Source organism: Rhinolophus hipposideros, assembly GCF_964194185.1.
Source record: "Rhinolophus hipposideros genome assembly, chromosome: X".
NCBI lineage: Eukaryota > Metazoa > Chordata > Mammalia > Chiroptera > Rhinolophidae > Rhinolophus > Rhinolophus hipposideros.
This window is the reverse complement of record NC_138046.1, coordinates 88,550,399-88,612,479: the sequence shown is the minus strand read 5'-3', so window position 1 is coordinate 88,612,479 and position 62,081 is coordinate 88,550,399. Positions and strand designations below refer to the sequence as shown.

At 42.1% G+C, this 62,081-nt stretch overlaps 2 protein-coding genes across 4 annotated transcripts; one reads left to right on the top strand and one right to left on the bottom strand.

Moving 5' to 3' along the window:
- Positions 1 to 1,461: 1,461 nt before the first annotated feature.
- Positions 1,462 to 19,907, bottom strand: ZNF182 (zinc finger protein 182). Of its 3 annotated transcripts, none has more exons than XM_081042443.1 (5): positions 19,327 to 19,907; positions 18,289 to 18,347; positions 11,509 to 11,635; positions 11,102 to 11,197; positions 1,462 to 4,397 (listed from the first exon to the last, which is right to left on the bottom strand). In XM_081042443.1, the coding sequence occupies exons 2-5, from the start codon at positions 18,301 to 18,303 to the stop codon at positions 2,770 to 2,772; spliced, it is 1,866 nt and encodes a 621-aa protein (XP_080898569.1). In that variant the 5' UTR covers positions 18,304 to 18,347; positions 19,327 to 19,907; the 3' UTR covers positions 1,462 to 2,769. The 3 variants fall into 3 exon arrangements, with proteins under 3 accessions (XP_080898569.1, XP_080898571.1, XP_080898570.1); XM_081042445.1 differs by having other exon boundaries at positions 1,462 to 4,394; positions 19,327 to 19,889; XM_081042444.1 differs by having other exon boundaries at positions 11,102 to 11,194; positions 19,327 to 19,889.
- Positions 19,908 to 29,159: 9,252 nt separating this feature from the next.
- LOC308495082 (sperm acrosome-associated protein 5-like) lies at positions 29,160 to 31,645 on the top strand (the record flags this gene model as incomplete). Its single annotated transcript, XM_081043037.1, has 4 exons — positions 29,160 to 29,358; positions 29,789 to 29,947; positions 31,364 to 31,442; positions 31,546 to 31,645. 4 exons carry the CDS (start codon positions 29,160 to 29,162, stop codon positions 31,643 to 31,645), a joined length of 537 nt encoding a protein of 178 aa, XP_080899163.1.
- Between the last annotated feature and the right edge of the window lie 30,436 nt (positions 31,646 to 62,081).

The following is a 62,081-nucleotide window of genomic DNA, read 5'->3' as shown; positions in this document are numbered from 1 at the left end:
ACATTGACAGCCCATACTCTTCCTCTTTGCACTCATTCATGCTCTGCCACATTTTGCCACTTGCCTGACTGCTCTTTACGCAGCCTCATTCACCACTAACATTCCCACTGTGCCTCATATTCCCAGTTTACTCCACTCTGTCCACATTTCCAACATTCACTCTCTGCCTATCACTCAGTTAAATGACTTACTTTCACTCTCCCAGCATTACTTATATTTACTTACATCTTCTCTAGTAATTATTCCACTGGATATTTCCCCCATTTCTCCTTACTCTTCCCTATTCACCTCCACTCTGCCCCTCATTAACCCCCCCCCTTGGCCCTTCATTACCCTCGTCCCTCTCTTCCCCTAATCCCAGTCCATTTATAAACATCTTGCTAATCACCCATCCCTTTTTCCATCGGTCCCTTCACCTACTCACCCACACATGGCCCATCAGGTTGCTATCTGTGTCCCAGGAAGCAGGAGTCCAAGATTAACCTGAAATGGCAAGATCGCAACCCCCACCCCACTTCAGGGTGACCTTTCATGGCCCTGAAACCCCGGGAATATTCTTTATCAGCAGGAAAATGAAGATGCTTCATTTCTAGTGCTGTTGTACATTCTCTCAGCAGACTGCACCAGGAGCAAGGAAGTCAGCCTCACATTTTCTCCCCATGCTTTATTCTCCTTGGAAAGGCACTCAATATGATGCGTTTAACTTAACATAGCTCATAAAAAAGTGAGCCCATGGCTCCTTTTCTTACAGAACAATTTAGGAAAGAAAGCTTGGGAGGGCACAGGCAGGGTCTCAGGTCTGACCCACACACCTGTTTTTTTCCCCCAATCCAAACACTGATGCATGCCCAGGTTTTACATTGGTTGGGTTGTCCAGTTCCACTACAGAAGCATGAGGGCCACAAAGGCAGTCATTCACTCAATGGGACTTCTTGTTTCGGAGCAAATGTGCTTTTACATAGTCTTTGGCTGTCTCCATTCAGACCATGGCTCTCAATTTGTCTCTCACCTTGGAAAATGTTGTCACCAGCAGTAGTGTGACATGGAGGGGTGAGTTACTCAACTTCTCTGTGGATTCATGCTTTATATCTTTGTTAAAAGCACACACACACTAATGAAGTAATTTAAATCATTTTGTTAATGGAAAACCACTGGCAGGCTTTAGTACTGGATATTTTCACAGATGTGACTGTATAAACTAAATAAGAAATGTGTACCAGTCTCAGTCACTTTAGGTTTCCATTATGTGGTCCCAGCTGACCTGAGAATCACTATTTGACACCCTCAGGAAAGTAATGCCTATGTGCCTTTGGAACTCGATATCTATTGTTCTGACTGATTATTCAATTTATTCACTCTAAAAAGTTAAAACTCCACATTGAACATATCTTTATTAAAAGTTATGAAATCCTGTATCTAGAACGTGACTTGATTATAACAGTAATAGAACAAATTATGCTCTTTAAAGTTTTATTTATTGAAAAGCTAGTACATCCACATAATACAATTTTCAAAATTTATGAAAGGCTATACAGTTGTCTCCCTTTCAATTCCATTCCCCCAGCCACCCACTTCCCCTTTTCTTTCCCAGAGGTAATCATGGTTCCCAGCTTGTGTTTCTTTCCAGAAATAGTTTATACATATACACTCAATTATGTACTTAACACTTGCTCTCCTTTTTATATACAAATGGTAGCACATTGTACTCATTATCCTGCATCTTGCTTTTTTTCACCTAATAATGTATGTTGGCGATCATCCCACATCACTACATAAATGGTGTCCAAGTTCTGTTTATATATTTTATGCATTTTTTCTGCCTAGGAGTTTGCTGTATCAACATACCAGGATTTCAGAAACCAGACCCCTGGTGGTGTCATTTGGACAACTTTCAACCTTTTGTTTTCACAAACAACGCATCAAGTGAATACCTCTGTGTGTTCATCATTTTGTACATGTTGTGAGTATATACATTCCTAGAAGTGGAATTGCTGGCAAAGCCACGTGCATTTTTGGTTTTGATTACTTTGGAATCATTCCTCTTTGAATAAGAGTTTTTCCTGGACTTGATGTCTGCTAGAGGTTCGTGTGGGAATAGAAACCAGGGCCACATTCTAGAAAGATCAGAAGTTTTCTTAACTGGGATCCCCCCCCATTTGGTAGTTCCTTTAGATTTGACTTTTCTGGAGTAAGTAAATAGTGGCAGCTGGAGGGTTCTTCGTAAGGAACACTCCTCTTGCCCCAGCCCCCACCAACTGCTCCTCCAATTAGTATAGACTACTGTCTGCGAAATACGGTTTGTCTGAGCAATTCCTTGTCAAGGTCCCTGCCTGTTTCTCCTCAGACCGCAAATGGGTCTAGGAAACATCCTACCTCCCACCTACCTATGCCCTCTTTTACTGCTGTTATGTTTGTGTATGTGTTGCACTTAGGGTGTACCCTCAACCTCAGCTAAGAGTTCTTACCAGTGCTGTCTCACATCGACAGCCCTGAGCGTTCTCCTCAGAGAACTCCCACAATGGCTGCTTGATTTCCTCTGCCTGTGGCAGCCCTCTCAACAGGGTTTCAGCTACCTCCTAATTTTGTCAGCTATAGAAGTTATACTTCTGCTTCTTTTTCTCCTGTACCTTTTGGGTGAAGACTGAGATGACAAGAAAAAAAAAAGGCTGACTTTATGCCTCCTATTTAAACCAGAAGTCAGAACATACTTTTAAAATGTTAATTAACAAAACTTTCCTTCAGGGAACATAAACACTATTGATTTACTCTCTAAGGTGCAATGAGCTTTGACTTCCGGGTGTGGCCTTTCCCATAGGCTTTCTTTCCTGTATGTGTTCTTTGATGTACAATAAGGTTTGATTTTTGGGTAAAGGCTTTCCCACATTCTGTACACTTATAGGGTTTTTCTCCAGTATGAGTTCTCTGGTGTACAGTGAATGTTGATTTTTCTCTAAAGGCTTTGCCACACTCAGTGCATGCATACGGTTTCTCTCCTGTGTGTGTCCGCTGGTGTATGATGAGCTGTGACTTCTGGCTAAAAGCTTTCCAACATGCAGGACATTCATACGGTTTCTCTCCTGTGTGAATTCTCTGATGTATAATGAGTTTTGACTTTTCTCTGAAGGCTTTGCCACATTCATTACATTTATAGGGTTTTTCTTCTGTATGAGTTCTCTGATGTATAATAAGATATGATTTCTGGGAAAATGCTTTTTCACATTCATTGCATTCATAGGGCTTCTCTCCTGTATGACCTCTCTGGTGTAGCATGAGATAGGACTTCTGAGAGAAGGCTTTCTCACATTCATTACATTCAAAGGGTTTCTCTCCTGAATGAGTTCTCTGATGTACACCAAGGTTTGACTTTTGGGTGAACGTTTTCCCACACACATCACATTCATAGGGTTTCTCCCCTGTATGAGTTCTCTGATGCACAATGAGGGTTGACTTCTCATTGAATGACTTCCCACATTCAGTACATTTATGAGGTTTCTCTCCCGTGTGAGTTCTTTGATGTATAATGAGAGTTGACTTATCACTGAAAGTTTTCTTACATTCATTACATTCATGGGGTTTCTTTCCTGTATGAGTACTATGATGTATAATTAGATCAAGCTTCTGTATGAAAGATTCCCCACATTTAGTGCATTCATAAGTTCTCTCTCCTGTGTGGGTTTTCTGATGGACGATTAGGTTTGACTTCTGAGTGAAAGCTTTTCCACATTCATTACATTCATACGGTTTCTCTCCTGTATGTGTCCTGTAATGTATGATGACAGTTGACTTTTCTCTGAAGGCTTTCCCACATTCTGGACACTCAAAGGGTCGCTCTCCTGTATGAGTTCTCAGGTGTATTATGAGCTGGGATTTTTGGCTAAAGGCTTTTCCACATTCAGTACATTCAAAGGGTTTCTCTCCCGTATGAGTTCTCCAGTGTACAATGAGGTGTGATTTCTTGCTGAAGGTTTTCCTACATGCAGTACATTCAAATGGTTTCTCCCCATTTTTAATTCTCTGATGCAGACTAAGACCTTTCTTTCGCCTAAGGGCCTTCCCACACTCTTTATATCCATACGTTTTCACTCCAGGAGTTGTTTTCTCATACTCAGTATGGAATGATAATTTTGTACTATCATGTTTCTTTTCCACAGAGCTTCTACTAAATAAGTCTAAATTATCTACCATATTATTACCAAATGACACGTGTTTATGGGGTTTTTGCATCAAAGCAACAAGGTTTGTACTCAGATGAAGTGTGTTTCCAAATTCATTATGGTCATGGCCATTCTTGGTGGTGACTGTTTTCTTGTCAGGGAATCCAACTTGCATCAACAAACATTTATTTCTTTCATAATGGTGCTGTCTCTCAATCTGTTCATCAACTTGGCAGGCTTCTTCTAGAAAGAAGTACAGTAAACCATTTTTATACTTTGACATTATGGAATGGATTTCATATGGAAATGCCCTGCCATATGAAAGCTGATACTATTACCTCATTTTATCATTTATCATTTTATCAGAGTTCCTGGAGAGAGAAATTTGACCATCAAATTCTGGTCTTTTATTAAACTCCCACCTGCTAGCCTTTTGTTACCAAGAATAATCTTACCCTGACACTTCAGTCTTTTTTACCTCTACTTTTACATCATCTCTGATTTCCATCAACTCTGGTGACCTTATCATTCTTAATCTTCACTTATCATATGAACTCTTAACTGTACCTGACTTATACTACCATGTTTCCCTGAAAATAAGACCTAGCCAGACAATCAGCTCTAATGCATCTTTTGGAACAAAAATTAATATAAGATCCTGTATTATATTAAAGACCCGGTATTTACATTACATTACATTACATTATATTAAAATAAGACTGAGTCTTATATTAATTTTTGCTCCAAAAGACGCATTAGAGCTGATGGTCCGGCTAGGTCTTATTTTCAGGGAAACACTGTATTTACAACAAACCTCAATCCACATTCTTAGTACATGAGAGATTTAGAATAATTAGCCTTATAAAAACAAAGAAAAACCTAAAGATCTTTGGCCAATCCTGACTCTCCTTTGTATCTATCAAAGCTTGCATTCACAATTCTTTAACTGCACCTTCTGTTCCTGTCTACACTCTTTCCTCCAATATCTATATCTATTATTAACTCCAAAATCTTCCTCATGTTCCGTCACCCACAGATCCTAGTCCTCCATATTTTGCTATATTCAGAATCTAGATAACTTTTTGAACAGACATTCAGTCTGTTCAAAACTTACTCTGTAACTTTAATTTTTATTACCTTCTAAAGTAGTTGTTCATCTGTACCACTCAGATAAAATTGCAAAGGCTTGCCTTTAATATACCATATTTCATGAATCTCAATATGCATATTATTCTGCATTAACATTTCTGAGTCCAGATACACCTTACAATCAATGACATGTCATAAATTAATTGGTGGCAATTTTTCTTTCTAAATGGTGTATCTTAAAATCAGTGGTATCTTGAAGTCAATAAAATATGGCAAATACTTTTTGCACAGATACTTAATTTTTTTCATTATTTGTAGTTTGCTTTTCTTCTCACCTTTTCCTGAAATTTTATATGAAAATTTTCAAACATACAGAAAAGTTGAAAGCAGAGTATAATACTCATATTACCACTTAGATTTAATAAAGATAACATTTATGATAATACTGAATTTTAAAATTATTTATGATAATTATTTAAGTATTTATGATAATACTGAATTTTATGATAATATTTATGTAATAATAATATTTATGTAATATAATAAATAATATTATAAATAACAATATAATAAATAATATAATGTTTATGTAATTGTAATAATTATAATAATAAAATTATTTATAATTATTTATTAAGTATTATTTATGATAATACTGAATTTTATGATAATATTTATGTAATGTAATAAATAATATAAATATAATATTTATGTAATTATAATATTTATAATAATATTTAATAATATTTATCATATTTATGATAAATAAGTATAAGTATTTATTAAGTATTATTTATGATAATACTGAATTTTAAAATTTTAAAATTTTAAAACCAACCATGCAGCTGTGGTTTCTCTTCCTGTGACTTCTTTCTTTAGCTAGAAAAGCACTAGTTCTTAAACATGGGTGAACATCAGAATCACAGAAAAAGCATTTATAAAATACATTTGATGGGATCCAGGCTCACCAAGGATCTACTGAATCTGGACCTCCTTAGGTGGTAAGAAGCACTATAACATATGTGGCTAGGGTCATGAGCTCTCTAGCCCAGGATCAAATCCTGGCTTAGCCTTTCACTTGCTCTGTGACCTCAGGCAAGTTATCTAATCTATTTGTATCTTACTTTCCCATCTGGAAAATGGGAATTATAACAGTGCCCATCCACTGTTTGTTGATATGATTAAATTACTTATAACAGAGTATTCATGGCACATAGGAAGTGCTTTCCAATGTTTACTAGAACAATGACTATACTACTACTACTACCACTACTACCACAATGATTTGTACTACTATTATGATTATTAAGAACCACTACATTACCATAAAGAAATATCACAATATAGTCAATATGTTCTTGAATATCAAGTGGAAAAAAGGTGAATAAAACTGTGCATAGTAGGCTACCATTTTTATAAAGAAGGAATACATATACACATATATATTATATATGTAACTATATATATGTAATATATATACATATATAATATATATGTATATGTGTGTGTGTGTGTGTGTGTGTGTGTGTGTGTGTGTAGGCTCATATTGTAAAAACACAATGGAAGGATAAACTTAATTTTAATAAATGGTTACCTATAGGGAGAAGGAAAGAAGAGTGTGGGATAGAGAGGGAAAGAAGCTGGACTTCTTGGAATATGCCTTGTTTTCTAAATGTGACTTTGGAACCAAGTAAATACTTGTGTAAAAAAGAAACAACAGACCCAAAATGGAGTCATTTGTGGTTTGCCTCACCAAGGCTTAATAATTGCAGTTTCAGCCTTTCCCAGGAGTGGAATTTTAAAACCACACTAGAATTTCCTGATCAGCACTAGTGAGGTAATCTGTCTTTGCCTAAGGGAAAGTGCCAAAAATAATCCGTTTTCTTAGACCTCCTTGTCCCACTCTCCTTTTGCTTATAAAAACCTTCCATTTTTGTACAACTCCTTAGAGCTCCTTTCTATTTGATAGATGGAATGCTGTCTGATTCATGAAATATTTAATGCAGCCAATTATACCTTTAAAGTTACTCAGTTGAATATTTGTTAACACTTGCAAATTTTATATAATCATAGAGCAAAACTGAATATAAAGGATTCCCTAATAATAAATATCACCTCATCTATATTTCCTAACAACCATGCTGAAAAGTCTCGATTCTCAATGACACCAACATGATTACTTCAATTGATTGAACCCAACCCACTATACACATTCAGCAGTCTCAGAATAGTACCAACCATAAATACTGTAAAAATAATATAAACAGAGCCACTTTAAAATGGAGTCAGAGCTGCCTTCCCAGAGGAACTGCTTTGCACATGTTATTCCTCAAACCTTTGGAATGTTAAAAACAGGGCACAAAGAACGTTTGGACTAGGCCTAAAGCAACACGGTCTCAAGCAACTGTTTGGAAAGATAAGAAAGCGGATATTATGACTTCCCGACGATAACTACTGAACTACTGACTGAAAATTAAAAACATTGTTTAGAATTAGCATCACTATGGTGGTTTATCTGCACCTATAGAAATGCCTTCCCTCTATTGATGTAATTGTTTCCCTTCCCCTTCCCATAAATACTCCTTGCTTTTGTCTCCCAATCAGAACACTATTTGGGTTTCTGCTGAATCAGTGATTCCCAAATAGCTATTCTTTTTTTTTTTTTTAATCTCAAATAAATGCTTGTTGCCTTTCACTTTGGTCTTTTATTTTTAGGGTAATCTTACCAACAGACATAAGATTAATAAATTTAAAACCTTTAAGTCCAGAATTTGATTTGAAAATATCAATTTGAATATATGTATTTTCTCTTAAAAGTCTTTTTTTTTAACATGTAAAGTTCCTAGCTTTGTCAATGAAAAGGCCTAGAAACTATTCCCTAACTTCCATATTATGGTCTCAAAACATTATTTACCACTAAGAAGAACCAGGCCTCCTTGGAGAAGTGGCTGATTCTAGGTCAGAAATATGTAAAGTGATCCTAGAACATCTTGTAACACTAGAAAGCAAAGAATCTACCAAAGACTCAGAAGCCAACTTGAAGGCATTTCCATTGGCCAGAGATGGAGCACTTTGATTCATAATAAGGATAAGGCAATGGATTAAAACATAAACATGTTTAAATTCCCAAGACCGTAAATGATACTCAAAAAAGACATATTAGTCACCTTTGAATGGTACTACAAAACCAACTCGTTATTTTGAAAAATAGGAAAAGCATGTAACTCATGTATACTATGTACCTATTCTGTATAATATGTAACTCATGTAATCAAATAGGTCAATCCCTCTTTATAGTAGTATCCCAGCTAATCAACAAAGAAGGAATGGTAGATTTTCAGTATCACCATTTTGCAAACATTAATGAATTAATGGATCTAAGCAATAATCACCAATGACTCATAACAGAAAAAAGACAACCATGTATTACATGCTTCCTGATGGAAGTATGTTACACCAGTTAGGAAATAATCCTGCTAAAAGAAAATAAAACGCTGAATCTAATCAAGCTTCAAGATCTAAACCGGGGACGTCATAGGCATGGCGGCAGTAAGGTGGTCTTCTTGAGTTCTCCTCCAGAACTTACCACAAACTGAATATCTATAACCCATCAAAGGACTCTCCACACAGAACAACTGAGAGACTTGTACGAGGATTACTTGAAGGGCCCAGCTCAAGAAGCACAAGATTCAACACACCAAAGGCAACTCCAGACCAAACCAGAGAATTACGGGTTTGACCTATAAGTGACACACCCAGAGGGAATTCTCCACAGGTACAAGAGCCCACAGAGGCCAAGCCTCATTTAAGCGGTCAACTCTCACACAGCAGAACATCCACTGTAGGCAGAGCCGAGTCTCACAACTAGTCAGCCTAGGAGTCAATCCCACCTACTGACAAGCCAAAAGCAATTAAAGATCAACTTTAACAGGACAATATACACAACACAAGAGTCACCTTTGGAGCACACGCAGATGAGAAGAAGAAGTAGTGCAAGTCAAAAATAAAGGACACATACTACATAAGATAACCCAGCAAGAACTAAGAACTCTAGGGGATCTACCTAATACATCAAAGCAAACACAGAGAGCCAGCCTGAAGGGACTCTTACTAGCCAAATCAGGGACAATCTGAACATCAAAATGAATAATGACAGTAGAAGATAATGGATTATAATACATTGAAAAATAGGAATCCACAAGTCCATACTGATAATCAAATTAATGGAGATGGGATAAGGGAAATTCTTTACAGAAGAGTGCCAACTTACAAATGTAGATGAATAGAAAATTCATCATCTATTCAACCATCTCAGTAATGACTGATTCAGGCAGAATCATCAGGAAATATTAAAATAACTGATGAAAAATTTTAAGGAACAGGATATTCACACAGTTTGGCAGCTCCACAAAATGTTAAACACACAGTTCTCACACTGTTTAACAATTCCACTTCTATGTATGTAAAAAAATGAAACATACATCACCACAAAAACTTCTACATGACTATTCATAGAAGCATTAAAGTGGTAACAACTTCTAAATGTCCATCAACAAATGAATAAACAATATGTGGTATATCCATACAATGGACTAGTATTCCACCATAAAAATGAAGTACTGATACATGCTACAATATGGACGACCCTTGAAAATATGCCAACAAAAAAAAAAGAAACCAGATATAAAATGCCTCATTTTGGGCCAGCCATCATGGATGGAGCATCATGCTCCTAGTGTGAGGTCGCTGGTTCGATTCCCACATGGGCCAGTGAGCTGCGCCCTCTACACCTAAGATTGTGAAGAACAGCTCTCCCTGGAGGTGGGCTGCTGTGAGCTGCTGTGTGCTGCTGTGGGCTACCGTGTGCTGCCAGGAGCGGCTGGTGGCCAGCGTGAGTGGCCAGCAGCCATCGTGGGCGGCCAGGAGCCAGCGAGAGTGCCATGAGCTTCTGTGAGCGGTGGACCGATGACTGGTGACCGACTGTCTTAGTGGGGGGAGGGGGGGAGCGCAAGGCTCATAATACCAGCATAGGCCAGGGAACTGTGTCCTACACAACTAAACTGAGAAACAATAGCTTGAACCAGAGTGCGGGGACGGGGGTGGGGGGGGGTAGGGGAAGGCGGAAGAAGGGGGGAAAAATGCCACATTTTGTATGGTTCCATTTATATGAAATGTCCAGAATAGGCAAATCCATAGACAGAAAGATTAGTGGTTGCCAGGAGCTGGGGGGAGGAGGGAATAGAGAGTGACTGATAAGAGACAGGGGTTTCTTTTTGGGGTGATGTTAAATGTTCTAAAATTAGACAGTGGTGATGGTTGCACAACTCTGAATATACTAATAATCACTGAATTTATATACTTCAAAAGAGTGAATTTTATGGTATGTGGATTATATCTCAATAAAGCTCTTTTAAAAAAGAGATAATCAAGATGTTTTAGGAGAGCAAATCTGATAAGTATATCTAAGCTGAATGGAATCAGGTAATTCAACCTGGAATAAGAGCATTAGCCTAGGACCGTGACTAATGTGGGCCCGGCTTCAGATAAGGCAGTACGAAATAAGAATGGTAGAAGTGGCAGGGCTTGGGGGTAGGGGATTGGTATATATAAAACACTTAACTATGGGTAAAAGGAGCTGTGCAAAAACTTGTGAGTGAGCGCCATCTTAAGGAGAGTGGTCTGGTGGGTATGGGACAGGGGAGGGGGGAACAGTCATGTCTGGGATGTTCACGTCCCTGTCCTTCACCAAAGGGCCACAATCTTTTCCCAGATATTCCTGAAAGCCCTTTCAGAGGTCCTCACCCCTGACTGACAAGCTGGGACCTCAAGTTCTCATAGCCTGTGTCCATTCCACTTACCTGGAAAGTTCCAAATTGGGATTTTTCCTTCTGTCAGGCACAGCTCTTCTACCTCCAATTTGAGAATGAGGTCTGGTTTGGTAGCCTGCTGCCCTGCTAATGAGAAATGACAGCAATGCCTCGTTGGTCTTCAGAGCCTCTGAAAGAGGAAGGTGGAGTTTGGGACAACACAAGGGACCTATCACTTGACACAGTGGTTGTGAAAGCATTTCACCTGGGTTTTGAGTTGATAATCACCTTGTCAGGAGAGCAGGGGGGGGGCAGGAAAGGAACTTTGATCCCTGGAATTCAGTGTCAAACTCTTCAAACAGTTCAGAGACATTGCAAGTGTCCGAAATTGGGAAAGGAAAGGCTCTCTATTGGACATAACCGTAAACAGTGAAATTACCTGAGGAAGTCATTCTTACCCACAGAGACTAGGTTGCCATAGGTCTCCAGCATCACATCTCTGTACAGGTTCCTCTGTGGAGGGTTCAGGTACTGCCACTCCTCCTGGGTGAAATCCACAGCCACATCCTCAAATGTCACAAGTCCCTGTAATTGCACATTCCTTTTATTCTAAAATGCTGACCACTGGGTAATGAGGATGGAATGTAGGGGAAACTTCTGACTGGGCTCCCCGTTCATGATGATGACATAATACAGGATGTCTGCTTTATATCACGTGAATGACCTACCTTGTGGGAAAAATCACAAATCATGGTAGAAAAAACTATTCCATTAAATAACAGAATATATAAGACAATGTTGTATTAGCACAAAGCTAGACAAATAGTCCAGTAGAACTAAAAAGAATTCAAATATGTATGGGCACCTGAGTTATGACAAAGCAGTGGGGACAGGATGATCTTTTCAAATAAATGGGGACAGTTTACTAGATAGCTATATGGGGGGAAAATAACATTTAACTCCTAACATTCACCATACACAAAAATCAGCTACAGGTAAATTGTAAATCTAATGTGAAAGGTAATACAATAAAGGCTCCAGAAAATAATACAGGAAAATGTTTTCACAGTCTTGAGGTACGGGGAGAATTCTAAAACAAGACATGAGAAGGACCACTCTTAATGGAAAAGACTTATAAACATTACAAGATTAAAAGTACAACAGTAAAAAGGCAAGCTGTAGATGGGGAAGTTACCCTCAACATTCATAAGTGATAAAGGGATCTTACCTGGAACATATAAAATAATCTCTACAGATCAATAGAAAACATACATACAACACAGAAAAATAGACGAGAGATGTGAATAGGTACTTTACTAAAAAGAAAAACCAAATGACCTATGAACATGAGAAAATGTACTCAACTTTATTAACGCTCAGGTAACCAATGAAATGTATTCAATCCCATTAGCACTCAGTTAACGAAAATGAGCCACACTGAGATACCACTCAAGGTTATAATCAAGCAAACTAAAATACCATAAGTTTGTGTTGATAAGGGAACTCACACACTGTTAGAAGGAATGTAAACTGGTATAATTGCTTGGGGAAACAGATTGGCATTATTTACTGAAGTTGATTTACATACACTATGATCCAATGATTGTACTCCAAGGTACACACCTTAGAAAAAAATCATGCACATGTACTCTAGAAAACAAGTATAGGGATGTTCACAGCAGCACTATTTCTAATACTAAATTGTGGGAAAAATCCAAATGTCCCTCAACAGCACAATGGGTAATTGTGGCCCAGTTATTCAGTGGAATGCTGTGGTAATGAAAATGAATGAATTACAACTGCATTCCAACATAGATTAATCTCACAGCTGTACAAAAGAATCAGACACAAAAGAGTACATACTGCATGATTCTGTTATATACAGTAAGAGAACAGGCAAGACCAATCCATGATGTTAGAAGCCAGGAGAGTAATTACCTATGGGGATGGGTGGTATTAACTGGGAGAGGGTTTGAGTGAGGATTCAGAGGTCCTGATTATGTTCTAATCTTCAGCTATAGGGTGGTTACACAGTGTATTCACTTTGTGACAATTTATCAAGTTGTAAACGTATAAACTGCACTTCATATGTTATAATTAAATTATTTTATATCTTTATACTTAAAAATTATTTTTTCTAATTTTTTCTATAATGATATATTATACATTTTTACATTTACATTGTGTGGTAAATAAGTTTAAAATTATTTTCAACAAAAGTGAGAAGGCCATTGGATCAAAAATGGGATTCCCATTTCAATAAATGGTGCTGGAACAACTGGATATGCATATGCAACAAAGGAACTTAAATTCATACCTCCAAATATATAAAATACATTACTTATAAATATGTTACATATAAATATGTAGCAAATATGTTATATGCTACTTTTCATTTACAAATCACATATCTGGCAAAGAAGTAGTATTGAGAATATATAAAGAACTCAAAGCTAAAAGGAAAAAAATGAGGGGGGGAGCAAAAGAGACACTTCACCAAAGAAGATATACAAACGACAAATAAGCACATACAAAGATGCTTAACATCGTTAGTCATGAGGAAACTGCAAAATTAAAACCACGAGATACCACCACACACCTATTAAAATGGAAAAAAAAAAAAAACAAACCTGAAAATACCAAGTGCTGGTGAGGATGTGGATCAACTGGAACCATCATATATCATAGGTAGGAATGCCACTTTGGAAAACAGTTTTCCAATTTCTTATGAAGTATAGACTCCCATATGACCCAGCAATCCCACTCATAGGTATATTTACCCAAATAGATGGAAACTTATGTAAACCCAAAAACTTGGACATGAATATTTATACAGCAGCTATATTTGTAATAAACCAAATAAGAAACGACCCAAATGTTTTTCATCCAGTGAATGGACACACAAACTTGAATCCATACGATATACTACTATTCAGCAATAAAAATGAAAAAAACACTAATGATACATGTAACAATATGGATGAACCTCAAATGTATTATGCTAAGTGAAAGAAGTCAGACTCAAAAGCTATATACTGTATGACTCCATTTGTATAACATTATGGGAAAGGCAAAACTATAGAGACCAAAACTATATGAGTGATTACAAGGGGCCAGTGTGCAGCAAGGGTTGACTACAAAAGGGAAATACTGGGTGACAACAGAAGTGTTCTACATCTTCATTGTGGTGGCAGTTACGTACTGTATGAGTTTGTCAAAACTTGCAGAACCGTACACTAAAGTGGGCCCATTTTACTGTATACACATTATACCTTATTTTTAAATTTTTAATTAAAAAATTAAGGAGCTTCCAAGTATTCTAGAATAATTACATCTATTAAATCCAAATCTGGAAAACTTTTCCAAAGTGGCATTCCTACCTATGATATATGATAGTTCCAGTTGATCCACAGCCTCATCAGCACTTAGTGTTTTCAGGTGTTTTTTTTTTCTATTCTAATAGTTGTGTAGTGGTATTTCATTGTGGTTTTAATTTTGCAGTTTCTTCATGACTAATGATGTTAAGCATCTTTGTATGTGCTTATTTGTCGTTTGTATATCTTCTTTGGTGAAGTAGATCTCTTTTGCTCCCCCCAATTTTTTTTTTAGCTTTGAGAGTTCTTTATATATTCTCAACACTACTTCTTTGCCAGATATGTGATTTGTAAATATTTTCTCCCATTCTATAGCTTTTAATTCTCTTAACAGTGTCTTTCAAATTTTGGTGTCACATCTAAGAAATTATTTGGCTAACCTAAGGTTAAAAAGATTTGTATATTTTCTTCCAGAAATTTTATAGGTTTAGATTTTACATTTAGATCTGTGATCCATTTTGAGTTAATTTTTATATATTTGGAGGTATGGATTTAAGTTCTTTTGTTGCATATGGATATCCAGTTGTTCCAGCACCATTTATTGAAATGGGAACTCCCATTTTCCATTGAATGGCCTTCACACTTTTGTTGAAAATAATTTTAAACTTATTTTATTTACCACACAATGTAAATATAAAAATGTATATCATTATAGAAAAATTAGAGAAAAAAATTATTACAGATCAATGCCAGAAAAATCACAAATCCCAACTTCATCGGGAGAGAAAAATGGAAACTCTCCGTTTAGTACATTCTTGGACCCCACCCTATGTACTTTTTTCCCTTAGTGGATTCCAATCTGTGTCCTCTCCCTGTAACAAGACATAACCATGAATATAACAGCTTTCAGTGAGTTCTGTGAGTCCTTCCAGGGAATTATCAAACCTAACACACACACACACACACACACACACATACACACACACACACAATGCCAAAAAAATGTATACAAGTGGACACTTTAGTCAACATTGCTCAAGCAGTAGTTTGCCATAATCAGGTATCTGGACGCTGATGGCAACCACTTTGAGCACCTCTTGTAATTGCAGAAGTCAAACGTGACTTGCATTTATCTTGTATTATTGGTATATATCGTGTATTACAATTATAATACAGTTTTCCTTTCTTAAAATTTGCATACATTTTTTGCATCATATATCTATATCGATATCTATATCTATTATCTATGTAAATAGACACACACACAAACACCAAGCTCTGTTCACTGAAAGGGCCTAAAAGTAATGAAACCCCAGTAGTGATGAGCACACCTAGCACACAGATTTTGGTTACTATATATGATTATCCACTAAGAAGAACCAGTGTTCCATGGAGAAATGACTGATTCTAGGCCTGGGTCAGGGAAAGTAAAAGATGAGGACTGGAATATCTTGTTGCATTAAACAATAAGGAAGTGCTCTGAGAATTATAGAGATGTGTCAGAGGGAAACAAAAGCCAGCTTAAAAGGGCTCCCACTGGTCAACTCGGGGACAACTGAGCATCAAAATAAATAATGATGGTAATGGATTATAATCCATTGAATAAAATAGAAAACCTATAAAAAATTGTATTACTGATATAAATAAGTAAATAAATAAAGAAGAGGAAGACCCACCTTTTAACACCATGACTTTGGACATTAGGATTCCAACATGTGAATTTTGGGGGAACACAAACATTCAAACCATAGCAAAGTTCAACAAACAAAATCAATCATATTTCTATATACTGGCAATGAATAACGGAAACCAAAAATTTTAAAACAAAACCATTTACAATAACTTAAAAAATGAAACAAATGAAAAATGTATAGGTCTAATAAAACATGCTATTATGAATTGAATTGTTTCCCCTCCCACAAAATTCATATGTTGAAACTCTAACCCCCAACATGAATTTATTTGAAGAAAGGACCTTTAAGGAGGTAATTAAGGTAAAATGAGGTCATAAGAGTGGGGCCCTAGTCTGCTAGGACTGGTGTCCTTATTATAAGAAAAGGAAAAAAATCACCAGAGCTCCTTCTCTCTTTGCACAAGGACAGAGAGGAAAGGACATGTTGAGGACATCTCAAGAAGGCCGCTGTTTACAAACCAGGAAGAGAGATCTGACCAGAAACTAATTCTGATGGCATCTTGATCTGGGATTAAGAAAACAAATTTCTGTTGTTTAAACTACAGAAAAATAAATTTCTGTTGTGTACACTACTGAGTCTGTGGTGTTTTGATATGATGAGATACCACTATATTACTTGAATGACTAAAACTAAAAATACTGACAGCAAGTACTGGCAAAAATGTGAAGCAGCTGGAATTCTTATACATTGCTGGTAGAAATGAAAAATGATTCCATCATCCTAGAAAACAATTTGGCAGATTCTTAAAAAGTTAAACACACGCTTACCATATGACCCAGCAATCCAATATTTACTCTAGAGAAATGAGAACATATGTCCACACAAAAACCTGTTATGAATGTTTAAATTAGTTCTACTCATAATTGCCCCAAACTGGAAATAACTCAAATGTCTTTCAACAGGAGAACGGATAAATAAGCTGTGGTACATCTATACCATAGAATACCACTCAGCAATAAAAAGGAAAGAACTACTGACACACACAACTTGACTGACTCTCCAGGGAACTATACTGAGTGAAAAAAATCCAATCTCAGAAGGTCACATACTATATGATTCAATTTATATTACTTTCTTGAAATGACAAAATTCTAGAAATGGAGAACAGATCAGTAATTGCTAGTAGTCAAAGAATGGGGAGGGGGGAAAAGGAGGTGGATGTGGCTATAAAAGGGCAACATAAGGGATCCTTGCAGTGGTGGAACTGTGTCTTGACCACATCAATGTCAATATCCTGGTTGTGACATTGTACTGTAGTTTTACAAGATGTTCATATTGGGGGAAACTACGTAAAGGATACACAGGATCTCTCTGTATTATTTTTACAATTGTGTATCAATTGTCTCAAAAGAAATTTTAATTTTTTAAAAAAAGGTTACATATTGTATGATTCCATTTATATGACATTCTTGACAAGATAAAACTATAGTGACACAGATCTGCAGTTCACTGAGGTTACAGGTGGGGGAATACATAACTGGAAATGGGTAGCAGTTTTTTTGCGTGATGCAACTATTCTCTATCTTATAGATTAGTTACACCAATCTATACACGTGTTAACATTTATTGAACTGGAAAACAACAAAATCAATTTTACTGTGCAGTAATTTAAAAAAATAAAAAGTTTTAAATGAAAGGAAAAAAGGGGGTGGGTTGTGGATGTCTGCAGAACTTTGTCTTTTGGCCAAATGAGAATCAAAATTCCAACTGAGAAAATTACTTTCAGGAAAATCATTTGAAAGACAAGCAGTTCCCTAAGGTATTTCATTACAAAATTACATTTAGACATTAGGTCTCCAGCTAACTGAGAAATGCTATTAAGAAATATCTGCAGGAAACCAGGGACTGCATTTATCACCAGGCTGTGGTTGAAGACAATCCTACCATCCACAGGAGGACCCAACAAAGATATTCCTTGAAAGGCAATTGCAGGAAAAAATTTCTTTCCTGAGGAATTAGTGTGCTCTCTTCTGAGGCGTAAGGTGAGCCAGGTTACTGGTTACATTTCCTTCTGGTGGACAGAGGCTCAAAGAGAAATTTGCAACTCATCATTAGTATCTGTTACATCTTATATCTTTCCATGTTTATATTCTAACGTGGCCTTGCTGCTCTCTCTCATTTTCCCTGATCCTAATACTGATTTACAAATAATTTCCTATTTTATGTCAGAGATTCCTACATAGCTCATCACATCCACGGTAAAACAGGAAGGAACAGACAACAGTCTTACCTGAAGTTTGCCCATTTCCTGCTCTTCTTGGGAAAAGGCAGAAATCTATGAAGGCTGAGCTGGAAGAGTGGAAAAGTGTAGAGCATATGAGAGACCCCATCAGGCTTCGAGTGCCCAGAATTATCTGCCTAGAAATCCCCTCACACCAGCTAGGCATGAGGCTTCTCTGTGGAAGTTTGTGCAACCCTGATGTTTTCACAACCATCTGGGTATTCTTGACTCTTTTCCTCATGTAAACATTTAATATAAAATATTTTTTCTAGATATTCTCATGCATTGACCCAAAAATTGTATTTCTAGGTATTTTTCTTGATGAAATATGTATCATAATTTCTCTGTATCTTCATTTCAGCATTGACTTTAACAATGCCAAACTTAAACAATCCTATATGACCCACAATACAGAATTAACAAGGAAATACAAGAAATGAAATGCTATGTAGCTATTAAAATAATGTTGTACAGAACTAGACATGTATCTGTGTCCTCCTCTATTTTTACTGAGGCAACATTGGTTTATTACATAAGTTTCAGGTGTGCAACATCATAATTCGATAACTGTATATACTACATTGTGCTCACCTATCTGTGTACTTTTCTGTACATGTATCTAAATTAAGTTTTTAAAATGTTATAGAATAAATTTTTAAGCTAAATCACAGTAAACTTCTAAATGAAAAAAAAGTAGGTTATAAAACTGTAGGAACCCATTTTAAAACTGTATGTTCAATGTTTAAAAATGCATACCCCTTATACACACTAAAAAATGTCAAAGAATGGACATTTAAATGTAGGGGGATAAAATTAGTTCCTTTTAATTCCTTTCCCTCTATTTTCTAATTAATCTAGAATTCAAATGTGTTACTTATCTGTTAAATGCCAAGAAAACTTAACTTTTAAAAACATTACCCCCATGATGTTAAGCCCATCCCTGCAGATCCCGCAACATCAGGCCCCACCCGCCCCTCCCAAGCCCTCGACTATGAGCGAGGCCCTTAGGCAGGTGAGTCCTCTCAGGTGCCTCTTCTATCTTCTCACCTCACTGGGGCCGTCTTGCCCAGGAGCCGGAAGGAAGCTTTCAGGTGCAGATTCACTTCAGCTGGAGCATTCACACAAGGCCCCTACCTTGGGGCTTGGGCAGGGGGAGAGAGGCAGAGGGAGAGATGGGGAGCGCCTAAGGAGGGGCCTGAGGGGTGCTATGAACCCTTAGCGAAGATCACAGTGCTGGAAAATGTGTAAAAGTCAACGTTTAACAAGCCCCATTCAACCCTGATTAGCCCCATAACTTTGCCCACCATTGAGATTACCCATTACATTTCCCAAAAACCCTCATACACCGACCTCTCACTCCTCTATCACTCTCTCCACAACCCCCCCACATCAATGACCCTCACAAACCCCCTTCACTCGTCCCTCAGAATTCCCCATCACTCAGTGCATAAGCCCTAGCATTCGCCCCCCCCAACCTCTCTCTCTCTCTCTTTCTCTCCCATTTATCTCTCTCTCTCTCTCTCTTTATCTCTCCCTCTTTCTAACAGATTCTTCTGCTTGCTGCAGAGGAGACCGTTACAAAAATTGGCCCCGAGAAGCACTTCCGCTTCGGGACCAACTCGGACTCGGCAGCCCACAGGTTTGCAGGGGCCGGGTGTGCGCACGCTCAGTCTGGGCTTGGCGCCCGGGTCCGCCAATAGCCAACTTGCCGCCCCCTCCTGTCGCCCCAAGCGAGTGAGACGGGGGTGAGGCGCAGGCGCGGAGGGAAGATGGCCGCGCCGCTGATGTCACTGCTCGGAGGGGTTGGCCGTGCCCACCGCGTCTCTTCTGCTGGAGGGCGTAAGCATTGAGCAGGTGTTTACTTTGTTCTGAGGAGGTCGTGCTACTAAGACTTCCAAGACCAATTTCCTTATGGCGGTGAAGGTAAGTATCCAATTAAGGAAAGTTCTAACAGGCAGGATATCGGTGTCTTGAACTTAAAGGGCAGTATAGGGTTTGCAGGTGTAATTGAACTGGCAGACAGGATGCAAGGCACAATTGCATGACCTGCTCAAAGTCTGGGAAGTAGGGAAAGGTCGCTGGCTCCATCCAGTGGCTAGAGCTGGGAATTGGCAGTTTGAAGGACCGTATGCAGAGAAACGGAAAGCTGAAGAAGAAATAAACGGTGACCTAGGAGACACACACTGTCATGCAAGATGTCATCCAGAGTCCCATCTCCCGCTCCCCACATAAGAACACAGGACATGGTGAGGCCAGAAAGGAACACCCACAGAGCCATAGTTAGGGGAGTCTCACCACTGTATTCTCTCTGACAGCTGGGTTGGAGACACAAGAAGCAGGAGCCACACCATTTGTAACCCACCTCTTTTCTGCCAACCAACCCCACTTGCTAGCTGCAATCTGCTGTGCTAACTGCAATCTGCTCTTGCTAGCTCATCCACCATCTTCTTGCTAGCCCCCCCCCTCCATTTCTTTGCTAGCGAAGCAATGGCAGTTATATTAGTGGCCAATGGCTCACTGGTTACAGCTGACGGCCAACTAGCCACAGCTGATGGCCATCTGATCACAGCTGATGGCCATTTACTACCTGAGCCAGCACCTTTCCACATGAGGCCAAGAGCCTGGAAACTGCTCTCTGGGACTTTGTCCCCACACTCCACCCCCCAGGGTCTTGTCTCATAATCTACATGACAAGTGTCTTCCGTGAGGGGCCCTGTGTCAGGAACCCAGCCCAGAAAAGAAAGTTCCAGTCCAGTTCAAGTAATGTCCCAGGGGTGCCCCTCGATGTCCACCTACTTTCTGGGCACAGCCAAGGTTTCTCATAAATAAGACTGCAGTCTGCATCAGTGTCAACTAAGGCCAAAACCCTCTGCACATTAGAAGGTAACCAATATGTTGACAATTCCACATGGGGCCTCCCCAGTCCCCGCTCATCCCCTCTGACCTAGTACCTTGCTCCCCTCCCCCTGCCTCCGCTCAATCAAGCTGACAGGAGTCAGCCTCAAGCAGCCGCATGAAGTCCTCAACGGACATGGGTCAAGCTTTCCTAGACTTCTCCTTTAGGCTTCGCTGGAACTGCTGTTCTGGACACAACTGTTTCCAAACTTCCAACAAGAGTGCATTTTTCTCGATCAACCCCTGCTGCCACGAGATCACGCCACATCTGCGTGCATGTTACTCTCTGAGGCCTGTGACCACGCCCCCTTACTTTTGACTTGGGCTTCCAGGCCTTGACTTCTCTGACCTCCTGTCTTAACTTCCTTCGCCTCCGGCTTTCAACATCCCCTAGGGTGGCCATGGCAATTGTAACTTCATGGATCCGCTGCCCCACATTGGGCGTAAGAATGGCAACCAAGGATCCAAAAGCACTCACAGGGGCAGTATCCAAAACCAGATCTCTCATGCTGGCTGTAAAACGCCCGTCATCCGGCCCCCGCATATTAGGGTTGAACATACCATGTCTCATACCCATTTCACAGATGATTTGAGTAACTTCAGTATAGGATTGCCATTTACTCACAGTGTCTGGCAGCTCTCCAGCCTGTCCCCACACTGTGTGTACCGCAGCAGTGAGCCACTCCATTAGAGAATGGTTGCCCTGGTCTTGGGCCAACTTATGGCAATTCTGTAACCTTTGTCACAGGGACGGATGTACCATCACGGAGGCTAGCTTTTCCATCTTGCTTGGGGAGCAGAAAATGCTGTCTGCTCCCTTATCCCATAAACGTAGTAGCCAAGCCGAGACTGGCTCTCCAGGGCGCTGTCTGTACCACCTCCCCAGCTCCTGCAAATCAGTGGGAGTGTAAGGGGTGTAGGTTGTGAATTCAGTCACAGCTGGGTTGTTGGCAGCAACTCCCCGGGGCCCAAAGGTTGTTCATGTTTTACCTTTTGCTTAATAATGGGCTGGGCATGGGGGTTGGGAGCTACATTGTCTCCACTCGCATCATCCGCCTCTGCCTCAGAGTCTCCACTGTGGGGCCCCTCTTCCTACAGGCAGACCTAGCTTCCAGCGCCTCCAACTGGGACACCTGGTCCTGCCCCTGGGCTATTCCAGCAAGCGTTTCCTCTGAGTGATGATGCACCACAGTGAGAACCTCCTCCAAGCAGCGGTCCCGAGCTTCCAGCGCCTCCTCCAAGGGCTGCTGGTCTGGCACCTGAACTATTTCATTAAGCACGTCCTCCATGATATGACGCAAGGCCGTGAGGAACATCCAGCCCACGCGGCCGGCTGTACCCTTCCCCTCCTCTGGCAACCTCTCAGCCAGGGCCTGCAGTGCCCTCTCCACACTGCCCGGAGAGCCATCCATGTCCTCCCACCCCTCCTCGGGGGTCCAACTCCTGAGAACAGTGGCCACCGGGTACCACACATTATGTGGGGGCCACCTGTCCTCCTGGAGACAGACTCCTTTCCTACCTGGCCGGAATCCTGCTCACCATGCCAGGTGTCCGAGTGGGTGGTGGCCTCAGTGCAAGATGTCCCAACCCTCGGAGCCTACAGCAGCAGATTACCAAAAGGAAGGCGACACCTTCTATGGCCAAGAGGGTGGTGTGCCATCTAGAGGCTCGAGACTCCCAGGCAGACCGTGCCTCCCATTCCTGGCTCCACTCCTCACGGGCCTCCCAAAGCTGAGCTTTCACACGTATAAACTGCTCTATTACCCCTTTGGGAATTCTGGACGACACCGTACCCTGCTTACTGTGCCATGTGTCACATGGGGTGTCATGCTGGGTCTCTGGTCCCGCTCCCCGCACAAGAACACAGGACATGGTGAGGCCAAATAGGAACACCCCCGGAGCCATAGGCAGGGGAATCATATCACTATAGTCTCACTGGAGGCTGGGTTAGAGACACAGGAAGCAGGAGCTACACGGTCTGCAACCTGCTGTCGGCTTCTCTGCCAACCAACCAATCCCCTTGCTAACAGCAATCCGCTCTTGCTAGCAAAGCCATGGCAGTTATACCAGTGGCCAATGGCTAACTGGGTACAGCTTATGGCCAATTAGCCACAGCCGACGGCCATCTACTACCCGAGCCAGCACCTTTCTACGTGAGGCTGAGAGCCTGGAAACTGCTCTCTGGGACTTTGTCCCCACAGCAGGGATGTTGCAATGGTCCTAAAGTAGGACCTAATTTGGCATGTTGGAGGAACAGGAAGTTTCACTGTGTTGGGAATGTGTAAGACATGGGCAAGGGGCAGGTGATTGGGGGGCCAGCTGCTGTAGGGCCTCCTCTGCCAGGAACAGAGCTCATGTTTCATTCTGGACATAATCGGAAGCCATAAGAAGGGTCTGATTTTTAAAAGACCAGTCTGAAGTGATCTCACATTATATACTAATGTTGAAAGTGCACATGTATTTGACTCTTGTGTGTTGCCTGTCTTGCACCACTAGAGCATAAGCTCCACAGGAATCTGCTGAAGCACCCCCTGTACAGCAGGTAGTGTTCTAGCCATCGGGAATACTGTAGGGAAGAAAACAGAACCAAAACCAAACAACAACAAACCAAACAAATGAACATGATGGAGACAGCCTGATTTCGAAACCCTCCCCCACCAGCTTTGTAACGGATGGCAGAACTCAACTTCCCTGTGCTTAGTTTCCTCATCTATAAAACGAGGGTAATGATAGCGCCTGCTTCATTAGGGTGGTGGTGACAAATGAGTTGATAATTGTAAAGGGTTTAGAACCATGCGTGGCACGTAGCAAGTGCTATATAAATGATGATGATGATGATTTAAATAAAATTAGACTGTGTATATATAAAACTTTTTTAAGAAGGGGAAAAAAATAAAAAGGTGACCTGCAGGCTTCTTTGTGGAGACCAAACTGCAGAGGGCAAGGGCAAAAAGCAGGAAAACCAAGGCTCTTGCCAACAGGCCCAGCTAGTGATAATGGGGGCTCAGACTTAGCTCAGTCTCTCCTGTGTGCCAGGCACGGTGTGAAGCAAATGACCTGCCTCAGATAGTCGCCACTATCTGTGAACAGTCCTATGGCCCCCCACTTCTCAGATGAGGGAACTGAGTCCTAGAGAGACTATGTAACTTGCCCAAGGTCACACAGGTTCCCAAGGTCAGATCCTTAACCTCCACCTAACACTACTCTTGTTTATTTAATATCCTACAGAACTTCCAGAAGGTATCTGAGGTCTGAAATATATATGTAGCAGACAAAGCAGAGAGAGAAAGCAGGAGATTAACTCAGATCTCATGAAGGATCAGCGCCTCCTGGGTACAAAACGTATCAACCCTCTGAATGCATTAGGAAGGGAAAAATAGGAGCAGCTGGACCTTTAGGACCCATCCCAGTCTGGCCACTTCCTGCCTGCAAACATCATTTCCTCACCACTTTGTACACACACACACACACACACACACACACACACACACACCTATATGGAGGGGGAAATCCTTTAGGGCTGGTGGGTGTTGGAGTGCAGTGATTGCCAGCTCCAGAAATGTTCCTGAGCCAGTGATACAGGCCCTCAGAAACCATCCCAGGGTTCACAGTGCACATTTATAGCTATGTGAGGCCAGCTTTTCTGCTACAGACCTAGGATCCTGTCATGCAGGGCGGCCTGCGGGGTCTCTGCTCCCGCTCCCCACATAAGAACGCAGGATATGGTGAGGCCAAAAGGGAACACCCACGGAGCCACAGGTGGGGGAGTCATACCACTATATTCTCCCTGGCAGCTGGGTTGGAGACACAGGAAGCAGGAGCCACACTATCTGCAACCTGCCGTCCATTTCTCGGCAATCCACAACCCACACTCCGCCGTGTTAACTGCAATCTGAGCTTGCCAGCCACCATCTTATTGCTAGCCCCCATTTTCTGCTAGCGTAGCCACTGCAGTTATATTAGTGCCCAATGGCTGACTGGTTACAGCTGATGGCCAACTAGCCACAGCTGATGGCCATCCAATCACAGTTGATGGCCATTTACTACCTGAACCAGCACCTTTCCACGTGAGGCCGAGAGCCTGGAAACTGCACTCCTGGCTCTCTCCCCACACTCCACCCCTACAGGCTCTTGCCTCATAATCTACGGGACAAGCTTCTTCCGCGAGGGGCCCTGTGCGAGGAGCCTGGAGGTGAATGCAATATCCTGGACACAGCCAGGCTCTCTGGGCACAGTCAGGGTTTCTCAGGGCACCACCAGTCCTTCTGGGCACAGCCAGACTTCGTGGGCTTCTTAGGGTACCACCAGTCTCCCCGGGCACAGCCAGGGCCTCTCAGGGCACTGCCACTCTCTCTGGGCACAGCCAGACTTCCTGGACTCTCAGGGCACTGCCACTCTCTCTGGGCTCAGTTAGACTTCCTGGGCTCAGCCAGGGCTCTCAGGGCACTGCCACTCTCTCTGGGCCTCTCAGGGCACTGTGATGGAACAACAGTGACTCACAGTCAAGGTGCTTACATATTCTCGATGGCGGCCAGTCAAGACACAAAAGCAAACATCCGCCAGTCCCACTACATGGTGGTATGTCCCAAGCAAACAGTCAAGCGTCCATTAAATTAGGGATAGAAGGCAATTTCCCATAGTCCATAGTCATTCGCCAGGGCTGTCCTGGGGGAGAGGGATGACCTTGACCTCACCCTCATCTCCCACGGAGGACTCAGCAACCGTTTCCTCCTGGGACAAGTCCTGCATCCGGGCTGCGTCAATAAGCAGTTCCCAGCCCACAGGGCGGCAAAGACCTTCACTTTCTCCAGCCTCTGCTGGTTGGGGAACGGTCCACATCTTCCCACCCCTCCATGGGGGTCCAGCTCTCAGGGAGCTGCTCCTCCTGGTCTTCCTGAGACTGAGTGTTCATACGCACAAACTGCTCCACTGCCCTTCGGAGAGCTTTGGCCAGCACCATATCCTGCTCGCTGCACCATTTGTCATGAGGGGCGGCCTGCGGGGTCTCTGCTCCCGCTCCCCACATAAGAACGCAGGACATGTTGAGGCCAAAAAGGAACACCCACAAAGCCATAGATAGGGGAGTCACACCACTATATTCTCGCTGGCGGCACTATAGTCTCTCTGGAGGCTGGATCCACACTGTCCGCAACCCGCCATCCTAACTGCAATTCGTACTTGCCAGCCACCATCTTCTTGCTAGCCCCCATTTTCTGCTAGCGTTGCCACAGCAGTTGTGTTAGTGGCCAATGGCTCACTGGTTACAGCTGACGGCCAACTAGCCACAGCTGATGGCCATCCAATCACAGTTGATGGCCATTTGCTACCCTAGTGAGCACCTTTCCACATGAGGCCCAGAGCCTGGAAACTGCACTCCTGGCTCTGTCCCCACAGATCCCCACTGTCTGTCTTAGGCATCCTCTACCATTGGTCCCTACAGGTGAGACCTCCTCATACAGTGGCTTAAGCAGCAGATAGCTAGGTAAAGTCGTGTGGAAAGCTGACAGGTAGCTGGTCCCACCACAGAGTCTGCACATGTGACACTCCCACCCAGACATCCTCAACCTCGCTGGTAAGTCATCAGAACAATTGCTCTGAAGATACATTTTTATCAAAATTATGAAAGAGTTTGTTGCCAATTATGAGCAGTCATTTTGGATCATGAGGTAGCAGGTGAGTTTGGCAGAGCAAGAGCACAGTAGGAGCCAGTTCTCTAGTGACCTTGGAGCTGCCATGCTCACCCTGAACTACCTGCCTCCAAGAGAGGAATCCCCTTCCATCCTCTTGAAGCTACTGGTATTTGTGGTAGTGTTGATATGTGCAGCCAAACCAAATCCTGAACGATACATGAGACTTTTCTGTCGTGGCTGATGTGAATGTCAGTAAACGGGAGACACATGGTACTGGGGCAAGGGGAGGTGAATAATGGTGAATGAAAGACAAGTTGGGGATGAATTTGGAGAGACAAAGGGCTATGGAATGGAAGTGAATGAGTAGTAGAGTGGAGTGAATGTAAGTAGTGTGGGGCGGAATGAGGGAGTAACTATGCCTTAGGTTTTGCCTTAATTTGAAATTATGGATGAGACTGAGTAAATGATAGGAAATGAAATACAGTCTAAGTGACAGAGTGAAAGTGGGAGCAGACTGTGAGTGAATGGAGTAATGAAAGACGGTGAATGAAATTGATAACACATTAGAGTTGATATGAGTACTAAGGATTACAGTGTGAGTGAATGATGGTTTATGAGGCACAGTATCAGTAAAGAGGTAGGTTTCGGGGAAAAGTAGGAAGGAATGGAGGTAATGTGGGGCATAGAGGGAAGAATGGGGTGCACAAGGGACAGAATAAGAGGGAAGGGAGTTGAATACATGGTAGAATGTGAATACATGAATCGGGTCTAGTTTGAGTGGGAATACTATGAGGGAGAAGGAGAGTGATGAGAGGCGAGTGAGGGCAGGCTAGGATTAGACAGTGATAATGCAAGGCCGTGTTCCAGGGATGTACAGGGGTCCCAGTGTGAATCTGCCCAGGTGAATGAGCTGAAGTGTGTGCATGATTGGAGGTAATGTTGGGCAGGGTGAGAGGGGATAGAAGTAAAGAGCAGAGGAAGGTGAGTAACTGGGTATTGTGAGGCAAAGGGAGAGGGGATGCAGGTCCAGTCACATGGCCCAAGGGGAGTAAGGTGGGGAAAATGGGGCCCAATGTGAGCAAAAAGTGTTGAATTTGAGGCAGAGTGTGACTGAATGGGGGTACTGTGGGGCAGAATGGGAGCAATTAGATGTGAATCAGGAGCAGAATGGGAGTGATAAGTGGAAATGAGGGTCACATTAGAAGTGAATTTAAATGAATGAGATAATGGGTGGCAAAGAGAGAGTAAATGGAGGTAATGAAGAGAAATTTGAGAAAGAATGGAGATGACCAAGCATGGAGTGAGTATATGTGGGTAACTTGAGCTAGTGTTTGGGATTAATGTGGGACACAGGTCCAGGAAATGGAGGTAATATGCGGGCTGCATTAGAGAATAAGGTGAAGGAGCAGAAAGAGAGAATAAGGGAGAGAATGAGGTCCAGAGTCAATGAACAAAGCTGAAGGATGAGCTATGTGAGAGTGAATGGGAATCATTTGATGCAGTGTCAGGAAGTAGAGGTGAAAGCAGCAAATGAGTCTGAGTGAGAGTGAATAGAGGTGAAGAAGGAACGTGGTGTGAGAGACTTTGGGTAATGGTAAGTAGAAGGTTAGGGAATTGCAGTAATATGAGGCCCAGTATGAATGAATATGAATGGATGAGAGGCAGTGTAAGTGAATAAAAGGTAGAATGAGATCGGAGGTGAAAAAGCAGTAGAGTGTGTATATATATGCAATATATAATATACAATATGTAACGATGGGCAGACTGTGATTGAATGAGGCAGATTCCAGTAAATCAGGGTGGAGCAGGGCACAGTAAATGAAGAGAGGTGAAGGAGGTGCTGAGAAAGAGTAAATGGAGGTAAGGGGCGGAGGGACAGAGGGTGAGGGCGTGGTGGTCATGTTTTGCAAAGCATGAGGAATCTGAGGTGGTAGCAGGCACTAGTCAGCATAGCTGACTACTCAGCAGAGGGGGGGCAATGGAGGTGATGAGGGGTAGAGTGAGTGGAAGTTGAGGTAACCAAGTGCCAGAGCATGATTAACAGGAGTAGAATGGGATAGTGTTAAAGAATGTAGGAGAATGCAGGCCAAGTGTGAGTCCTGTCTGTCCTTTGTGTGTCCACAGCCCCTCTCTCTGCATCTCTTTCTGACATCTTAGTTTCTCCCTATTTTGATCTCCTTCCATCTCTGTGTATATGTCACTATCTTTCTTTCTCCCTTATGTGTATGTAACAGAGCTGGCACTGGGGAATATGCTGAGGTACCCAGCTCTCTGGCTTCTGTGTTCCAGAATCTATCACTTAGATGTTTGCTCATAAAGCCCAGAGTTCCAGAATACCCTAGTTCAGAACAGTGCATGGTGAGGCTGGATCAAGGAGTCAGCCTAGGAGGGCTTGTGGTAGCTGTCATGATGCAAGCCTGTGGCACGGTGACGGTGATCCTGACCCTGCTGATGGTTGCCACTGTGGATACCAAGATCTATGGGCGCTGCAACCTGGCAATGAAGCTGGAGAAGGCGGGCCTCAATGGCTTCCTGGGCTACAGCATTGGAGACTGTGAGACTCCCGTTGCCCCATATCCTGCTCACACTCCGAGCTGCCCACTACACTCAGACCCAGGCCCCCCTTTGTCATTTATCACCTCCCCAGGCCAGGGCATGATCTTCTTGGTCATCTCCTGACTATGATGAGTGATTTCACTAACCTAATGTCATCACCATCATTGCCTTCCCAACCATTGCCCTCATCTCTACCATCAACACCATCGCTACCATCAATGTCATCACTGCTGTTATCACCATGAATACCATCACCACTGCCATCACTGACAGCTCACCAAAAGCACCAACATCAACACCACCATCAAACCAAGATCATCACCCCCACAACTGAGATGATAACCATCGCTATCCCCACCCTCCTCCTCCTCCCCTCCTTTATTTCTAGGACCCATGCTTACCTTCTACCTCTTCTCCCCCCACCACAGGGCTGTGCGTGGCACACTATGAGAGTGGCTTTGACACCTCCTTCGTGGACCACAATCCTGATGGCAGCAGTGAATATGGCCTTTTCCAGCTGAACTCCGCCTGGTGGTGTGACAATGGTGTTACACCCACCCAGAACCTCTGTCACATGGAGTGTCGTGGTGAGGCAGCAGTGGGGATACCCTGAAGCCCTGCCTGGCCCCACTTTCCAACCCACAGAGGGCAAGGTTGTTTAGGTCATAATCTCTAGTAACAAGCAGAAATATGATAGAGAAAGAAGTAGAGTTGTCTGGACTATTAGAAACACAACCTTATATCCTTACCCAGATTGTACTGAAATGTTGTCTAGGTCAGGAAAACTCAGAGCTCCCAAATCTCACCCAGAATGGAGGCTGAAGTCTCCAGGAAACAGGAAACGTAGCCCGATGTGTAATGGAGGAGGAGATTGTCCTGATTTGGGGGTTGAGGTTGTTCAGGCCCTGAAGAAAGAAGCAGATATCTGGCTGTAAGAACAGAAACAACGTACCTCTGTGCAGAAAAGAGAGAACTTTCCAGACAAGTGTGGTATTGTTGAGGACAAAATTGAATAGCAGTAGAAGTTGTTCAAGGTTGGCCAAAATGGTCTTTGAGGTTGTCCAAGTCCTGACATAGAGACAGAGAGGTCACCTAGGATTGGCTAGCTTGAGGTTGTCCAGGACTGGCCAAGGTAGAGGTTGAGGTTGTCTAGGACGGGGTAACATGAATGTTAAGGTTTTTCAATACTAGCTAAAATGAAAGTTAAGGTTGTTCACTTTGAGTCAACATGGAAGTTGAAGTAGTCCAGAATTATCTAAAATGAAAGTTTGAGGAACAGTCAGCATGGAGTTTGAAATTATTTATAACCAGTCAAAATGGCAATTGACAATTGAGGTTGTCCAGGAAAGGTCAACATGGAGGTTGAGATCATTAACTAGTCAGAATGACAGTTAAGCCCATCCTGCTGCAGCCACCATGATAGTTGTGATAATCTAGGGCCAGGCACAGTGGTGGCTGAGGTTGAACAGGACTAACCAGCATGGAGATTGAGATCATTCATATCATAACCAGTCAAAATTGGAGCTGAGATTATCCAGTACCTGATAACAAAGTGTTTAAAATCACCAGTATTAACCAACCTTTCAGTTGAGTAGCTTCCCAACCAGCCAACATGGTGGTTGAGGTGATGTCAGACCAGCCACCATTGCAGTTGAGATCATTCATAACCACATAAAATGACAGTTAAAGTCATCCAGAACTGGCCAACATGGAGTTTAAGGTTGTCCAGGACCAGTCAATATGGTGGTTGAGGTTATTTATAACCAGCCAACATGACAGTCAATGTCATCCAGGATCAGTCAACATGAGTAAGGTTGTACAGAACTAACCAACATGGCAGTTGAAGGAACTAGCTGAGAAGTAAATCAAGGTCATCCAGAATCAGCTAATGTAGTTGTTGATAATATTCATGTCCCAAAAGGAACCCAGAAACCCTGTGCCTTCCACACACTGGCACCCTGTCCCCAATACACCAGATCACTATATCCCTCTCTTCCCCACAGACCTTCTCAACCGCCACATTCTGGATGACATCATGTGTGTCAAACAGGTGGTGTCCTCACGGAATGGTATGAATGCCTGGTAAGTTCATGGGGATGGCTTCGACCCTGGGCAGCCAGGATAGTGGCACTACCACCCTATCAGCCTGTCCACTTCATCCTTCCTCTCTCCCTCTATTTCCCAGGAATTCTTGGACCCGGCATTGTCGTGGCCATGATTTATCTGAATGGCTCAAGGGGTGTAAGATGCATGCAAAACCTGACATAGAAAGAGTGACTGCATGATTCAAATTCCCAAAGAGAAATTTTATTTTCCTTTTTGTGAATTTAATAAAGGATGATACCTATAAACAATGCAAGAGACCTCTGATGCCTGACCCTCTTTATTTTTCCAATGCCTGGAGGTACTCCATTCAGTCACTTCCTCCATATATTCAAAGCTCTAATCAGGGGCACCAGATCACTAAGGGTGGTAAGGGATGTGGAGGATAGTGTAGTGATTAAGAGCATATGTTGAGGGCTGGCCCAGTGGCTCGGGCGGTTGGAGCTCTGTGCTCTTAACGCCAAGGACTGCTGGTTCGATTCTCACATGGACTGGTGGGCTCTCAACCACAGGGTTGCCAGTTTGACTCCCACAGGGGATGGTGGGCTCTGCGCCCTGCAGCTGGGCTTGAACATGGCACCTTGAGCTGAGCTGCCGCTGAGCTCCCAGATGGCTCAATTGGTTGGAGCGCATCCTCTAAACCACAAGTTTGCCGGTTCGACTCCCACAAGGGATGGTGGGCTGTGCCCCCTGCAACTAACAATGGCAACTGGACCTGGAGCTGAGCTGTGCCCTCCACAACTAAGATTGAAAGGACAACAACTTGACTTGGAAAAAAGTCCCGGAAGTACACACTGTTCCCCAATAAAGTCCTGTTCCCCTTCCCCAATAAAATCATTGAAAAAAAGAAAAAGAAAGAGAAAGAAAATTGGCTTCCCTTAAAAAGTAGCACTCTCAGTTCAGGTTACTACAAGGTCTTTAATTAAGACAGATAGAGTCTCTTAAGGAATCTCTGAGGGAATTAAAAGTTTAAAGTAGGAGTGATGTCATAGGAATGGTGGTAGCGGGGCGCACTTTTTGAGTTCTTCTCCGGATCTTATCACAAACGGGACATGTAACCCATCAAAGGACTCTAAACTCATCACGCAGAACAGCTAAGGGACTCGTTCAAGGATTACTTGAAGGTGCCCAAAATGGGCGAGCAGGGGAAGAGGGAAGGGAGCGGAGTGGAGACGCAACCCGCGTCTGCGGCAGTGGAAACATGATCCGCATCTGCGGCCGGTGGAAACGCGGTCCGCACCTGTGGTGGTGGAAACGCGGCCTACACCTGCGGCTGTGGAAATGCGGTCTGCATCTGCAGCTGTGGAAACGCGGCCCACATCTGTGGCGGTGGAAACGCAACCGGCACCCACAGCTGCAGAGATGCAAGGGATCCCAGGATGGAACAGAGAACACAAAAGCCAGGAGTTGGGCTCTTTCCCTGCGTCCCACAGCTGATCTCTTCCACTGAGGGGGCAGCTAGTTGGGCCCTAGGTCAGACAAAGAACACAAACTCCATACCTGGGCCCCTCTCCCTGCTCATCCAATCCTACCCCCGCCCTTCCAGAGACTTAAACTGGTCCCTGAACTGAGGAGTAGTGTCAGATTACAGAGGAGCCTTAGTGCTCAGGCTCTGGGAAGACTGGCAGGCAGCTCTGACCCAGAGAAGAGGCTGGGAAGAGTGTGACTTTCTGCTGGACTTGGAGAGGAGACTCCTCTACCCCCAGCCACCATCTTTTCTGGCCTGCGGGAAGAATGTAACACGGCTGGACCGGGAGAGAGAAGACCCCTCCATCCCCAGCCCCCACCCTTTCTGGCCTGCCTAGGGCGGGGCAATTACATCTGCCCAGGCACTCCCAGGCATCAGCAGTAAGCGGCAGATGCAGCTCCGGGCTTTCAGCAGCTCAGAAATCTCCTGCCCGCCCCCCCCCACACACACACGCACACACACACACACACACACAAACACACACACACACAGAAAAAGTGCCCTAAGACTCAGGAGAACTGGACACAAGGCTGGTGGTGCTACTCTCAGTGTGCATATGTGCAGGCAAGGGCAGAAACTGCACTGACTTTGTAAAAACTACCATCCAGACCCCTCAACCCCACACATCTAAATCTGCAGTCCCAAAGTCACTCTAGGCACCAGGTGACTGGCTCTGCCTGCACAATACGCAGGGGACTCTTTGGTACAGCAGAGGACAACCTAGAGATTACTTGGTGGGCTTAAGCCAAGACTGGCACTGCTTTTTGTTTTGCTTTGTTTTGTTTTGTTTTTTCTTTATATCTTTGATATCTTTGCCTGTGTTGAGTGGGGGTTGTCGGTTGTTTTTACATGTGAATGTATTTGATTGTTTCTTTGTTGTTGTTGTTGTTTTTGTTGTTGTGCTTGGTGATTTGCTTTGTTCTGAAATTGCCCTATCAGGGCCCAGCTTGAGAGGCACAAGATTCAACATATCCAGGGGCCAACTCCGGACCAAACCAGAGTACTACTGGGTTTGACCTACAAATCACACACCCAGAGGGAATTCTCAACAGGCACAAGAGCCCAAACAGGCCAAACCACATTTAAGCGGTCAACCCTCATGCAGCAGAACACCCTGCGGTGGGCAGAGCCAAGTCTCACAATTAGTCAGCCTAGGAGTTAATCCCACCTACTCACAAGCGGAAAGCAATTAAAGATCTTTTTTAACAGGACAATATACACAACACAAGAGTCGCCTTCGGAGAACACGCAGAGGAGAAGAACGAAGTAGTGCAAGTCAAATATAAAGGAAACATACTACATAAGATAACCCAGCAAGAACTAAGAACTCTAGGGGATCTACCTAATACATCAAAGCAAACACAGAGAGTCAGCCAGAATGGGGAAACAAAGAAACATGTCCCAAATAAAAAAACAGAAGAAACCTCCACAACTGGAACCAAATGAAGCAGAGGTAACCAAGCTATCAGAGACAGAGTTCAGAACACTGGTGATAAGAATGTTTAAAGAGCTTAGAGACGACGTAAAGAAGGATGTAGAAATCATAACGAACAAACAGTTAGAACTAAAGAACAAAATTACCGAAATTAAGAACTCACTTGAAGGAATTACCAGCAGGTTAGATGAAGCAGACGATCGAATCAGTGACTTAGAAGACAAGTTAGCAGAGATCACCCAAACAGAACAACAGAAAGAAAAAAGAATGAAAAACAATGAAGATGGTTTAAGAGACCTCTAGGATAACATCAAGCACAACAACATGCACATCATAGGAATACGAGAAGGTGAAGAGAAGAAGCAAGGGATTGAGAACATATTTGAAGTAATAATGTCCGAAAACTTCCCTAACCTGATGAAGGAAACCAACATACAAGCCCAGGAAGTGCAGAGAGTTCCAACCAGGATAAACACAAACAGGCTCACACCAAGACACATTATAGTTAAAATGGCAAAGCTTAAAGACAAAGAGAGAATCCTAAAAGCAGCAAGAGAAAGACAGAGGGTTACATACAAGGGATCTCCCATAAGACTATAAAATGACTTTTCTACAGAAACATTGAAGGCCAGGAGGGAGTGGCAAGAGATACTCAGAGTGATGGAAAACAAAGGCCTACAACCTAGATTGCTTTATCCAGCAAGGCTATCATTTAAAGTTGATGGAGAGATAAAGAGCTTCCCAGAAAAGAATAAGCTAAAGGAATTTATTACCACCAAGCCAGCATTGCAAGAAACACTAAAAGGACTTCTGTAAATAAAAGAAAGATGAAAACAATCTAACTACAAATTTAAAATGGCAATAACTATGGACATATCAATAATCACTTTAAATGTAAACGGATTAAATGCTCCAATCAAGAGGCATAGGGTGGTTGAGTGGATAAGAAAGCAAGACCCTTGTATATGCTGTATACAAGAGACTCACCTCAGATCAAAAGACACACACAGGCTGAAAGTGAAGCTTGGAGTAAGATATTTATGAAAATGGAAATGAGAAAAAAGCTGGAGTTGCAATACTTATATCTGACACAATTGTCTTTAAAATGAAGAACACATTAAAAGACAAAGATGGGCACTATATAATAATAAAGGGATCGATCCGACAAGAGGACATAACCCTAGTAAACATCTATGCACCCAACATAGGAGCACCTAAATATATAAAACAAATATTGACTGACATAAAGACAGAGCTCAACAGTAACACTATCCTAGTAAGGGACTTCAACACACCTCTGACAACAAGGGACAGGTCTTGCAGACAGAAAATCAATATGGAAACAACGGCCTTAAATGATACATTGGACCACTTGGATTTAATCAATATTTTCAGAGCATTTCACCCCACAGCTGCAGAATACACGTTCTTCTCAAGCGCACATGGAACATTTTCCAAGATAGACCATATGGTAGGACACAAAAAAAGTCTTGATAAATTTATGAAAATTGAAATCATACCAATTGTCTTCTCTGACCACAGTGCTATGAAATTAGAAATGAACTACAGGAAAAAAACTGGAAGACACACCAATTCACGGAGGCTGAATAACATGTTACTAAATAATGAATGGGTGAAGCAGGAGATCAAGGAAGAAATCAAAAGATATCTCGAGACAAACGAAAATGAAAACACAACAAGCCAAAATCTATGGGATGCTGCGAAAGCAGTCCTAAGAGGGAAATTCATAGCATTGCAGGCCTACCTAAAGAAACAAGAGACACCGCTAATCAACAGTTTATCTTCACACTTAAGGGATCTGGAAAAAGAACAGCAAAATAAGCCCAAAGGGAGCACAAGGAAGGAGATAATAAAGATCAGAGTGGAAATAAATGAAATAGAAACCAGAAAAACAATACAAAAGATCAATTAATCCAAGAGTTGTTTTTTAGAGAAGATAAACAAAATCGACAAACCTATAGCAAGACTCATTAAAAAAGAGAGAGAGGACCCAAATTAATAAAATCAGAAATGAACGAGGAGAAATGACAACAGACACTGCAGAAATACAAAAATTTTTAAGAAATTACTATGAACAACTATATGCCAACAAATTTGACAATCTGGAAGAAATGGACAATTTTCTAGAGGCGTACAACCTTCCACGTGTAACTCAAGAAGAAACAGAAAATCTGAATAGATTACCACCAGGGAAATTGAATCAGTAATCAACAATCTCCCAACAAATAAAAGCCCTGGACCAGATGGCTTTACAAGTGACTTTTACAAAACGTTCAAAAAAGAATTATCACCTATTCTCCTCAAGTGCCAAACACTTTTTACGAAGCCACTATCACCCTGATCCCAAAATCAGACAAAGCCACCACAATAAAAGAAAACTACAGGCCGATATCGCTAATAAACATAGATGCAAAAATCCTTAACAAAATATTAGCGAACAGAATTCAGCAATACGTTAAAAAGATCATACACCATGATCAAGTGGGATTCATCCCTGGTATGCAAGGGTGGTTTAACATCCACAAATCAATTAATGTGATACAACACATTAACAAAATGAAAAATAAAAATCACATGATCATATCAATAGATGCAGAAAAAGCATTTGATAAAATCCAGCAGCCATTTATGATAAAAACCCTTAAGAAAGTGGGAATAGAGGGATCATATCTCAACATAATGAAGGCCATATATGATAAACCCACAGCTAACATCATACTCAATGGGGAAAAGCTAAAACGATTCCATCTAAGATCAGAAACAAGGCAAGGTTGCCCACTTTCTCCACTTCTATTCAACATAGTGCTGGAAGGTCTAGCCAAAGCAATCAGACAAGAAAAAGAAATAAAAGGCATCCAAATTGGTAAGGAGGAAGTAAAATTGTCATTATATGCAGATGACCTGATACTATAGATAGAGAACCCTAAAGACTCCACCAAGAAACTACTAGAGCTGATAGATCTATTTAATAAAGTAGCATGATACAAAATTAATATTCAGAAATCAGTTGCATTTGTATATACCAATAAGAAAACATCAGAAGGAGAAATTAACAAAGCAATCCCATTTACAATTGCTCCAAAGACTATAAAATACCTGGGAATAAATTTAACCAAAGAAGTAAAAGATCTGTACTCAGAAAATTATAAGACACTGAAGAAAGAAATGAAAGAAGATACAAATAGATGGAAACACATCCCATGTTCACGGATAGGAAAAATTAATATAGTTAAAATGTCCATACTGCCTAAGGCAATATACATAAACAATGCAATTCCTAGCAACTACCAACAACGTTTTTCACAGAAATAGAACATATAACCTGAAAATGTATATGGGACCATAAAAGACTCCGGATAGCCTCAGCAATCCTTAGAAATAAGAACAAAGTGGGAGGTATAACAAAACGTGACATCAAATTATACTACAAGGCTACAGTAATCAAAACAGCACAGTACTAGCATAAAAACAGACACGTAGATCAATGGAACAGAATAGAGAGTCCAGAAATAAATCCATGCCTATATGACCATTTAATCTATGACAATGGAAGAAAGAATGTACGGTGGGTTAAAGACAGTCTATTCAATAAATGATGCTGGGAAACCTGGACAGACACATGCAAAAAAATGAAGCTGGACCACCTCCTTACACCATATACAAAATAAATTCAAATTGTTTTAAAGACCTAAATGTAAGATCTGAAACCATAAAATACCTAAAAGAAATATAGGAAGAAACTTCACAGACATTACCTGGAGTAAGATTTTTACTGATCCATCCCCTTGAACAAGGGAAGTAAGAGAAAAAATAAACACATGGGATTACATCAAACTAAAAAAGTTTTTTCACAGCAAAGGAAACCATCAATAAAACAAAAAAGGATCCTACTGAATGGGAAAAGATATTTGCCAATGATATATCTGATAAGGGGTTAATATCACAAATTTATAAAAAAACTCACTCAACTCAATTCCAAAAAAACAAACAACCCAATTAAAAAATGGGCAGTGGACATGAAGAGACATTTTTCTAAAGAGGACATACAGATGGCAAACAGACATATGAAAAAATGCTCAACCTCACTAACCATCAGAGAAATGCAAATAAAAACCACAATGAGATACCACCTCACTGCAGTCAAAATGGCTATCCTCAATAAATCAACAAACAACAAGTGCTGGCGCGGATATGGAGAAAAGGGAACGCTTGTGCACTGTTGGTGGGATTGCAGTTTGGTGCAGCCACTATGGAAAAGAGTATGGAGGTGTCTCAAAAATCTGAAAATGGAACTATGATCCAGCAATTCCACTCCTAGGTATCTATCCGGAGAAATCCAAAACTCTAATTCAAAAAAAAATTTATGCACTTTCATGTTTATTGCAGCTCTATACACAATAGCCAAAACATGGAAACAACTGAAATGCCCATCCATGGACAACTGGATTAAGAAACTGGTACATTTATACAATGGAGTATTATGCAGCCATAAAGAAGCAAGAAATCTTACCTTTGCAACAACATGGATGGACCTAGAGAACATTATGTTAAGTGAAATAAGTCAGACAGAGAAAGACAAATACCATATGATCTCACTTATATGTGGAATCTAAAGAAAAGAATACACGAATGAACTAATCAGAGACAGTTTTGGAGACAAAGAGGAAAAACTGAGGGTTGCTAGATAGGTGGGGGTGGGGATAAGGAGGAAGGTGAGGGGATTAGAAAACAGTCGGGAAACACAAGATGGCCATGGGGTTTTGAAAATTAATTTGGGGAACGTAATCAATAATGTTGGAAAGATTTTTTAGGGTATCCGATGGGCACGTGTCCCATTTGGGAGACCACCTCAGAGATGATGTAGATGCCTGATCTCTGCACTGTACACCTGAAGCTGAACAATAATGAATGCCAACTATAATTTTACATATATATGTGTATATATATATATATATATGTATGTATATACTTACAAGAAGCGGAGTACAGCATTAGGAATAGAGACAGTGGAAATGTAATGGCTCTGTGCGATGTCAGAGGGATAGTGGATGGGGGGAGGGGGGTTCACACAGTGTGAGGGATATAAATGATAAACGTCTAGGTATTACTTTGTCTTGTGCACCTGAAACTAATGAAAAAAAAAGAAGTACAGATTGGTTGTTACATCATGGGGATGTAGGGTATAGCATAAGGGATATAGTCAATCATATTGTAATAACTATGTATGGTGCTGGGTGGGTGCTGGACTAGTTGGGGGATCATTTCTTAAGTTATGTAAATGTCTAACCACTATGCTGTACACCTGACATTAATATAAAATAATATTGAATGTCAAAAAAAAGTTTAAAGTACTCACATTCTCCCACATATTACCATTCTAATTCTCAGCCCCCCCACTCCCTCTTTCACGATCAGTGTCCTAAATTTAAAATGACCCTGGCAACTAAGGTCAGGGATTCAATGGATGCACAAGATAATAATTTCTTTTTACAGAATGCCTAGGTTTCCGCCTGTATCTTAAGGAAAGAATTTAGGAATTTGAACTTGCCACTCTTTCTCTTTGTGCTACCAGCCGCATTGGAAGCAGCCACTCCCATGAGGAAGCAGTACCTCATGTCCTCTGTATTCTTGGGTTGGGGGTGGATACTTAACTACCCAAAGCCTTTTTTCTATGTACATCCAAGGTAAGCACACATGCTCATTAAAGCAGCTGTCTGACACTGCGTGTCAAGGAATGCCTAAGCTCTCTTCCTTCATGCCAACTGGATTTCCCTTGCCTTCAGCCCCAAAAAGCCTAGATAACCAAATTTCATATTTCTCTGAGGGTCCATAAAGGGTGCCATCACTCTGGGTACCAGTTTCTGAATGTAATAGTTATTCATCAAAAGCAGCAGAAATAAACTCTGCTGAATTTAAGTAACAAGCAGATTTCTTAAAATCCTATCTGGTATTTCTGGTAAGATTGTATGATCAAGCTCAAAAAAGGGGGAAGGTGCACACCTAGAAACACAGTCAAAATCTTGACCATAGAACACACTGGGGCAGAAATACTGATATCATCACCTGTTGCTACTTCTATAACCTGGATTTGATGCCTTATGTTGTTTTCTTTACATTGTTCTGATTATGTATCCCTTCTAATTATAACATTTACAGTATATTTATAAGAGCTAATGTCCTGGTGTAAAATCTTTGCATCTGTACTTGCTATCATGGGCAAATATTGAATGACTGTTTTACATCAGAGAGGTTCTTCAAGTCTGCAATCTTTTGAAGCCTTGAATATATGAGAGCCTTCAGCTAAAAGCCAAACCTCACTGTAACTCTGGGCACAGATATCAAGAGAAACTCAGTTCATTTCAATAAACATAAGTCCATGGAAATGATTAGAGAAATATTCCAGTACAAATACAAAACTCTTAGAGAAAAAATAGTAAAATCTACTATTAAGAATAGCTGTTTTGACATCTCTCATGGTGGGTAATAAGTGCCATCTACAAGAAAAGAGTTTACCAATGGATATAAAGTTACAGATTTAGTTACCAGAGGGTAAGGGGAGTGGGGGTGGGAGAAGAGGGTAAGGGGGATCAAATATATGGTGAGGGAAGGAGAACTGACTCTGGGTGGTGAACACACAATGTGATATATATATACACGATGTAATACAGAATGTACACCTGAAATCTGTGTAACTTTACTAACAATTGTCACCCCAATAAATTTTTTTTAAAAAGTTACAGATTTAAAGATAACCACTAAAGGAACATTTATAGTGTTTCTCTCCTATATGAGTTCTTTGATGTATAATGAGATACGGTTTCTGGAAAAAAGCTTTATAACACTCATTGCATTCATAGGACATTTCTCCTGTATGAGCTCTCTGATGTATAATAACATGATACGTGGCTTCCAGGAGAAGACTTCCATATACAGTACATCATTCCGTGTTTTCTCCTGTATGAATTCTTTGATGAGCACTGAGACTGAGCTTAAGGGTGAAGGCTCTTCCACAGTCTGAACACGCATAAAGTTTCTCTCCTGTATGAGTTCTTTGATGTCTACGCAGTGTTGATTTCTCTCTGAGGGATATGCCACATCCATTGCATTTATATAGTTTCTCAACTCTGTGTGTTTTCTGGTGTACATGGAGGTGTGTCTTTTGATTGAACATTTTCCCACTTCCCCACATTAAGAACATTCATAGGGTTTCTCTCCTGTGTGATTTCTCTGATGTTTAATGAGCTTTGTCTTTTCTCGGAGGGTTGTGCCACCCTCACTGCCTTCATATGATTTTTCATGTATATAAGTTCTTTGATGTATATACAGTGTGGATTTTTCTCTGAAGGATTTTCCACATTTATTACATTGAAAAGGGTTGTCTTTTGTGTGTGTTCTCTAAGGTCCACTGACGTGTGTCTTCTTGTGGAGGGCTTTTCTGCATTCTGCATATTCATAGGGTTCCTCTCCTGCTTGAGTGATCTGATGAGTAATAAGGAGTGAATTCTTGCTGAAAGTTTTTCTACACTCAGGAAATTCATAGGTTTTTCTCTCCAGCTTGAGTTGTGTAATGCTGAACAAAGGATGGATTATGATTATGACTTTTCTCACCCACATTATAGTCATGGGGTTTCATTCTATTCTTTTTCTTATACCTGTGATGAATTAATAATTTCTCACATTCATTACATTCATAACATTTTTGAGCTGCAAAACTTCTATTAGAACTCAGTAAGCCTAAATTATCTTTAAAACTTTTTCCATGTGAGATTATGTGTATATATATATATATATACACACACACAAACACACACACACATATGCGTATATATGTGTGTATTTATATGCATATATATACATATACATATATATGTATATATACATAGAGAGAGAGAGAGAGGAGAGAGAGATGAAGAAACCACCCATGTATTCTGAGAAAGTGGATGTATAAATCCATTACATTCATGACCTCTCTTCTTAGTCCCAATTCTTCTCGTTAATGGATATAATTTGCCTCAGGTGTCTGTTTTGGTTTTCCTGATGCCTCTCCAGATGGTCCTCAACTTACCAGACTTCTAGAAAAAAGAAGAAGCCATAATGCCCCATGAATACACCTTTGTCATGAGCAGACCTCTGGTGGGATTGACTTTTAAGTCTAGATACCAGTCAGAAAGAAATCTAAAGTGCATGTTTCTCTCACACTCTGAGCTTGAGGGGGAAAAACCCCAAATTTCTCTAATAGAAATTGGAACAGGAAAGTAATAAGTATAAGTGACTTTTATTTTTTTAAAAGTCTTGTTTTCTTGTTTACTAAAAATACCTTAAAATTAAAGAGAGAAGGTGAATGTAGGGTTAGGAAGCCATGAGCAGGTAAAAAGGGTTTTGAAAAAGTAGTAGACCCAGGATTTGGAGAGAGGGAACTTAAATAGACTAGAAGGAGACTTTCAGGAGAGCTAAAGACAACTGAGCAGGCCAAGAGAATAAGCAAAAAGACAGGCTAGATGGTAGTCTAATTCCTCACCATCTCATTCCAAGATTACCATCAGACAGTAACTCACAAAACTAACAATTTGAAGTTAGCAAAAAAAAAAGTTTATATCCTTCAGGAAGCTATTTCAGAGCTTTCAAACATATCCAGCCTTCAGTGACCCACTGGAATCTTACGCTTACATCTCTCATGTGTTTATTTGTTATTTACCTGTACTACTCAAATTTGGGATTTCTCTATGATCCAAAGTCCTCTCTTCTCCAAAGAGGCAATCACATCTGGTTTAGTAACATGATGCCCTGTAAAGGGAAACGATACGAGACATGGGCACATCTATGTGGGCTTCAGGGCCTCAAAGGAATTAGGGAGGTACATTATAATAAGCGTAAATTACACATGTGAGATGAAAGTACAAAGAACTTGTTCAGTCTCAGAGGGATTAAAAATCTTTAGTCCCTGGAACTTGAGGTCAAAATATTGAAACACTTTAGAGATGCAAAGTTATTCTCTTTGATACACTGTGAATTACTCATGGGAGCCGTCATTACCCACGGAGACCAAATGGCTATACGAGGTAGGATAATTAAATTCACGAACTCATCCTAGAAAAAGTGCTACATACCTCATTGCTGAATATCACTACAGTCGCCTTTGAAGTACTCCCCTTGGGAAGCTATGCACCGACGCCAGTGCCTGGTCTACCCTTTAAAGCAATTTTGGAAGTCTTTCTGGAATGGCCATCAGAGCTGTCCTCATATTACCCTTGATGTCCTGAATGTCATCCAAATCTCTCCCTTTCAATATTTCCTTTATCTTCAGGTAAAGAAAGAAGTCACTGGAGGCCAGATCAGGTGAGTAGGGAGGATGTTCCAGTACAATTATTTGTTTACTGGCTAAAAACTCCCTCACAGACAGTGCCGTGTGAGCTGGTTTATTGTTGTGATGCAAGAGCCATGATTTGTTGGTGAAAAGTTCAGTTTGTTCTTGTCTAACATTTTTTTTGAGAATTTCTATGGGAGTTTATCTGAGTCATATTTTTGTTTGTTTGTTTGTTTTATTAGTGTATCAGATGTACAAAACAATGTAATAGACATTTATCATTTATATCTCTCACAGTGATAACGCCCCTCCCCCAATCTACTACCCCTCTGACATCGCATACAGCTGTTACAATTCCACTGTCTAACTTTTTCATGCAGCCTTTTCAGCACTTCCAAATAGTAAACTTGGTTCACTGTTTGTCCAGTTGGTACAAAGTCATAATGAATAATCTCTCTGATATCCAAAAAGGTTAGCAACATCATTTTGATTCTTGATTTGGACTGATGAAACATTTTTGATCATGGAGAATTGGCTGACTTCCATTGTGCACTTTGATGCTTTGTTTCAGTGTCTTATTGGTACACCCATGTTTCATAGCCATTGATAACACAGCTCAAAATATCGTCTTCCCTCTACAAAACGTCTTGGCACACTTTGACTCTCCTTTGCTTTTGTTTGTTGGTGAGCTCCTTTGGGACCATTTTTGCACATACCCTTCTCATGCCAAGATTTTCAGTTAAGATTTTCCTAACTGTTTCTCTATCGATGTTTATTTGGTCTGTTATGCTTGTCACAGTTGGCCAACAATTTTGATGCACAATTCGAAGAATTTTTGCAATGTTTTCATCAGTTCTGCTCCTTACTGGCCACTCTGGCCTCTCTTTATCAGTGACACATTCTCTTCCCTCAGAAAAATATTTAATCCATTTGTACACTGCCATTTTATTCATGGCATTATCCTCATAAACTTGGACTAACATGTCCCTGATTTCACTTCCACTCTTGCCAAGCTTAACAAGAAATTTAATGTTTGTTCGTTGCTCTAATTCAAGCTCAGGCATTCTCATGACGGCACACAGAAACACACAACAACGAACGCCACTCAGCAAGACACTGCCACACATTGACAGGAACACAGCTGGGAGACACTGATATACCAAGATTATGAAACCTTACTGAGCTGTTTATACAGTGCTGCCAATGTAAGCGCATGGTGGCAAGTTCGCGAACTTAACTGTCAGACCCTGTATCACATTGTGTGCTCACCATCCAGAGTCAGTTTTCTTTCCATCAACATATATTTGACCCCCTTTACCTGTCAGAAAAATTTGAACTAAAAACAGCCTCTTTGGAACAACTCTTGATGATACCACATTTTGCTGAAAAGCACTGGCCTTTAAGAAAAATCAACAATAAAGTTTCTTAGGCTAAAGTCCCAGAAATCTTGACTTGCTGAGAAGCTGGACTGATGAACTGATTTCCTTTGATGGAGAATTCAAATAATCTTACCAGAGAGTAAGGGGTAGGGGGGTGGTAGACGAGGGTAAAGGGGATGAAATACATGGTGATGGAGGGAGAACTTACTCTGGGTGATGAACACACAATGGGATTTATAGATGATGTAATACAGAATTGTACACCTGAAATCTATGTAATTTTGCTGACAACTGTCACCCCAATAAACTTTAATTAAAAAAAAATTCAAATAATCTAACTGATCATGTCTTTCCCTTTTCACTGTGGCTTCCAGGAAGCTCACAGATAAAATGTTTAGCTAAGTTTATATAAAGTAAGGCCAGATGACCTGTGTATCTTCACAGCAACTTTATCTGCATCTTTATCTTCTTCTCTTTCTAAATTTCTCTTCTTATTGTCAAGTAAATGCCTTTTCCCATTTTGTTGTGGAAAAACCAAGTGGGAAATAAAGAACTTACCTGGGATGCAATCATTTTCGATTTCTCCGTGGAAAGCAATTAGGGATGGGGTGGGGTACAGAAGAGTCTTCAGAGACAAAGCTGAGTTAACCACTCTTTAATAGCTGGATGTGAAATGTGTTGCTTGTTAATTCATTGGTATCTTGTGTTTCTCTTTTGACCAGTAATTTTAATTATAGAACTTTGTCTTCAGGTAATAATCACAAATATGTGCAGAGATTTAACTGCAAGAAGCTTCTTCATAATTTTGTCTTTAACACCGTAATACTGAAAATAGCCTAAATGCCCAATCACTGAAGACTGATTTAAAAAAGTTATGGAACCTCTAAAAGAACAGAAAGGCAGGTGACCATTAAAAGTAACACTATAGATGATTAAGAAGCTCAAGAAATACGGTAACAAAGTATAAAGTATGAACCTTGTCTGGATCTTAATTTGAAGAGACGAAAAAATTATTTGAGATAGTCATTAAAGTTTTCACCCTGACTAGATATTTGATGATATTAAGGAATCTGATGATCGGAAGATATTATTATTTCACCTTGAATAACATTATTGATCTTTACGTCCTCATCGTTTACAAATATATAATGGAGTGCTTGTGGATAAAATGAAGTTTAGCATTTGTTTCAAATAACAAGGACTACATATATAAAAATTCATTGAGTTGTATACTTAATATTTGTGCATTTTATATTATACTTAATAAAAAAACAAAGAAAACACAATCTGTGAGGAAGAAATGAATGGGTGGTCTAGATTAGGAGTTGACAAACTTTTTCTGTAATGGGCCAGATGGCAAATATTTTAGACTTGTGTAGCCTATTGTCTCTGCTGCAACTACTCAGCTTTGCCATTGCAGATTGAAAACAGCCACAGACAACACACAAACCAATTAAGAGGTCTGACAATTTAGTTCACGAACTTGCCACCATGAGCTTAGATTGGCAGCACTGTATAAACAGCTCAGTAAGGTTTCATAATCTTGGTATATCAGTGTCTCACAGCTGTGTTCGCGTCCACGTGTGGCAGTGTCTTGCTGAGTGGTGTTCATTATTGTTGTTGTGTGTTTTTGTGTGCCGTCATGAGAATGTCTGAGCTTGAATTAGAGCAACAAACAAACATTAAATTTCTTGTTAAACTTGGCAAGAGTGGAAGTGAAATCAGAGATGCTAGTTAGTCCAAGTTTATGGGGATAATGCCATGTACAAAACGGCAGTGTACAAGTGGATTAAATGTTTTTCTGAGGGAAGAGAATGTGTCACTGATGAAGAGAGGTCAGGGCGGCCAGTAAGGAGCAAAACTGATGGAAACATTGCAAAAATTCTTCGAATTGTGTGACAAAATTGTTGGCTGACTGTGAGAAGCATAGCAGACCAAGTAAACATCGATAGACAAACAGGAAAATCTTAACTGAAAATCTTGGCATGAGAAAGATATGTGCAAAAATGGTCCCAAAGGAGCTCACCAACAAACAAAAGCAAAGGAGAGTCGAAGTTTGCCAAGACCTTTTGTAGAGGCAAGACGATATTTTGGGCTTTGTTATCATTGGTGATGAAACATGGGTGAAACAATATAACCTTGAAACTAAGCGTCAAAGTGCACAATGGAAGTCAGCCAATTCTCCATGACCAAAAAAGTTCCATCAGTACAAATCAAGAATCAAAATGATGTTTCTAGGGCCGGCCTGGTGGCTCAGGCAGTTGGAGCTCCATGCTCCTAATATCAAAGGCTGCCAGATCGATTCCCACATGGGTCAGTGGGCTCTCAATCACAAAGTTGCTGGGTCGACTCCTTAACTCCCACAAGGGATGGTGGGCAGTGCCCCCTGCAACTAAGGTTGAACACGGCACCTTCAGCTGAGCTTCTGCTGAGCTCCCGGATGGCTCAGTAGATTGAAGCTCTTCCTCTCAAACACAAGGTTGCTGGTTCGACTCCCGCAAGGGATGGTGGGCTGTGCCCCCTGCAACTAACAACGGCAACTGGACCTGGAGCTGCGCTGCGCCCTCCACAACTAACATTGAAAGGACAACAACTTGACTTGGAAAAAGACCTGGAAGTACACACTGTTCTCCAATAAAGTCCTGTTCCCCTTCCCCAATAAAACCTTTAAAAACAAATGATGTTGCTAACCTTTTTGGATGTCAGAGGGATTATTCATTATGAATTTGTACCAACTGGACAAACAGTGAACCAAGTTTACTATTTGGAAGTGCTGAAAAGGCTGCATGAAAAAGTTAGACAGATGACCTGAACTTTTCGCCAACAATTCATGACTCTTGCATCACAACAATGCACTAGCTCACATGGCCCTGTCTGTGAGGGAGTTTTTAGCCAATAAACAAATAACTGTATTACAGCTCCTCCCTACTCACCTGATCTGGTCCCCAATGACTTCTTTCTTTACCTGAAGATAAATGAAATAGTGAAAGGAAGATATTTGGATGACATTCAGGAAATCAAGGGTAATACGAGGACAGCTCTGATGGCCATTCCAGAAAAAGAGCTCCAAAATTGCTTTGAAGAATGGACTACGTACTGGCATCAGTGCATAGCTTCCCAAGGGGAGTACTTTGAAGGTGACCTTAGTGATATTCAGCAATGAGGTATGTAGCACTTTTTATAGGGTGAGTTCGCGAACTTAATTGTCAGACCTCGTATGTTCATTGGCTGTGTTCCAGTAAAACCTCATTTATGGGCGCTATAATTTGAATTTTACATTATGTTTACATATCACAAAATATTATTATTATTTTGATTTTTTCCCAACCATTAAAAAAGTGTGAAAACCATTCTTAGCTTATACTTGTATAAAAATAGCAGCAGGGCTATCATCAATAAATCAACAAACAAGTGCTGGCGAGGATGTGGAGAAAAGAGAACTCTTGCAAACTGTTGGTGGGATTGCAGATGGTGCAGCCACTATGGAAAACAGTATGGAGGTTCCTCAAAAAAATTAAAATAGAACTACCTTATGACCGACCAATTCCACTCCTAGGTATTTATCCAAGGAAGTCCAAAACACTAATTCAAAAAAACATACGCACGCCTATGCTTATTGCAGGGCTATTCGCAAGAGCCAAGATATGGAAACAACTGAAATGTCCATCAATAGATGATTGGATAAAGAAATTGTGGTACATTTATACAATAGACTATTACTCCGTCATAAAAAGAAAAAAGTCTTACCACTTGCAACAACATGGATGGACCTAGAGGTTATTACACTAAGTACGTCAGACTGAGAAAGACAAATACACTATGATCTTACTTATATGTGGAATCTAAAGAACAGAATAAACGAGCAAACAAAACAGGAATAGACTCAAAGATACAGAGAAAAAAACTGATGGTTGCTAGATGGGAGGGGGTTGGGGGGTAGGGGAAAAGGTGAAGGGATTAAAAAGTATAAACTGGTAGTCACAAAACAGTCACAGGGATGTGAAATACAGTGTGGGGAATATAGTCAATAATGTAAAGACTATGTAGGATGTCAGATGGGTACTAGACCTATCAGGGGGATCACTTCATAGATTATATAAATGCCTAACCACTGCGCTGTACACCTGAAACTAATATAAAATATTATTGAATGTCAACTATAATTAAATATATATACTGAGGGTGCCAAAAATGTATACACATGACTTGTATTCATCTTTCGTTATAGGTATATATTATTACAATTTTTAAAACAGTTTTTTTCCTTTCTTAAAATGTGAATACATTTTTTTGGACACCCTCTTTACACATATAGTCACAGGATGTAAAGTACAGCATAGGGAATATAGTCAATGGTATTGTGATAGCTATGTATGACGTCAGAGACATACTAGAATTGTTGGGGTTATAACTTTGTGAGGGGTGTAAATGTCTAATCATTATGTTGTTTCGTACATCTGAAACTAATGATAACATTAAATTAAATTGAAAAACTGATACATAGCATTAAAAAAAGAAACAGAAAAACAGCAGCAGGCCAGATTTAGCCCATTGCCTGCAGTTTTCCATCCTCTGGTCTAGGTGAAGTAAGTAAGACTGGCCATGAGTTGATTGATGAGACTGGATGATATGCGCAATGAGTGTACATTATATCGTTCCCACTATTTTTGCGAATGCTTGAAAAGTTACACAGAAATAAGTAAGTGGTAGTATGGAAATAAAGCTAATGAATGGCATGGAAAGATAGGTGCTAAATGCAGAAGAAACAGAACACGATATCATGCTCCCAATTGTTTAATAACAAACATCTGTCCTCCAAGATATTAAAGTGGTTTGTGGCCTTCCAAAACTCAACCCTACCAGACAAAACCTTATTCCTTGGTATTCAATTTCTTTCATTGGATTTTCTTGGGTATAACGTGAGCAGCACTGAATTTGAATTAATGGAAGGTCCATAAAATACCGTTGATCCTTGAACAACATGGGTTTAAACTGCATTGGTCCACTTATATGCAGATGGTTGTTGATAACTCACATTGTGCCTAGCTCAACACTTAGTTCAAGTTACACAAGCACAAGTTACAACAGTGCTGTGAGGGAGGAACAGTTATTACCTCAATTCACCGAAGAGGAAATGGAGAGGTAGGGACATTGAGTAACTTGCCCGAGGTCAGTCAGTCATCAGGTGTTGGGGATGGGACGTGAACTCAGGGCTGTCTGACTACAGAGACCACATCCCTCCCAACAGGCTGCACTGCTTTTCACCCAATGTGGCCTCAAAGCACTCTAGTCACTCCTTTCCAAAGCCAGTGACCCCAGAACTTCAGAACAAGGTGTCTGACTTCTTGTAGTAGGTCCCCAAAGATATTAGGTCATAGAGTGTTTCCCTAAAAGGAGATTTAGCTGGACAATGAGCTCTAATACGTCTTTGGAGCAAAAATTAATAAAAGACCTGGTATTATATTATATTACATTATATTATACCTGATATAATATATTATATTATATTATATTACATTACATTACATTATATTATATTATATTATATACCAGGTATATAATATAATATAATGCAATACAATTAACAATTAGTACTGTCTGCATTAATGTCTGTGAACGAACCTTTCCTCTTTCTCCCCCATATTCGTGCGCACACACCATTTTCCAGCAGTGTTTTGTCCCCTCTGTACACTTTAACACACATTCTCCCCGCAGCAGTCTACTCACTTATATGCAATGGCTTACATTTCATACACTGCCCTCCTTGCTCTCACAGACCCTAAGATGTCAGATTCTTAGAATGCTATTGCACCCCACAGCTTTCATACCCGGCGCTCCCACTTCAACGGGGGCTGGTGCTGTTAGCGAGAGTTTGGTCTGGAAAGAGCCTGGACACAATTGTTCCAGTCCAACAGACTCCCTGCCCTTAGGCCATTCCTTTACCTTCTAACCTGCCATGTTCCTCACAACTGAGGTACAGGTTCTGTCGTGATCTCCCAGACTCGTTGAGAACGTGCATTAAGGTACTGCACGTGAAGGCACTTTGTAAGCTCTAAAGCACTAGACAACTGCCATTGACACTGCTCTTCTGTGACTTTTACATGAAAAGGAGAAGTCCAGGGAGCCGGCAAGGGAAGAAAACGATACGATGCCACTACCCGTAACGCTGGCCTCTGAGCCGGCTCCGAAGAAGCTGTGTACCCCAGGAGAAGGGAGCTCCTCTGGTCAGGAGACTGAGAAGATGTCAGGTAAGAGAAAAACATCTGGGAACAACTCTGCCGTCTGGCCTGGAGGGGGGATGGATCGATGATAAGCCTGGGTCCAGACTGGGCGTAGGAGTTCACTCGATTCCAGATAGACATTAAAACATGACTTCCAAAATCAAAGGCTAAGCTGTCATTATAGAAAGCCTTTGTCATGGGCAAGCCTTCTCAATTCTCCGGGCTCCCGATTCCTGATGCATAAAAAGGAAAGAATTATAGTTCACGAAATAATTGAGCCATTTAATGAAACCTACAAAACCAGGCGTTATGAAAGGTGCTCAAGTCAAACCATCTGTAATAACCTGGGAACATATCTTACAGAGTTCTATCCCCAGCCCTCAGCGCAATGTCTGACACACAATATGCCCCTAAAAATAGGTGCTGAAAATAGAAGGTCTGCATGAATGTGCTGGTAAGTAAGGAGTTTCCGAGTCTCATCCTGGCAGTGGGAGGAGCCAGAAGTCTAAGTGACATTTGGTGTGTACTTGTGCTCATCTAACATCTCAGCCTTTCTGAGCCAGTGGATGTGGACAACAGACCATGTAGAAGGCTCTTGGGCACTTGGCCTAAAGGACGCATCTCATCTGATAAAACGGAGCCAAGACACCCATCCCCACAGACCACATCTTTTCCACCACAGGACCCAGCAAAGTGACGTTTAGTGTCTGGGCCCACAGGCTGAGGGAAAGAAAGAACCGAGTTGTATATGAAGAGATTAGTGACCCGGAGGAAGATGACTAAATCCGTAAGTGACACTTCAATCCAAGCCACAGCCTTGGGAAACACACTGTCCTCATAGAACTGGTACCCAGACTGGTCACTCCCTCCCCATCACATGAAGAAAAACCGGGTGGCCTTTCATGAACATGTGCAAGTCTGTGAACCTCTGGCCTCAGGCCTAGAGCAAGTGAAAGAAAAGTTCACCACCGTGAAACGCTAAGTACGATGCTTCTTACTGTACGTCTAATATTCTGTCAGGTGTTCGTGTTTCATTGATGACCAACACATATCCCTAAGGCCTGTTTCTGTCTATGTGTCCAGGCATTTACCTCAGGAAACAAATATTTTCAGGTGTCTCTGCACAGAACAGCACTACTTTCCATCTCCCAGGGCAGTTGTGGGAGACTGATTCCAGACGTTTTTTTCTCTGCTCTTAAGGGCACACTTCTCTCCTCTCTCTATCTCTCTCTCTCTCTCTCTCTCTCTCTCTCTCTCTCTCTCTCTCTCTCCCTCCCTCTTTCTCTCTCTCTCTGTGTGTCTCTGTCTCTCTCTCTCTATCTATCTATCTGTTTCTCATACACAAACAAACACACACACCCCACACATCCCACAAAAACAACAATAAACACAAAGAGAGACACTCGCAGAAGGTACAACTATGAACATACCTGACCTGCATTCAGCGTGTAATGCCCATGTACCCCTCATCCTGTTCCTCGTTTGCCAGCTGCTCCATGGCACAATACCCTATTATGATGCTCTGTATCAGTCTCTGGCAGTTAATAAACACACGTTTTGCCAGTTCTTTACTCCTCTCGTTCTTGTGCAAACAACCCTGTGCACACGTGTAAGTGTTTAGTGTCCACATGTTCCGGGAAGTGGAAATGCTACGTCAAAGGGCTCCTGCATTCCACAACACGTAACGGGCATGTGTTGTGCACTGTGTGCTGTTCCTGGTGCTGCAGAGACGTCAGAACCAAGATGGACAAATGTCTTTGCCCACGTGGACTTGACATTGCAGTGGGCGATGTTTCCGGGTTTTATTTGATGGATTCATTGTATCCCAATTAGAGGGCAGGATTCTGCGGGTGGTGTGACCCTCTCCCTTTACTCTCTGTCAGATTTTCCCGGTCAGGGGCTTGACTGGTCCATTGGGGACTGTGTGGGGGGAGACAGATGCTCTGGGTCTGCTCTAATCTCAGGGGAGGTGATGGGAACCCTCCTCGTGGGGCGCCTGTGCAGAGAGGGAGAGGCTGGGTCCTGGTGGTAGTGGGGGTAACAGAGGACAGTGATGTGCGGGGGGGAATACAGGCAAGGGCTGGTATACAGGCAAGGCAGGTCCAGGGCCCAGAGTGGCCCAACATAGCCGTCGAAGGGAAGGGCTCCGGGAAGGGGGATATGAGAGTGCAGCTCATCCGGGGGCAGAGGTGCCCCCACACTGGGAACACACCCTGCCGGGCACTGCAGGGAGACAGGACTGCTGCCTGGGTCAGCGAGGCAGCTGCTCTACCTGTGCCTGGGAAAACACATGTTCTATTTTACCCCAATATACTTCTGCATTCCTCACATTTATTCTTCTGCTGATGGACGGCGTGGAAATTCGAAAGCACCAGAGAATTACCCAAAAGAGATCCTGAGGGAGTTGATTTTCTATTCTCCCAGAGAAGTTGGGACCCCCAGACTGGATCCCCAGTACGGGAGACAGATGCAGGGAAGGGTGGCTTGCAGAGATTCCAGGTATCGCCAGGGGACGTCTCTCCTCAGGTTCCGTAGGCAGATAGAGTGTCCTTCTTTCCTTCTCCTCCATGTGACAAGCAGAGAGTCGATGGTTGTGCCCAAACTCAGTATTCAGCAGTACATTGCACCTCTGATTTAATGATACCACTATTTACAATAAGCAAGATATGGAGGTAACCTAAGTGTCCATCAATAGACGTACAGATGAAGAAGTGGCATACGTATGTATAAATACATCTATGTATATGTATATATATATGTATACATATGTGTGTGTATATATACATGTGTATATATTAATATGTATGTGCATATATATATATATATATATATGCTTTCAATGGAGTATAAGTTGGCCATAAAAAGAAATGAAATCGTGCGATTTGTGACATTGATGCATCTAGAGGGTATTATGCTAAGTGAAATAAGTCACACAGAGGAAAGCAAATACCGAACGATTTCATTCAAACACGAAATTTCAAATCCAACAAACCACTGACTAAACAAAAGAGAAGCAAACTCATACATACAGAGAACGCATGGATGGTTCACAGATGGGAGTGGAGTTGGTAGCTTGGGTGAAAAAGATGAAGGATTTAAGAAATACAAATTGCCAGGCAGAAAATTAGTCACAGGGATGGAAAGTACAGCACAGGGAGTCGAATCAGTAATATTGTCATAAATATGTATACTGTCATTTGGCTACTAGGGTTTGCGGGTTGATCGCTCCATCATTCACATGAATGTCTAATCACTACGTGGTGCACCTGAAACTCACATAACGTCAACGGTAATTTAAAAAAATTAAACATTTTGGGCCCGGCCCGGTGGCTCAGGCTGTTCGAGCTCCATGCTCCTAACTCCGAAGGCTGCCGGTTCGATTCCCACATGGACCAGTGAGCTCAACCACAAGGTTGCTGGTTCAATTCCTTGGGTACCACAACGGATGGTGGGCTCTGCCCCCTGCAACTAAGATTGAACACGGCACCTTGAACTGAGCTGCCCCCCGATGGGTCAGTTGGTTGGAGCATGGGCTCTCAACCACAAGGTTGCAAGTTGGATTCCTCCAGTCCCACAAGGGATGGTGGACAGCGCTCCCTGAACCTAACATTGAACACGGCACCTTGAGCTGATATGCCGCTGAGCTTCCAGTTCGCTCAGTGGGTTGGAGCGCGTCCTGTCAAACACAAGGTTGCCGGTTCGATTCCTCGACTCCCGCCAGGGATTGTGGGCTGCGACCCTGCAACTAGCAACGGGACCTGGAGCTGAACTGTGCCCTCCAAAACTAAGACTGAAAAGACAACAACTTGAAGCTGAACGGCACCCTCCACAACTAAGATTGAAAGGACAACAACTTGACTTGGAAAAAAGTCCTGGAAGTACACACTGTTCCCCTATAAAGTCCTGTTCCCCTTCCCCAATAAAATCTTTTTAAAAAATTAAAGATTCTTAGAAATTAAGACAGCAAATTTTTCAATGGAGACTATCGGGGAACCGTGTGTTTCTCTGGGGCTCATCAACTGCAAGTTGTTGTCCTTCAATGTACTTGTGGAGGGTGCAGCTCACTGGGCCATGTGGGGAATCGAACCGGCAACCCTCTTGTTCAGGGCACACATTCTAAGCAACTGAGCCATCCGGCGGCTTCTAGACGTTTTTTGTAAAACAATGTTTCCTCGGTTGATTATAACTGATTGCAATTGGACGTGATATCAATGCAAGAATCATTTTGATGTACATTAAGAGACGTCACTTCCGATATGAAATGTAGTGGACACTGCAGAATGAACCGGTAATCTCTTTGAAAGTCTAAAGGGCACTGGTGAGATGTCACGACCACGTGACAGACTGCTCTTTTCTCTGAGGTGGCGACATCCAAGGCCTAGATGCATAGTTCCTCAGCTTGTGTGAAAACAACTTCTCCCTAGGAAACACACATGCAAGATCGGAAAGTCGATCGATGACTACTGGTATTATTAATTAAAATCACTGTTATGGAACAAATGGGAGGTTTTGTAAAGGTGTGCCAACCAATGACTGCTATTGCATACGGTTAGGAATATTGTCGTTTTGCGGGCATTTGGCATATTTAGGCACAGTATTGTACTAAACATGCACCAGTTATTAAAACCATGATGTCTTTGAATAAAACAGAATCACAGCTGCCTTTCCAGTTACTGGTGTGCAGAGAAAGCACGCATCCCACAATTCATGACAGGAGATTATACTCCCTGTAATGGGAGAAAAAAAAGGTATTTGAAGAAAGTGGCAAAGGACACAACCATATACGCTCCACCTCTCCCACTGTATGGCAACACAAGTAAGCCATTTCAACATTGTCCGTGTTATGTGGCTTTACTTTTCACACGGTATTAACAGAGATATTTGTTATCACCTCTATCATAACAATCATGCTCATGATGGGGCAATTGCCACCGTCTACTGACCTGCAGTATGCTCTCTGGGGTAAATGAATTTATCCCAGACACAATAAACACAGCCTAAGACTAAGGGGTGGCGAAGAAAAAAAAACACAGCTTAAAAGTTTGAAGTAACCACAGAGATCCTAGCGGATCCCCGGAAAGACCTCCAACTGAGGATTTGGAGACAGATTGGAAGGATAGGACATGGTGGCCCGCAGCACATACTCCACTTATTAAACTAAAGACGAAACACACAGCACACGGTGGGAACACACAAGCGGAATGAAAAGGGAACCTCTGAGCATGCGCGCTGAGGGAACTAGTACAATGGGCGTGGCCAGCTGTGGAGGAGGAAAATCTCGCTTGGAGTGAGCGGGCAAATCGTTGTCTCCACCCACTTGGAGAAGACATTCCTGGTTCTGGAGCCTGGCTGGTACGAGGGACCCCACTCCTGCCTCAGTTTCCCCTGTATTATCCTGACTTGCAGTGGGCCAAACCCACTTCACTAACTGTTCCGAGCGGTCGAAGGGCCCTGGGTAACTGAATTGCGGGTGTTCCTCTCTGTGTGGATCGACCCCTCACAGACGCCTCACTTCTGAGGTAGGTTTTTCTCTAAGGGTCACCCGGGACAGGTTAAGGTGGGGCGGCAGGCGGAAAAGCTGGGAGCCTCTGGCCATTAGTACTCAAGCGGTGGAGTCTCGGCTGTGCCTCCGGATAATTATTCACATCCACGGCCTTGAGGGACGATTTAAAGCCTTTCGGGGTAATCTCTTTCGGACAGAGGTAAAACTAAAATATCGTCAGTCTCCAAGATTCCCTACTTGCTCGACCTCAGCCTGAGAAATTCCAAATCAGCTAGACACCCCTCATATTCCTCCAGCAGAAATTCCATGTCTGCTCCGCGACCCCTAATTGCCTCCACGGGGATAAAGCGGCAACCTCTGTGCCGTCTGAAACCCCGAAATATCCTCTACTGAGAGTCCGTATGCCCTCGGCTTGGGGAGCACCAGTTTGCTGCACTCCGAGTCCTCTCACTCTCAGCGAGATCAGGGCTGGACATGCATCTCCGAGATTCCCCTCTTTCTCACTCTCATAACTGTCAAATAACCAAGAAATAGCGTCTACATCCACTCATATCAGTGACCCTCATTTCGGTTCAGCAGAAAGAACCCCAGGTCCCTCTGCTGGAAAATGCAGAGCACATGAACTCTGGGACTTTGCTCCCCCTGCCTTCTGGACTCAAACACCCCCCTTCGTAAAATTACATTCTCACGTGACTGCATCCCCTACGCGTGTTCTTCCGTCTGTCCTTCCCGATAAGCCAAATCCCGGAGAACTACAAAGAACAGGAACCGACACATTGCAAAGACTCGAGGCTGCTATGATCATGGCCCCAGTCAGCCTGCCATCCTAATCCGTACTTGTGCCTGAGACTTCCGGCCCCTCAGTTCTCATCTGACATCCCCCAAGTCCTTCCTCGCGGAAAGACAAGCCACGGATGGGGAAAAGCAGAACTTTAATTGCTGCTGACAGTCTGAGCGTGGCCATTGCTCAACGCTTTCTCCCCCTGCCTTCTGACCCACAGGATCTTTGGCCTTGGGACTGGAGAGACTCGCGCTGTATCCCTGGGACATCGCACCATTCCCAGCACTATGGACAGAGGCAGCTCCTTTGCAAAGAGCCACAGGGAGGATGCCGAGGGATCACAAGAGACATGTAAGGTGAGGTGGTGTGCAGGGGGGAGAGGAGTGGTCCCCGGGACAGTGCAGGCTGATGAGTTTTCTGCGAAGGTGAGATCTCAGGCAGTGGAGATAAGGAGCAGGCTTTCGGCGGGAGCTCCAGGGCCTCGGGGGCTTCCCACCAGTCTGAGCACTTGCATACCATCCCTGGAAACAACACGTCTGTGACTTGCACTACACGTGACGACTCTCAGTCCCTCTGGAAGGTGAGAGGAAAGCCCTCAACCGGCAACGAAGCATCACTGCATGCCAGGGGAGAGGCTAAGGAACGTTAGCTACCCTTGCTCTCTCAGTTAGCCATGGCATCGACCAGGAGGAATTCCTGTCTCCAGGTTACAGGTCCCACACACAGGTCCTGGCCTGGAGGAAAAGGTCGGGCTCAATGTCACACATTTTACCTGAGCTGCTGCCTGTTTTGTCTGTCTGTTTGTTTGTTTCTTTGTTTGTTTGCTTGCTTGCTTGCTAGGCCTTCGATGATATTTCCAAATACTTTTCTAAGAAAGAATGGGCAAAGCTGGGAGACTCACAGAAAAGAACCTATGTGTACATGAAGAGAAACTACGACACCATGACTCGTCTAGGTAACAGAAAGTTCTGGGACCAGACAGGCCTGGAAACACATGACCCTTGCTCTTTCTGTGTGCATGCTGGGCTTCTTCTAAGGCTGCAGAGAGTGTCCCCTGCTCTCCTTTTGTGCGGGGAGAAAGCCAGGGCAGCTGCTGGACCTCCTGCTCTTTTCTATCCTGTAGTGGGCTGAGGGCGGGAAGTGTCCATGGAGATACTCAGACCTGAATCCTGCACACTTCTTTCTGTCTGTCCCTTATTCGGATCCCACCGACTGAGGAGTTTCACTGTCACTGCTACCTCTCAGCATCCTATCTTCTTGTCACCTTTCATCCTAAAGAACATATATTTTGCCTCTTCTAGGTCTCAATACCACCCTCCCATATTTCATGCGTCCCAAGAATCAGACTACAAATGCTCCTGAGAGTGATTCTGATGAAGATCAGAGTCCCGGGAATCAGGGTGAGTGAGTGGAAGGGCCTGGATAGGGTCCCCTGAAGCCTGACTGCTTCAGGGTCCAGCTGCTCAGGAAGATTGTCAGAACTCCTTCCTGAGAAAGAACCAACGCTGAGTAAACAAAATTGCATGGGGAAGGTTCATTCAGTACAGTCAGGGACCATTCATATAAAACATTTAACATGCAAATTAAGACTATATATTTTTTATGCATAATAAGTCAATGGTAAATGTACAAAAATCTGAATGAGAAGAAAAGTCATGAAATTCAGGAGTGAAGAAGTGGGGAAGGCAGGGATCAGTGAGTGCTGCACAGAAAACTTCACCTGTGACCTGTATAGAATGTTCTATTACATGTCAGATAAAGATCTCAGAGTGATGGCAACCAGATTTGTGTTAACACTGAGATTTGATTGGACGTGGTGACACTGCACACGTTTTTCTAATATTGTTCCCTACAATTTTCTGTGCCTGTTAAAGATTTCTTAATATTAAACAGCTATAATTTTTTTCTACACACTGTTGATGAAACACAAGACAGCTAAGAAAAATGTCATCGAAGGGTAAATCCACTAGCTCTTCCCAGAGTCAATTTCATAATAGCGCATAAGAGTCAAATAAGTATCTTAAAGACAAGGGGATTAAGGCATTCTGTAATGACTTTCAGCGATTTCCTGTGTTACCAAACCCGAATAGTCTACTCACCTTTAATTGATCCTGATTCCAAGTGTTCACCTTAGGACCAGGGTTGGAAAGCACAACCCCACACAAACCTTACCTTTTCATTTGTCATTGAGCTTAAGCAAAGTGGAGTGGAAAATAGGACGGATTCTAGAAATCGTTGCCCATGTGAACAGTGTGTTGACTCACCACAAAGGGGATGGGATGTATTCAATGGTCTTTCACTCTGCTAGCACGATTGTTTGAAGGCAGGACCAGAATGTTTGTACTGTCTCCAGTAAAGCTATGACTCCCGAATTCAACAGGCCAGGTTCCACAAACTCCCCAAATTACCGTTTGGGACTTGAGACTCTAGTGCTTGACTATCTGCAAAGCTTTTGACACTCCAGGAGTGTTCTTATACCTGGAAACCTTCCCAAACTCTGTGATGAAATCACTCCTGGTTCATCACACACTTAACCGCTGCACTGAGGTATAACTGCAAGGCTATAAATTTCACCCAGTTTGATCTTTGGTGCTTTCTAGTTACCATACGTCTTAAAGTGGATGTAGTTCAAATTCCCAAGCAATCCACTTAATACTTTGGGGGAAAACATAACAAATAAGTAACAAACTAGGACAAAGCAGTAGAGTGGTTTAGTTCACATTTTATAAACTGTCCCACGGGAAGTTAGGGATTTCTGCCATAAATAAATGCATACACCGTTATTAAAGAGAATTCAGAGTCCCGGTTCCAAATGACCCCTTGACACACAGTGGTTCCATCCGGTCTGCTGCAGAATTCCCTGATACTTCAGGAGATTCTGCACATTGGGAAGAGTTACCAACACAAGACAATTCTGCTTTATCACCTTCCTTTAGATGAAAATGCGCAAGAGGCCTCCGATGTGCAATGCATAGAAGACGAGAAGGTGAGTGTCCCCCAAATGAAAAGGACCACAAGGTTTTCTCCCCCCGTGGATCTGAGCATGATAACAGTGGGAGAAAATCGACGTTGGCCTGCAGCTCACAGCCTCCCTTACTGGTGTCCTTATTGTCACACCACCTGTGGCATCCGTAGCTTGATAATTAAAAATTGTGATAGATGATACTTCTTGTGACCTCACAGTTATGCCATATATTACTTGGCACAATTCACATGCATTAATTCATTGCAACCTTATGACACTTCTCAGACATTATTACTGCTATTGTACACAAATAATGAGAATATTAAAAATAATAATAATTACTACTACTATAATAATAACGATGTTCTATTACAGAGCTGTTAAATAATTTGCCTGAGACCTAAGGGGCAGTGATAATAATTTGAACCAAAGCCCCAAAACAAACCGATTCCAAGCTCGTGAGGCTTCATATGTTATTGAAGTTCAGGTTGTCTTCCTGGGGCTTTACCCTGGAGGTGCTGCTGACGCTTCCCTTTACAGGCTCCTTTTTGCAAGAAGAAGGACTGGTCCCCTGTGCTCTGTCACACGGCCACTCTAACAGGGCTTGGGAATGACTTGGGCACTAGGACCCTCAATACTGTGAGCTCACCCACCCAGGCCTTCAGGCATCTCTGAAGCCTCAGGTCAGGCCAGCGTCCCCTGACAGCTGCCTCGATGTTGATTGAATAAGTGATCCCGCAATTGCAGATTGTACTAGTTGCGAGGGGAACGGAACCTCCGAGTCGGAGTGTAAGTGTGGAGACCATTGAGGAGAAAGTATTGCTTTTCACATTACCACTTTTGAAGGGCTCGAAAGCTCAGACAGTACTTGCACTTGGCCTGTTTTCTGTGTATTGTTCACTGTTTCCTAAACGAGGGTGCAGAATAAAGGTAACGTAATGATTGTTGGTCAAGACACAGCCTGAAACAAGCAGAATTGACGCGGGAACCACGTCTTTATTTTCTCATTAAATGATCTTGCCAGGGTAGGATATTACGTCCCAGCAAGCATAGCTTCTTCATGTCTGCATTAATGTCTGTGAACGAACCTTTCCCCTTTCTCCCTCATATTCGTGCCCGCACACCATTTTCCAGCAGTGTTTTGTCCCCTCTGTACACTTTAACACACATTCTCCCCGCAGCAGTCTACTCACTTGTATGCAATGGCTTACATTTCATACACTGCCCTACTTGCTCTCACAGACCCTAAGATGTCAGATTCTTAGAATGCTATTGCACCCCACAGCTTTCATACCCGGCGCTCCCACTTCCACGGGGGCTGGTGCTGTTAGCGAGAGTTTGGTCTGGAAAGAGCCTGGACACAATTGTTCCAGTCCAACAGACACCCTTACCTTAGGCCATTCCTTTACCTTCTAACCTGCCACGTTCCTCACAACTGAGGTACAGGTTCTGTCGTGATCTCCCAGACTCGTTGAGAACATGCATTAAGGTACTGCACGTGAAGGCACTTTGTAAGCTCTAAAGCACTAGACAACTGCCAT

Coding starts and splice junctions, on each gene's coding strand:
- ZNF182 (XM_081042443.1), bottom strand. Junction 11,198..11,508: donor TGGCAACCTAGTCTCTGTGG/GTAAGAATGACT, acceptor ATTTCTCATTAG/CAGGGCAGCAGGCTACCAAA. Junction 4,398..11,101: donor CCCAATTTGGAACTTTCCAG/GTAAGTGGAATG, acceptor ACTTCTTTCTAG/AAGAAGCCTGCCAAGTTGAT.